The sequence below is a fragment of the Salvelinus namaycush genome, chromosome 7 (genome assembly GCF_016432855.1).
Source record: "Salvelinus namaycush isolate Seneca chromosome 7, SaNama_1.0, whole genome shotgun sequence".
Classification (NCBI taxonomy): Eukaryota; Metazoa; Chordata; class Actinopteri; order Salmoniformes; family Salmonidae; genus Salvelinus; species Salvelinus namaycush.
In genome coordinates this window covers 46,722,283-46,794,371 of record NC_052313.1, presented here as the reverse complement: position 1 = coordinate 46,794,371, position 72,089 = coordinate 46,722,283, and the positions used below count along the sequence as shown (strand labels likewise).

Genomic DNA, 72,089 nt, shown 5'->3' with positions numbered 1-72,089 from the left:
GGAACTTAGTCTTCTCCCATCCATATTCGTCCTCTTTGACTTATTCTTTCAAGTCGTTTCCATCAAGTCGTTTGTTCTAAATTATTATAAGACGTGTTTTAACTGTCTCATAAACCGTGTTATATATCGTATACGTTCAGATTGGCTGAACAAACCCCCAGTGCTCACTCCCCCACGCTGGATATGAGTGATGCGCTCATTAGATATAATTTCTCTCTTTAACCATTTAATCTCTAATAACTTCAAGCGTCACAGCTTACATGGGCACTCGACAAATAGTGCCTACATACGATACGCGTTAAAAAAAGGATTCGCTGGCTATCGGGATGGATTTGGCACATCACAGTTCCGCTGTAATCCATGTGAGTTGGTCATAGTAAATGCATGAAACATATACAGTATTTATGTCATTGAGGATGTAGAGGATTATAGCACATCGCACCATCACAGGGTCCAAAACCTTATTTCACCCAATATGTTAGTTTCTTGCCGGAGCCTAGCTGGTGTCAGTGATGGGTGGGTTGAGGGCGAGAGCGGAGAGGACGTGTTTGACAGTTTAAGGCCGCTTTGTAATACTGTTCCCACTGTGATAAAATGGTGATGCTGTGTGACATGCCAGTGTTGTGTGTGTGTGTGTGTGTGTGTGTGTGTGTGTGTGTGTGTGTGTGTGTGTGTGTGTGTGTGTGTGTGTGTGTGTGTGTGTGTGTGTGTGTGTGTGTATGTACGTGTGTGTGTGTGTGTGTGTGTACGTGTACGTGTGTGTGTGTGCATGCATGCTTGTACCCATATGTGTCTGTGCACATGCACGTGTGTGTGTGTGAACTGGATTTCCCCTGTGTGACAGAGAACGAGTTCAGTGCCGGGCGAGGGGCGTTTGTGTGTGTGTTTGCCAACACTTCCAGCATCGCCGCAAACTGTTTTCACTGTGTAATGCACTGTTCAATGCTGGATTTGATTCAGCATCAGGACGTCTACTTGAACCATAAAGAAGAAAACACACAATTCATGATGCTAAAGATATTGATGTTATATTTCCATTCACCCCTTGTAGGCTATCTCACTGGTTTGTATCCCCTGGCAGAAAGGAGAATGCAGTATTCACTGGATATAGTCATTATTGACCTCTTCATTCGTCCCTGAGCGGTCATTTCATTCAGTTTGTGTCCAATTATTAGTTATTGCCTAGCAACCACAGCCGACTCATTGGAAGTCCTTGAACAACACAACACAGCTAAAAGAGAATGTCTGGTCCTTTCAGCTGATACATGTCCTTTCTCTCTGTGTCTTGTTGAACCACGCAGCCAGGCATACCTGTGGAACTTGGTGATTAGATCTAAAATATTGGGCCATTTTCTAGGTGCCTGTGTTGAGATGCCAAATGCAAACACTGGCCGAATATATCACCACAAAGAGTAAAAAACCCTCTTTAAAGGCCCATCTGAACTCAGTTAAAGGGGCAAAGGTCACCAAGTGAAGAAATGTGTTTGGGATTTGCCTGGAGGCCATGACGCCTTAGAGCGTGATGCCCCCGAGGCAGACGTGTACTTGTATTAAAGTGCCCTCCCTTTTCTGTGAGTGCTTTGTCAACAAAGCTATGCAGAGAGCTTTAGATTTCCACTCAGCTTTATTAAACTACTACTAACATGTGTAGGAGCTCCACTGTCAGACCATACCAGTTCATTGCAGGAGGGAGTCGAGATAGATGTGAGTGGTAAAGATGTTACGACCAGGGAGGAAGATGGGAGATGTTGATAAGAAGAGAGAGAGTGTGTGTGTGTGTGTGTGTGTGTGTGTGTGTGTGTGTGTGTGTGTGTGTGTGTGTGTGTGTGTGTGTGTGTGTGTGTGTGTGTGTGTGTGTGTGTGTGTGTGTGTGTGTGTGTTATCCATAGCGGCAGTGCCCTCTAAATAATCTGGTCAGGCTTATCCCTTTAATGGGCTCACTTAGAGAAAGGAGGCCATCTCCTGAACATTCCAAGCATTCCACCACGTTAAAACCAAGGCTCCCAAAACACGTCCTAGAAAGAAATGTAGAGAAACCCCATATAACAGCTTGTGCTAATAATTTATGTCAGTTTCAACCACAATAATCGTCCACACCCGGATGAAAGAGCTGGCATTTTTGACTTCGTACACTCTGCCTTTGCACTAATGATTCCACAGACCTTGTGTAGGTTGATGATATTACTTCCACGTACTAATTCAATTGCAGTCCTTCCAGGAAGAACAGAGAAAAGAATAGAAGCACAGTATCAATAAAATAAATAATACATAAAATCCTGTACATTGGAGGACGCAAGGAGCAACCTTGTTATAAATGACCTTTTTGACTTGTATAAGAGTCTCTTGAACACTGAGGAGGCTGACGAACGCTGAGCTCCGCCTGTGTGCTGAGTGGCATGCATTGTGTTATTACAGCCGAGCCGGGGGCTTTCCAGCCAGGCTCTGTGACTGGAGGTCTATTGTGGGCTTAATTAAAGAAAGAGTCTGTGCTGTGGGTATTCATGTGCTTTCTGAAGAGGCCTCTCCACCTAACAGCACATCCCAAAGCAGCAGCAGCTCTCAAAAGGTTGCAAAGAGAACGGGGCTTTTATTTGATTTTCTTTTTACTCTCAGGGAAACGGAGGAGATCATCTTACTCTGGAGATGAGCACTTATTTACTGAGGCTATTCTGGCGTAGTGTTTTTCCCAAAGGTAGAGCAACCTCTCTCCTGCTCAAACCCGCTACATAGTCTTCGTCTTTTTTTGCATTTCTGCAGACTATACATCATGTTTCATCAAATGTGCTTAGCTGATATAAAAGCATATTTTGGGATGATACAATAACTTTGCTTTTTCAGTTAAAAGCTCAACTCTCGTCTAAAATGAACCTTAGATGGAAATGGATTGACTTGTCTTTCTCAAAAGTACATTTTTTTAAAACTGTGCCTTACTCATCCGGTTCCAACTCTAAAAATAAGAGCCAGAATCACTGCCACGGTCAGGGTGCTTAACTAGCCAAGCGCCCTGAGTCATTCCATTCAGCCAAGGTCTTGTCTTGTCTTAAACTTCAACTCTTTCTCATGAATACAAGCGTATTGCATTCTTCTTCCAAACACGTTTGCTTTGAAATGCACAGATTCTAGAAGGAAGGTGGCAGATTTGAACTTTTCAAGTGACTATGGGGAATGTGACCCAAGATAAGGTCAGTGAGTCACTCAATATAATGCAGAAGTTGAGGGAGAACGAACGCCCTACTTGTCTCCAGAAGTAAATGACTGGGGCCAGAATCTTTAATCTAACCTTCTTTCGTTTGGGGAGAGAAAACAGCATGCTACAATTAACTTTTGCAAGTGTGTGTGTGTGTGTGTGTATATGTGTGTATGTATGTGTGTGTGTGTGTGTGTGTGTGTGTGTTTGAGAGAGAGAGAGAGAGAGAGACATAGAAAGAGAAAGAAAGAGAAAGAGAGAGCGCGAGAGCGAGATACCAAGAGAGATACCAAGAGAGAGACGAAGCGAGACAGAGAGCTTTGACAAGATTGCAACGAGCGTAAATTATAAATGGGACAATACCAGGAGGGAGAGAAGATTATAAACCAGGATTGGTGATTGACACATTTTAATTTCAGCTGCCATAATCCCACAACAGGCATACTGTACTGTACCAACTGACTGCACAGCGTGGGCTGTCCCTGCTCTAGCCACAGTACCTCCCGATTGGCTCATCTAAAGCAGCACGCCCACTAAGCTATTTGAATACAGAGTGGAGGGGAGGGGGAAGGGGAGGTGGACCGGTGAGCTAGATTCCCTCCTCCTGCCAGCGTGTTCTCACTGGGCTGGGGAGAGGAGCGGCTTTCGGGTGCGAGGAAATATGCCACGAGAGGCGATGTGACAGCCAGAGACAGACGCACACTGACACAAAGTTCCCCCAGTCGGACTGGAGTATTGCTGGGCTACTACTGCTGCAGCTGGTCTGTTGTAACGGAGAAGGAAGGGCCTCTTCCGACCTGACGGTTCAGCAGCTCAGTTCAGCTCTCTCATTTCGTCTTCCTCTCTTATTTCACTCTGTTTATGGACAATGGGATTTTAACCATGTGGCAGGTAAGGAGGACTGTGATTGATTGTGTGGAAATGTTGTTGTGTGGTCCCTGAGGCTGTGGGGTCTCTGGTTACTTAAAGCAGGGGTCATCAGGAGTCCTCTCCAAAGCTCTTTTACATCTACTGATGATGATATCACAGAGAGAGATGAGTTCTAATCATCAATAACTGGGATTACAGTTACAGACCTAATGATCGTATGACCATGAGGTTAAATAGGCAACATTTCCAGATGGGACTCCCACCATATACTTGTGAGAGGTAGTTCATTTAGTGAATATTCTACTGTATCAATATAACCTATTGATCATTTGTAGAATTTGAGTATGATACACTTTACTTCAAAAACAGTGTTATTGTGTTTATGAGACTAGAACAGGTTTTCTGTTTGGGGTTATTACATAAGTAGTTGTTGTAGTGCCTTGCATATTCAGATGAGGGGACTGTGATATGTAAAATATTTTTGAAAGCTGGAATACAGTGGGACTCCTAAGGGTGCGTGTTGTGATTGTATCAGCGCAGGGAGCGATGCCTCTGTTCGCTTCCACAATCGTTTTCATGTGACCTAATTGTGGGACGCTGACGAGCTTTTGTCCTCTTAGCAGACTTTATATGAGTGGGTGAGAGATATCGGTGGGGTGTTCACAAAGTTAGTGTGGTGTGAGAAACCTGAACTGTTAGGCTTTTTATTGAAGAGAATTTGGCACACTGACTACGGGGGCGGCATGGATGGGGTGGCAATTGGAAGGATGGCATGTGTGTGTGTGTGTGTGTGTGTGTGTGTGTGTGTGTGTGTGTGTGTGTGTGTGTGTGTGTGTGTGTGTGTGTGTGTGTGTGTGTGTGTACGTGCATGTGTGTGTATACACATGGGCACTTGTGTTTGTTCATGCTATGTATTTCTGAGTTCCTCCAAATCCACTCAGCATACTGCTGTCACCATGGTGTGATACTGATCACACAGAGTAGGAGGGAAGCAGAGGTCACATCTGCCCATTCAGCGACATGTCCTCTCCAGCCAGGCATGCATTTGACAACAGTCTGCTGAGGACTCCTGTCCCTAAGCACAGTACTGTGGGTCAAAGGCACAGAGATGCTTCTCTAACCTTCTCTCCCCTGGTTCCAGATCTATTTGTTCATGTTTGGCATGACAATGACCATATCAGGTGACAGACAGCACACATATATCTTGGATCAGGCTTTGCATTTATTTCTTTGATAATGAAGGGAGATCTGTGATTTCAAGATATGGTTGATGCTTTGTTAATAACCTGTTTTATAGCGGCGCACAGTCGACTTGGTCAGTGGAGACGAGTGCTTGAGGACCATAGTCTGATAAGCTCTCGTGGGGCCACTTTGACCTGCCACAGGACATGACAGAGTGTGGGAATGAGTCACTGTGGGAATGAGTCACTGAACACTGACTTGCTCTGTGTTTGTCACTGGGCCTAAATATAGCAACAACAGCATTGTCTGATTGTCTCTGCTTTCCTGTGTCTTTGATGTACTTCTGGTCATGTTGTGTGTCTTGTTGATATAAGGTAATTAGATGGATGGTGACTTAGCTGTTATCTTTGCGTTTGTAGTGGCAGATTTTCAGTTTAGTACAGTTGTGCTGTTTGCTAATTGCAATCTGGGTATCTACCGGCAGGAAATGAGCCACACACATTTTTTTTTTCTCTTCTGCGCCAATGCTTATGCCTTCTTTGATTATTTGGTCCAATAGATGCATGAACAATATTTCCATGGTAACTTCTTCTGCATTGAGCCTTTGACAATGAGAGACTTGTTTTGGGATTTTGGCTCTGCCTCTTCGATCAAGGAAGTCGTGTGGACCGGAATGCAGTTTTTCAGTTTCCAGCGATCAGCCATAGTCATTCGGCAAAGTAGAGCGAGAACAATTAAAATCGGAAAAGTGTGACTGTAGTTTGATGGTTGCCATTTTGGGGGAATGTGGGATGACGAGAGCCTTCTCTCTCAAGATCCAGAGAAGCAGATTCTCAAATGTATAACGGTGTGTCTTTCTGCACGTCTGCATTGTTGCCACCAGAGAGCGTTCTTTCTTGAAACGTCTTACAAAGTCACTTTGACGGTCATTTTCGTGTATAAATTGAAGAATTTAACGGAGTTCTCGCATTCATATCACAAGAATGGACAAACAACAGTATTAAAACAGGCAAGATAATAGACAGGCTTGTGCATGGGACATTGCACATAAAACCCTGAAGAAGAAGGCACTGCATGCTGAAACGTTGGTTGCTATACCCATTACATATTTGGGAGCATAATTAGTGTGCAACTTTCTTTCATTTTATAGTTTACTCTCCTTTACTCAGCACTTCAACAAAACATTTTTGGGGTGTGTGTCAGCTTATGTCTTTTACTACAGAAAACTCAATAAAAGGTGTAGTATTTGAAGTGTGAAACATAAACAGATATCACTTACACATAGGCTGCTTAAACACCTCCCATAGTGGGTTCATAGAGCTTCTAACTTGATCCATGTGTAGGGTGTTATGTATGCTGTTATGACCTTATATGACTGTTTACCAGGTCAGTTCAAGCATGCCAAGGATAACCTGGGGTCAGCCTCTTGGAGTGTGACTGATGGAGCAACCAATGACCCGTGGTCTTACTGACATGTCAGGACGAGGGCCCCCCAATCCCACGTGTCTGCAGTCTATAGCGACACCTTCTGCTGGTAGAAATGGGTATCAGTATGACTTGACGATGTGTGTCAGAGATAAGACAACCACACACACACACACACACACACACACACACACACACACACACACACACACACACACACACACACACACACACACACACACACACACACACACACACACACACACACACACACAGGTGCACACACACATAGGCGCACACACACACAAACACACGGAAGGACACATGCACACACGCACACACACGAACACGCACATGCACACACAGGCGCGTGCGCACACACACAGGTGTAGGCACACGCTCACACAAACGAGTGCACCCACACACACACACACCTTTATTACATTCCCACCTCTGACCTCTAAGACTGTTAAACTCAGTACCGTAAGCTTCCTAGCTCCATATAACATTCCACAGACGCCAGGTAAAGTTTTCCCACTCTCTCCACCCCGGCACTGGGTCTTTGACTCTGCCAGAACTGGCTGATGAGTGGAGAGGCATATGTCACCCCTGACCCCTCTCTCCTCCTCTGTCACTGACTGACACTTAGCCATGTCTGTGGAAAAAAATAGCTGGGCCTTGAAGAATATCACAAAATCACACCAACAGTCTCAGCTATTCTGAAAGCCAGACACTGAAAACATGAAAACATGCACACACACTTGCATAGTTGCTTGCATAGATCTCTCTCTCGTCATCTGTCTTATAAGGGAGTGGAGCGAGGTAGAGGGGAACGATCCTATACAGTATGATGCATTACAGATGAAGGAGTTATGTGCTGTTCACATCGCACAGGTCATATAAGATGTCTCCACCGTAAACTGGATAGACTCCCACTTTCTACACAAACTCATAACCTCACATATGTGACTCGATTCAGGAAATTAGGCGTATGTCGCGGGTCACTACTTCACAGGATAGCCATTTTTTATGCTGACTTGCTGTGCAAACATGCACTCACACGTAAGCATGCAGGCATGCAGGCTTGCACACAGGCACACGCATGCACGCAACACACACACACACATATGCATGCTTTCACGCACACACACACACACGCGTCATGGAAACCTTTCCATCTGGGCCTGTCAGCTTTATAAACACTATTATCTAAACACATTCTTCCCCAATCTGTCCCCAACACAAATTTATTTTTTAATAAATGTTTTTATTATTATTCCATGTCTGGGTCAGTCAGGAGGGGGGAGTGAGATGAGGATCATAGCCAGAGAGACCCCCCTGAGTCAGATGTGCCAGTTTAAGGTTCCGGGTCCCCCCTAATCGCCTGGCTCGCACCCCAGCCTCAAATACAGCGTCCAATCCCATTAGTCGTGACTGACCCGATCCTCAACATGAAAGTCTCTGATTGGTCACAGACACAGTGGCAGGAGCGGATTATGGATAAACAGGCAGGATGTCTAGGGCCGAAACAAAGACAGGCAGGCCAAAAGTGAGGGGAGGGCGAGAGGCTAAATGCTAACGCTAATGAGTCTGACGTACGGTGTGGGGCGGTCATTAGAGATGATTAGGGGGGCACTGCATGCAACGGTCATGGGGAGAAGGGGAGAGAGAGAGAAAGACACTGGGTAACAATACACTTTGTATTAGAACTGGTGTCATAACAGTGGAGGGACTGGGGCTATGGAACTGTAGCTGTGACAAATCTGTTTTTATGCCAAGACCATAGGGTCCAATAGCCATTTAAGTAGTGGATATTTTCACACTCTCAACAATGACATTGGAAATATGCCTACAGTATATATTGACAATAAAAGCAGACATCAATGGCATGAAGACTATGCAACAAATGTTATTCTATGGTTCAGAGGGTGGTGTCAATTTCATACACAATAAAACATCTATAACTTCAGGTAAATTGTAAAGGGGGGGGGGTCAGCTCCTGAAAGAAACTTTAGGGTCAGGAGTTCATCTCAGATGCTCCAACGGTGTGTGTCTGAAAGAGATTGTTTGTTACTCTTAACAGCCAATCGTCTAATCTACCATTAGGTTATTAAACGTGTTCGGAGAGAAGCAAAAAAAAATGTCAAAAGTCCCCGGTAGCTAGAACAATTGTTTTCAATTTTTGGCCCTGGTTTGGAAACTATAGATTATGTCCTGAAATATGAACTATGGACATGTAAGCTTTGATTCTTATTATATACTGTATATCGATTATAAAACTATAATTATTCATTTGTATTTCTTGGTCCCTTTTTTTCAACCCCAAAATAATGCAACAATTTTTCCCCCATTAACAATGGCAAAAGAAACCCTGCTATCTGAAGTATGTATCTCACATCTAATCCCCAAAAGTTGGGCGAGATGTAGACAAGACATGTTTGTATTTACACTACCTACAGTATAAATGGTTCATTCTCTTGCCCCAAAACACATTGTGCATCTCCTCCTGTTTTTTGCCCATCTCGGTTCATTTGGAAATGGAAGTGCATACACATACACACACTGATTATGCTAGCTAGGTCAATGCCTTTGACCTACTTTGAGCGTTGCGCTCCGTGGGATGCCACAGTCGCTCACGTCAGCCACCGGATGGACAATATTCCCCTCCATTTTGTTACAGCAGCTTTCTGCTGGTTCATTTATTTATTTGTTTATTCTATTTTAAGTTTCAGCTGTTCTGGGATAACAAAAGTGGGATTACAAAATGCCATCCATTGTATGGGATCTCCCTTTTTCGATCGTCCCATTGTACCGAACTGAACGGGAATCTTGACCACATATTATTGAATAAGGGGTGTTTTGTTTGGCTACTCCAGCTACAGACATTCAGTAGGAGACACAAGCTTATTATGATAGCATAAGGGCTATTTTTACATCCAATTTCAATATACTGTAGCTTGAAGGCGTTAACCAATCTTCAATCAAATACTTTCCCTTTTTGTCTCAGAGCATCTGCTCTTTGCACCCTTATACATCATATTGTCTTGCCCTTTCATCTTTCATCCACTCTTCATGAAGTGACTGTTTTTAGAAACTGGAGAGAAAAATGATCTGTTTCAAATGTTACAGATCAAAGATAGTGAAAAAGCCACAACCTCTAGTAACTGAGTTGAATTAAAGATACAACCAGTACCTCCACACAGACAAGATATCCAGAGAGACACAATGGGATATGCACAGTGCTCTAAATCAGGGGTTCTTCAACTTTTTCAGCCTGGGACCCAAATGAGAAATTCAATGTTTTCCTGGGACCCAAGCTCATGAAAACTTGCCCCCTTTTGAAGGCCTTAACCGAGCAAAATATTTTAGTGGCCACCCTCTTGAAAGCAGAGATATTTGTTTTTGTTTTAAAGCAATTTTACACATTATGCCATGGGGCAGAAAGAATATGTTGCAATTTCATAACAAATTGCATGCAATTCTACAAATTTTGCCATGGGGAAGAGATATATATTTTTTGCAGTTTTGCAGCTAATTTCATGCAACTATACACATTATGCCATGGGGTAGAGAGAATATGTTGCAATTCCATAACACATTCATGCAATTCTTCAAATTTTGCCATGGGGAAGAGATGTACATATATATAATTTTTTTATTTAAAAAAAAATTGTTGCAGTTTTACAGCTAATTTCATGCAATTCTACACATTATGCCATGTTAATATGATATTAGAGTGAGGGTGCAAAACAAAATCAAAGGGGCCCCCCTGGAGGTCAGGGCCCCCCTTCCAGGGACCCCTGGAGGTGCCCTGCGTCAGTATTCGGCCACGATAACTACAATTTTAGATAGCTAAATACACTAACTTACCAATCAAAAAATTGTTAGCTGACAAGGCAAATTGAGTGACTGACAAGTGACTGACATAACAAGAGAAAGACTGCTGATGCACAACCACATTTCAAAATTGCACCTTGTATTCCACTATTGTAACTCTCAACAGTAAGTTGACCCCCCTCCCCCCTCATACTTTAAAGGTTGCTCTAAATGTTACTTAGGACCATATAACTTACTCACAGTAAAGGCAAATTTAGCTGAAAGTGATAAAGTTGCCTTAACGGTAAATCAAAAGGTTAGGTTTCAACTTGGTATGAAGATAGTGTAGCCTCTTCTTCATTGGTCATATTTCAGTCCGGCTATGGCCTAGCTGGCTATCAGTGTGAGTCTCCATTCTTTGTACCTGTCCCAACCTGGCTGCAATTGCCAAACCAGCAACATTTAACTTTCTCAACCAAAACCTGCCTGAGGCACCATTTGAGTTTCAACAGAAAGGGTTAATGCCTTGAACGTTACCAAATGGAGAGTCTTGTAATTCTACTTGTGACTCTCTCTCACTCTATCAGGCATATCAGCACACTAACATGACTCCACACAGTATTTTATTGATCTTAAAGGTTCAGACTCAGTTCAACCACTAACCCTTGTTAGGCCCTTTGGGAAGGTCATCACAGTCTATTTTTCACAGAGGTCAATAGGAAGAGTCCAAGACTAGTGTCTAAATTACATGTCATAGAACTTTACGCAAATATTGTTTTTCATATCTGTACGTGTACCCCCCAGTGTACACAATGTGTTTCCCTCAGATCTGAAATTCACACAGTATTAATGACACGCGTTACATTGGTTATTCTTCTGACACCTAACCCTGCCCGGTTTCTCATTGGACCACAGCTATAAATGAGCAGAAGGGAGAGAGAAGACAATACCCTCTCCCTCACCCCCTCCCTGCCCCTCTCCTCTCTCCCTCCTTCCCTCCCGCACCTCCACTGTGAGGTCCGACAGATTGCAGTGTCACTTTTTTTTGTGTGAAGTGGGATTTGTCCACAGAGCTAACCGCTCTAGTGAACCGCTCTCTCTCGCTAACTTTCCTGGAATTGCCGAGACAACTCTGTCCTTTCCGGTTGTGCCTCTGTGGCTCCTGGGAAACGCTGGTCGGCAGCTACACTAGACGACTCCGTGTATTCAGTGTGTGCGTGAGGAGGATAAGGGATAGGCAGGCAGCAGAGCGATGCCTGCTGTGGACCGGTGTTCTACCCCGCTGTGTCTCCATGCTCAGGGCTCTGTCCTCTGAGCTCCCTGCTGCCTGTGTTTCTGATTCGGGCTCTTCAGCTTCTGTAGCATCGTCCACCTCCTCGGGAGAGATGCCTGCGATGCTGAGTGCACGGGAGCGAGATCCATCGGTGGGTACTGAGTCCATAGGCTAAGAGGGGATACGCGTGCTAAGGAAGGGAAAAGACCATGGCAAAGTCTGACGGGGGCTCCACTTCATATCAAATCTAATTGTATTGGTCACATACACATGTTCAGCAGATGTTACTGCGGGTGTAGCGAAGTGCTTGTGTTTCTAGCTCCGACAGTGCAGTAATATCTAACAAGTAATATCTAACAGTTTCACAACATATACACACAAATCGAACTAAAGGAATGGAATTAAGAATATATAAATATATGGACAAGCACTGTCAGAGTGGCATAGACGAAGATACAGTAGAGTAGAATAGAATACATGAGATGAGTAACGTAAAATATGTAAACATTATTAAAGTGACTAGTATTGCATTTATTAAAGTTCTTACTTGCTTTGGACTTTTACCAGAGGAATATATTCAGCTCTTTCATGGTTTATCTAGTGTTATTAGGTTGAGGGCAGACACTTTGACATGCCCTCGCATACTTTAATGGCGTACACCGAAGTCAAGGGACCGATTTCGTCGCTGAGTTCAGGGAAACGATTGGGTCACTGCAGTTGTCTCTGTGATAGCGAAGTCATTGTTACTACGGTGCGTGCTAAATTGATTCATTCAGTTCTGTATCAGTTCAATTAATGTAGGCAAGTTTGGTGTTTCAAAACTTGTGACTTATTACACAATGTATGATCCTTAATAATGAATGTGTTTGGTCACTACAGCTTCTGTCCGATGCCCGAAGGTTTAAGCATTCTGCAGTTGACATTCAGTGAACTCACTGTCCCTGATCAGAGGAATTCAGAGACGATTCCATACCAAATAAGAAGATGTGTGTCTGTCACAGTTCCAGGGGTTAGGGGAGTGGCGTTGCTTAGCAATCTAGTCCCACTTGGAACTAGGTCAGAGAGATGTATAGTACCGTATTTGCTGTACACACAAGTACAGAAAACAGTGACATCTGTTGAAAATGCTGCACTCAGGGACATCCCTGGAAAAACGGCTTCATTAGAGGAAGGATTATTCTCTGACTTTGAAGGGTTATTCACTTATTGACACGAGACTTTGAAGAAGGGTTCAAATTGAACCGTTCAATTACATCAGGTCAGCATTAACATTGTCAAGTAAAATCACATAATGGTTTTGGGTAGCTGTAAAATCATTACATTTCCTGGTAGACAGGTCCTGCTTCCTGTGCTCTGCTCAGCATCAGTTTATTGAAAATTATTTGCCCCTTGCTGCACTCAGCCAACCTGAAGTCTGAGGGTACATTTTCACTGCCGCAGGATTGAGAGACGGGCATGGCGTCGGAAGAGTATTGTCACCGGTCACCTCAGACAATGGCATGAGTGTTTAGTTGACCTGTCTAGACAGCATTGTGGGGGAGCACATTTCAGTTCTCTGTTCTGATGAGTGATTATCTGCATTCAGCATCAATTGGGGATTAAATAACCCACCTGGAGGCCTACAAAAATGATATACAAATGTATATTGCCAAATGTATTGAGTTGTGTAACCAGGTTTCCAGGTAGAAGTGAAAAACATCCCTCCTTATTGGTTTTGACAAGGGTTCTGAATCACCGTCAGTCAGTGTGTTACAGCTTGCCATTACCGAGACAGATGTTTAACATAAATTGTACTCCTGTCCTCTGTTTATTAACATTAGACAATTAAGACAAATAAATAAAGGAAACACAAAATAACAGAAGAGACTTTTGCTTTGTTATTTCTATGACCTCAGCTTTTTCAGCATCACCCATATATTGTGGATATTTTAAACAATACAAGCTCTGATAGGTCAATACTCTACGTTTTTGTTGAATTCATTTTCATTGAAGTACGGAATCTGATGACAATGGAAATGATCTGTCAACTTTAGATAATCATTCACGTGTATTTATCTGAACGGTTCATTTCATCCCAAACTCTTCTGTCCACCTCTCCAGATAGCTGAGCAGTTAACCTGGATTTCGCTGACACCGCGCCTGAGTTCTGCTTGAGAGGATGGAAGCGCTGGAGTCAGAGCTGACTTGCCCAATCTGCCTCGAGCTCTTTGAGGACCCGCTGCTCCTGCCCTGCGCCCACAGCCTGTGCTTCGGCTGCGCCCATCGCATACTGATATCCCACTGCGCCTCCAACGAGCCCGTCCAGTCCATCGGAGCATTCCAGTGCCCCACCTGCCGCTATGTCATCTCTCTCAGTCCGCAGCGTGGCCTAGAAGGACTGAAACGCAACGTCACCCTCCAGAACATCATCGACCGCGTCCAGAGGGCCGCCTCCTCCGGCCCCCTGGCCCTGTTGCCCCACAGCGGGCCCAACTCCCCTAGCGAGGACGCCGGGCGATTTGCCCTGGCCTTGGTCCCTGCCTCCACCGCCATGACCAGCCCCGGGACGCCGCCCAGCCACGTGCAGTGCCAGTTCTGCGAGCAGGACCCGCCGCAGGATGCCGTCAAGACGTGCGTGACGTGCGAGGTGTCATACTGCGACGAGTGCCTGCGCGCCACGCACCCCAACAAGAAGCCCTTCACGGGCCACCGTCTGATCGAGCCCATGTCGGACTGCCACCTGCGGGGGCTGCAGTGCCTGGAGCACGAGGAGGAGAAAGTGAACATGTATTGCGTCACCGATGAACAGCTCATCTGCTCTCTGTGCAAACTGGTGGGAAGACACCGAGACCACCAGGTGGCGGCCTTGAGCGACCGCTACGAGAAACTCAAGGTAAGGGATGACTTTTTGAATGAATGCATGAACCTGGTCGCTATGCTCTGCTGGTGGACATGTTGTTTCCAGGAGGGGAGGCATCAGAACTCTGTGGATAATGTGTGTGACGGGGTAAAGAATTAAAAGCGAGAGGTGAGGAGCTGCGGAAAGCTGTGTGTGAAGTGAAAAGAGTGAGAAAGTGAGATGCCTTATTGTGCACTCGTAATCGTAGGTGTGACTTTGTAAGTGCAATGTTGTGGTGAAGAAATACAGCTACTATATTTTGTTTTGAGTGCACTATAATCCTCACTAACCATGTAGCCTAGATTTCCAACAAAAATGATGTTATCATCATCATTAGCGGAGCGTCCTAATCATACAATTAGTACAAGTACTGCACCGCCCCAAAATGCCAAGAGGGTCTCTCTGCATGTCTCCTGTGCAGGCAGTGTGAAAATAGGGGCTCATTAATGACGGGGAAGATGGCTGCCTCCAGAAGGTTGAGGTTAAACAGTGGTAATCGCTCTGTTTGGTGGGGGTTGGTTTAATTGAGTGTGACTGGTAGGTGGTGTTAGAGGCTGTTAGGGAGGGCCCATTGGGAGATGGCCTGGTATTACCCCCTCTCCGCAGGACAAATTAAGACCAGAGTTTGATTTGTGAGAAGGCCATATGTGATCACTGATTTTCAGTTTGGCATCTTTTGCAATCTGGTCCATCTCTCATGTGTACGTTAAGGGGTCTAGAAAAGTCTTCTGATTACAGAAGTAACACATGAAGTCCAAATTGTAACTATTATCAGTGCTTAATTTGTAAATTAAGGTTCTGAAACAAAATGTGAGCGCGAGAGGGGGGGCTCTGACCTGGGGGGCTCTGAGCTACCGGACTGCGTTATAAAACAAACCGTTTTATAATAAAGCATTGCATGCATATCATCGTATTTGCCTAGTAGAGCAGTAGAGTAGAGGCACTTACAGAAGTTGCACAAATGGGGACATTTTTTGTAGCCTAGGGTCTGGGAAAAATGTGTCCTTTTATAAAAACATTTCATGCAATTCTACGTCATTTTAAGTGACTGGTGACTTTAGCAGAATATTTTTTAATTCAGCACAAATTATAGAAATTACAGGCTACTTTGACACCGACAAATTGATAATCTGAGATTAATAAAAACGACTTTGTCTTGAATCCATCCAAATGCCTAGGCAGTAGGTGTGTGGAGACACACAAAGGCTGCGTTTATACAGGCAGCCCAAATCTGATCATTTTTTTCACTAATTGGTCTTTGACCAATCAGATCAACTCTGAAAAAGATCTGATGTGATTGGTCAAAAGACCAATTAGTGGAAAAAATATCACAGCCTTATTGTACAATATGAGGACGAAATTATAATCCTAAAAAAGCTTTCCACTTTCACTGACTCACCCAATGATCCACAGCTCACTCACCAGTCATGGACAATGAGCTGGTGTCAACAGCCTATCTCTCTATTGTTTTACTTTGTAAACAATGCTGTTCACTCAACAGGCCTATTTGGAAGTTGATCAAATATGTTGGTATCCTACAGACAGATTCTCTTTTCAGCAGGAACCAATTACTTTACAAAACATATGTTTTCCTGCAAATGTATTTGAAATATTGCGAAAGGTCTGTTTTGGCTGCATGCTATTCGCTGACTGATTTGCAGCGTGTTCCTGAGGCCAAGCCTTGTGATTGGGCTACACACAATCCACTGATATGCTATTTATTTTAAATAAGCTATTGATCTTCTGTGGCTAAATTATAGACGTATTCCTAGTGTAGTATTCTGAATTATTTCATTTATTTCTGAACAGACAGACAGCAGTAATTCTATTCTTTAGCAAATGTATTATTTCAATTTCTCAGGGGTGCTGCAGCACCTCCAGCACCGTCCAGCACCCATGCAGCACCTCCAGCACCCTTCCCGTGGCTATGATTCTAAAAGGAAGTAAATGACGAAGTGCAACGCTGGAGAGGCGATAGTTGCAGGCTCATGTCCGTCAGAGCAAGAGAGACGGGGAGAGATCATAGAAAATGAATATCATTCTAGTTCTGTGAGTGATTCAAGAGTACTTCTCTCTTCACAGCAACGGCTACAATTATCTGCCCCCTATAAAAGGTATCTTTTAATTAGAATTTTTACATTGCGAACGGTAGGCTACCGCATACTGGCAAAACTGAAAGGTGCCGGATCCTATTCCGGCAGGATCTGGGCCAAATTAAGCACTGACTATTATGTTCAGTGTGTATTGCAAACAGTGAAAAAAAATGGTCATGCCACGAGAGGTAGGCTACCGGATCCTTGCAAAACTGAGAGGTGCTGGATCCTATTCAGGCAAGATCCAGCTCAAATGAAGCACTGGCTTTTTGATTTTCAAGGAGATGAACCATTGACGGAGGGTGTTTTATTCTACACTACAGTGTCTTTCTGCCTCACTTCTATATTATGCATGCATTATGACAGACAGATGCATTCATATTAAGGTCAGTGGATCTCCCAATTAGTACACGGAATACTGTCATAGTGGTATACATGCATTTCTCATGGATCTTCTGCGCTTAAAAGGCATTGCACATTGCACAAATGAGCAAACCAGAGGATACACAGTCATGTAAGAATGCAAGGGCCGGTTACCGTTCTGCCGCCCTAGGTGAGTCCAAAAAATGCTGCCCCCCGCAAAACTAGAATGGGTACCTGGATGCATGATTATAGACTTGCTCTGAGGCTTTGGGGTTCTTGGTTATAACATGGAGATAATTCATGATGCAGTGACAACGCAATACCACATGTAGGCACTGCAATTGTAAAATAAACACATTTCGACCTACTGTAGAGGAAGAACGTGCTGATGTATGTCCAGTGAAGTAAAATTTGTTTTCGGAGTAATATTCTCAGTGTTGAGAATCCTTTACATTTTCCAATTTGAATCCAGTAACAATTAAGCAACGGAATGCAAACATGAGCGTTTCTTAAGTCCAGGTAGTCCATCCTTGTAAGGGTAGGCGAAGCTCGGATGTAGGTCACTACTACCGGAACCCTTTGCACCACACCATATAAAATTCATACACTATTGATTTGATTTTTAAGCTTTGCTCATGAAAGAAAACATTAAGGATCATTAAAAGTGTACTAATATTAGGCGGAGCTGCCTAGCGATTGAAGGGAAATTACTGTCCTATGATTGCCGCATTTTCAGTGGTGGCAGTGGGCCTGTGTGAAGGGGCTAGGTCGTTGTGGCTACACCCTTTCCTTTTGGGAGATAAAATGACCATTTCACGGAAACGTACAGAGAGAGGAAATGGTTCAAAATATCATCGGAGATCCATGGATCTGGGTCATAGAGGAAGCTCTGATCTAACAATGCAGAATGATGATAAACTTGTAGTAGCTAAGCAAAGACCTTTGACTGTCCTCTGTCTTCCTCCCCTTCCCAATGGCACAGCTCCTGGCTTGGCCACAACTCATCACTTTACTCAGCCCCAGTACAACTTCTTCCTCCACGCACTGGAGTAATCGAGTCTTACTGTTACACTGTCATGACCCTTTGTCTACAGCCTTGCCTCTGATCTACGACTGGCCATGCAGATGACTTTGTGTCTCAAAGGTCTAGGCCAAGGGACTGCCCAGAGACAACACAAGCATTGACAAGTGTTATCATGTACAGTTTGCTATGCAGCATTATGGCTTGCATTTGGCACAACTGGCAGAGTAGTGTCAGGAGAAACGTTACGTTTATCATGAACATATAGTGATATAAATGATTTTGTATACATTTGATGTCAACAAAACTAATGGCACAAAATCACATGGATCCTGCAACTTTCCCACATGGTGTACACATGAAGGCCTGGAGTCCATTAAGTGACAGTAAATAGCTCAAAATTGCTTGCCTTTCTCCATAAACAAAATCACTGTGTTTATATCAGACAGAAACAGCTTGGGAAAACGAAACAGGAGAAACGGAGAACTGAGGGAGATGAAGAGAAAGTTGACACACCTATAGGTGCGGAGAACGTAATGGCACACAAACTAATACTGAGACAAGATACACAAGCAAGACAGACACATTAATAATAAAGCAAATTGTGAATTGGCAACATCAGAGAAGTTGATATACAGTCTATGGCTGTCACAACATTCTGTATCCTCTGCTCAACAACCAACAAGATCTTACGGTCTCACTTCAGTATTCAACGTTTGTACAGGGGGGACAAATGTCAAAACTCGACAGCTGTGTTTAGGTATTCATTCCGACTGGTTAAGGTAAAGGTTTTAGGGTTAACCCTGTGAGACCCAAGCATAGGCCTCTGATTATCGGTTAGGGTTATTTATTTTTTTACTTAAAGTTTGTAGAACAATTTTGCTGAAAGTTGCATAAATGTAAAATCTTTAGGAAGAATTTGTGTTAATTAAGAAAAATGTAAAATTCTATAAAAAACACATAAAAATGTATCAAAAGCATTGACGTGCTGGCGCATGTCCTGTGGGTCCTGGGGTATGATCTTTGACCCTTTGTAACTTTCTCACTCATCATTATTGATGATTCATTCATGATTATCCGTAATCATGTTAGCATCCACATTAATGTAGAATTGTTTCGAAACATGTTCTATTCTCATTTACAATGTAAGGGAGTCCAAAATGACACAAAACGTTAATTACCATATAATTCTATTTCTAATTTTTTAACTTTTATTTCACCTTTATTTAACCAGGCAGGCTAGTTGAGAACAAGTTCTCATTTACAACTGCGACCTGGCCAAGAATAAAGCAAAGCAGCTCGACACATACAACAACACAGAGTTACACATGGAATAAAGAAACATACAGTCAACAATACAGTAGAAAAAAATCTATATACAGTGTGTGAAAATGAGGTAAGATAAGGGAGGCAAGGCAATAAATAGGCCATGGTGGCGAAGTAATTACAAAATACCAATTAAACACTGGCGTGAATGATGTGCAGAAGATGAATGTGCAAGTAGAGATACTGGGGTGCAAAGGAGCAAGATAAATAAATAAATACAGTATGGGCATGAGGGTAGTTGGATGGGCTATATTACAGGTGCAGTAATCTGTGAGCTGCTCTGACTGCTGGTGCTTAAAGCTAGTGAGGGAGATATGAGTCTCCAGCTTCAGTGATTTTTGCAGTTCGTTCCAGTCATTGGCAGCAGAGAACTGGAAGGAAAGGCGGCCAAAGGAGGAATTGGCTTTGGGGGTGACTAGTGAGATATACCTGCTGGAGCGCATGCTACAGGTGGGTGCTGATATGGTGACCAGTGAGCTGAGATAAGGCGGGGCTTTACCTAGCAGAGACTTGTAGATGACCTGGAGCCAGTGGGTTTGGCGACGACTATGAAGCGAAGGCCAGCCAACGAGAGCATACAGGTCACAATGGTGGGTAGTATATGGGGCTTAGGTGACAAAACAGATGGCACTGTGATAGACTGCATCCAATTTGTTGAGTAGAGTGTTGGAGGCTATTTTGTAAATGACATCGCCGAAGTCGAGGATCGGTAGGATGGTCAGTTTTACGAGGGTATGTTTGGCAGCATGAGTGAATGATGCTTTGTTGCGAAATAGGAAGCCAATTCTAGATTTAATTTTGGATTGGAGATGCTTGATGTGAGTCTGGAAGGAGAGTTTACAGTCTAACCAGACACCTAGGTATTTGTAGTTGTCCACATATTCTAAATCAGAACCGTCAAGAATAGTGATGCTATTCGGGTGGTCGGGTGCGGGCAGCGATTGGTTGAAGAGCATGCATTTAGTTTTACTTGCATTTATGAGCAGTTGGAGGCAACGGAAGGAGAGTTGTATGGCATTGAAGCTCGTCTGGAGGTTAACAGTGTCCAAAGAAGGGCCAGAAGTATACAGAATGGTGTCGTCTGCGTAGAGGTGGATCAGAGAGTCACCAGCAGCAAGAGCGACATCATTGATGTATAGAGAGAAGAGATTCGGCCCGAGAATTGAACCCTGTGGCATCCCCATAGAGACTGCCAGAGGTCCAGACAACAGGCCCTCCGATTTGACACACTGAACTCTATCAGAGAAGTAAATACGGCTGCACAGTAATGTTTCTTATCGATGGTGGTTATGATATCGTTTAGGACCTTGGGCATAAAATAATCTGAAACACAACCAAAATGAACTGCAAATGCATCCAATACATTTGTAGAGTCACAAGCTTGACGTAGTCATTGCGTGCTAGGAATATGGGACCAAATACTCAACTTTTGATTACTTTATTTATAAGAATCTTTAGGGAAGTCAATCATTTTGACACCTACCTTTTTGAGTGAAAAGAAATACTACTTGTTAAACAAAATCTCTTTCTCTGAGCAATTGGGTTAGTATAAAATAATATAATTTCCCTTTTTTTGCATACAGTTTAGCTCAGTATTTTTATTATTTATTTCATACAGTCATTATTGCTCATCTTTATCAAGGATGTTAATCATTTCGGACCCTGAGCATCTAAAATGAAGTCTTTGTCACGCCCTGACCTTAGAGAGCCTTTTTCTTTCTCTATTTGGTTAGGTCAGGGTGTGATTTGGGTGGGCATTCTCTGTTTTCTGTTCCTTTGTTTTGGCCGAGGGTGGTTCCCAATCAGAGGCAGCTGTCTATCGTTGTCTCTGATTGGGGATCATACTTAAGCAGCCCTTTTTCCCACCATCAGGTTGTGGGATCTTGTTTTCTGTTTAGTGTTTCTGCCTGACAGAACTGTGCGCTTTCGTTTTCACGTTTGTTATTTTGTTTGAGTGTTTTTGAAATAAAAGAATCATGAACACTTACCACGCTGCGCCTTGGCCCACTCTTCATACCACCAACGAGAGCCGTTACAGTCTTATTGTCTGAAATAGCAAAATGCATCAAATTGATCTATCCACCAAAATTTATTTTGCTATCAAAAAAGGTATTTTTGTGGATTTTCTATGTATGAAGAACAGCTAACTTACATTTAGTAATATTTGGTTGTCCTGTTTTAACTTGAAGAGAACCTCCTGTCTTACCTCTTTACCATAAAATGAATGATCATCAATGGCAGTTTTTTGACCTCATAGTTCTTTTATTTTTATTTTTAAGATATACATTTTTATTATTTTCATATGTAGAGGCAATTTCAATGTTACTCTTATTTGGTTGTCTATGTCTTGTCTATCAACATATGAAGAGTTTCATTCAAAACGCTATAATGTATATCCACCTCACTCTCAAATAACTAGTACTGCTAGTCTTTACACAGTCAAATGTGACACACATGCTGGAAATGAGTCCCACAGTGCCCTCGGCAGGGGAATTCTGTAACATCTTTTTTTTTATAAAGAACTGTGCAAATTATACATTGGTGACATCAATATTTATTATCCAGAGCGTATTCATGTTGAGATACCAAGGTGAGACAACCATACATCACAGTCAAATATACACGATACGAACATTCCATTCCAGCTAAACAATGGATATATAGCTTTTAGACATGTAAAATCTATGAATTAAACATCTGAGAACAGCAAAATGTTGCACACACATGACGTTTCTCATAATGAAGCACTCATTTCTGATGATAAAACACAAATGCAAAAAATATGTGTATATTGCGTTTTGGAACAAAACTCTTCATATGAATGTGGCCTTTTGTCTCAGTTTTGCAACCCTTTAACACTTTAAGCACAAAAATGAATTTTTACAACAATTTCAAAAACACTTCTAGCCCTGGTTCAGAATTATTATATACATTACCAGTCAAAGGTTTTGACACACCTACTCAGTGAAGGGTTTTCATTTATTTTTGCTATTTTCTACATTGTAGAATAATAGTGAAGACATCACAACTATGAAATAACACATATGGAATCATGTAGTAACCAAATAAAGTGCTAAATACAAAGTTGCCACCCTTTGCCTTGATGACAGCTTTGCACAACCACACATCCGTTCACGTACTCTGTGTCTCACAAAGACACGGTGGTTGGAACCAAGAATCTTACATTTGTACTCATCAGACTAAAGGACAGATTTCCACCGATCTAATGTCCATTGCTCGTGTTCCGTGGCCGAAGCAAGTCTCTTTTTATTATTGGTGTCCTTTAGTACTACTACTACTAAAGGACACCAATAATAAGGAATTCAATCATGAAGGCCTGATTCACGCAGTCTCCTCTGAACAGTTGATGTTGAGATGTGTCTGTTACTTGAACTCAGTGAAGCATTTATTTGGGCTGCAATCTAAGGTGCAGTTAACTCCAATGAACTTATCCTCTGCAGCAGAGGTAACTCTGGTTCTTCCTTTCCTGTGGCGGTCCTCATGAGCGGCAGTTTCATCATAGCGCTTGATAGTTTTTGCGACTGCATTTGAAGAAACTTTCAAAGTTCTTGACATTTTCGTTATCGACTGACCTTCATGTCTTAAAGGAATGAAGTCCTGTCATTTCTCTTTGCTTATTTGAGCTGTTCTTTCCATAATATGGACTTGGTCTTTTACCAAAAAGGGCTATCTTCTGTATACCACCCCTACCTTGTCACAACACAACTGATTGGCTCAAAGTTATTACAAAGTAAATCAATTCCACAAATTAACTTTTAACAAGGCACACCTGTTAATTGAAATGCATTCCAGGTGACTACCTCATGAAGCTGGTTGAGAGAATGCCATGAGTGTGCAACGATGTCATCAGGGCAAAGGGTGACTACTTTGAAGAATCTGAAATATAAAATATATTTTGAGTTGTTTAACACTTTTTTGGTTACTACATGATTTCATATGTCTTATTTCATAGTTTGATGTCTTCGCTATTAATACAATGTAGAAAATTGAAAAAAATAAGAAAAACTTCTGAATGAGTAGGTGTTCTCAAACTTGTAGGTTCCAAACTCTGTTTTAGACGATACTGACATTATGACCAAAATTATTCTATTTACACTTTGTAGTAGGTGTGTCCAAACTTTTGACTGGTACTGTATATATACACATAATCACTACATCTTAGAGAACACAGGAAAAAATGGCTCAAGTCATGTACTTGCATTGATGGCTACCAACATATGCTTTTGTAGGGGGACCTTTGTAGTCTCAGTCGAGTGGACAGGTCTCTAATGTTTCAGAGGCTACTAATGCCAAAGTAATCATACTGACACGCAACAAATGCTACTAAGCGATAAATATGAGTCTAAGGAAATGCATATAGTGTTTGACATAATTTTTTAGTTTAGGATCTTTATATGATGCGATATAGGTAGCGTTGCATTTTTGCAACTGTGGGTCTAAAAGGGATAAAACAGAAAAAAACGTAATGGTTAAGTTTAGGCATTAATTCCGACTGTTTAAGGTAAGGGTTAAGGTTTGGGATAGGGTTAAAACATACAAAATACAAAAGAGTGCCTAGCACTGGGGTTCAAACCTCGATCCTCGGAGCCGTAGCTTGTGGTTCAAGCCCTTCCTCTATCCTAATCCACAACGCCCTATCAAGCCGCGAGCCTACTAGATGGTAATAGGTGCTCACATTGCCCCTAGTGGATGGTATCCAAGGCATCTCCCGACGTCCTGGGAACCTGGACAAACGTTGAAAACTGAAGTGGATCTGGTGTGACCTGGCTGCAACAACAGCGCTAGAGGGAGTTGTGATGTGTGATGACCCGGTAGACATTTTTCAGAGGATTAGACTGCTTGTTCAGGGACACCCGGACACAGAGTGAGCAGGAAAACAACGTCCCACCTGCCTATGTGGAAAGAGACAGTGGTGTAGCAACAGTATAGGATAATCGGTCTACTCCCATGACATCACTGCCTGAGGCTAACTATGTCTAACATCACTGCATGTCAGTCAATACCACACTCAGTGAGTTAACACAGGTATAAAACATGCTTCTTGTTGTTATTCTGAACAGACGCCTGCTGCTCAGAGATGTTTGGTATTGTGTTATGTAATATTGGGGAATGGGCACTGACATGATAGGACATGTAGTTCTCGGGGACCATTGTCTGCTAGCTTTTGTTCTTGTTTCAGATCAGTGTCTGACCAGCAAATCAAGGTATGTGCTTGCAGGTAATTAAATGCCAGGCAAAGCACAACAACCAGCCTAGTTGCCCTCGTATAGAGGATGCAGAAGAAGTTATGTCACACGCCGTTTGATCAGTGACCTTGTTTACAGTATAAAAGGTACAGGACCTGACGCACCATAGCAATGATTCATTCATTTTACTCAGGGGTGTGAAGAGGGTAGGCCTCCTAGGACTCACGCATCTTAGGGGGATGCTTTAGGAGGATGCTCACTTCGGACTATGGGAGAAGGAGAAAAGGGCAAAGTGGTGATCCTGGTACTCCTGAGTCACGCCGTTCACAAAGGCAAACATTGGAGTAGGAATTGACACCCCAATAGGTTCATACTTACAAATATATAAAAATGGTGTTATTTCCAAGCCACACATACATTATAGGTTGACCTTTGCATTAAGATAAAAACAGCCTTGCCTGTCCTCAGCTCTCTTTATGCTATGATAGTGTCAAAGAAATAGTGTTTTGGATGCATTTGGTGTTTCCTCCAATATTGACCAAATACTTATTTTCCACCATAATTTGCAAATAAATTCATAAAAAATCCTACAATGTGATTTTCTGGATTTTTTTTCTCATTTTGTCTGTCATAGTTGAAGTGTACCTATGATGAAAATTACAGGCCTCTCTCGTCTTTTTAAGTGGGAGAACTTGCACAATTGGTGGCTGACTAAATACTTTTTTGCCCCACTGTAGATATGATCAGATATTGAATAGTAAACGTTTTTCCCTCATAGTAAAGGGTTCTTACAGGGATCTTGGAAGGTCAAGTTGAAAGAAGCCATTGAAAGCTTGGTTAGTGGTAGCTTTCTCTTGATCACATACAGATGTTGAAGGAAAGACGTTTGGAATGTATTTCCTTTGTAGAACTCCCTGCAACTGCCTTCAATGTCATCTGACCACACTCAGGAGTAGCCCACTTTTTTTTTTATAGAACTGTATTTAAATCTCAAAAGTTTCCATATACCCTTCCACTAATGACCAGGGATTTCTTCCAGTTTGGAATGTTAACAACTGAAATGTGGCTAGTGATATTCCGCAATGAAGAGAACTAGTGCATTTGGTAAATGGATACAGTAGGCTGTCATTTCATATACTACATTATCTCCTGCTGAGAGAACATTCAAAATAGAAACTGACTATAAAGATGTAGGTATTCCATCCGTTTTATTGGCATTTTGGTTTTTAAAAACAAACACTTTGAAATATCTATAAATAGGACAATTGCATTGAGTTTAAGTTCAACCATGTTTTGAATTTTTTATTTATTTCACCTTTATTTTTCCAGGTAAGCTAGTTGAGAACAAGTTCTCATTTACAACTGCGACCTGAGCAAGATAAAGCAAAGCAGTGCGACACAAACAACAACACAGAGTTACACATGGAATAAACAAGCGTACAGTCAATAACACAATAGAAAAAAAGAACGTCTATATACAGTGTGTGCAAATGGCGTGAGGAGGTAAGGCAATAAATAGGCCATGGTAGCGAAGTAATTACAATTTAGCAAATTAACACTGGAGTGATAGATGAGCAGATGGTGATGTGGAAGTAGAAATACTGGTGTGCAAAAGAGCAGAAAAGTAAATTAAAAACAATATGGAATGGGGTAGGTAGATTGGGTGGGCTTTGTACAGATGGGCTATGTACAGCTGCAGCGATCGGTTAGCTGCTCAGATAGCTGATGTTTAAAGTTGGTCATTGGCAGCAGAGAACTGGAAGGAAAGGTGGCCAAAGTAGGAATTGGCTTTGGGGATGACCATTGAGCTATACCTGCTGGAGCGCGTGCTATGGGTGGGTGTTGTTATCATGACCAGTGAGCTGAGATAAGGTGGAGCTTTACCTAGCATAGACTTATAGATGACCTGGAGCCAGTGGGTCTGGCGACGAATATGTAGCAAGGGCCAGCCGACTAGAGCATACAGGTCGCAGTGGTGGGTGGTATAAGGGGCTTTGGTGACAAAACGGATGGCACTGTGATAGACTGCATCCAGTTTGTTGAGTAGAGTATTGGAGGCTATTTTGTAAATGACATCGCCGAAGTCGAGGATCGGTAGAATGGTCAGTTTTACGAGGGTATGTTTTGCGGCGTGAGTGAAGGATGCTTTGTTGCGAAATAGGAAGCCAATTCTAGATGTAATTTTGGATTGGAGATGTTTAATATGAGTCTGGAAGGAGAGTTTACAGTCTAGCCAGACACCTAGGTATTTGTAGTTGTCCACATATTTTAAGTCAGAACCGTCCAGAGTAGTGATGCTAGTCGGGCGAGCGGGTGCGGGCAGTGAACGGTTGAAAAGCATGCATTTGGTTTTACTAGCGTTTAAGAGCAGTTGGAGGCCACGGAGGGAGTGTTGTATGGCATTGAAGCTCGTCTGGAGGTTTGTTAACACAGTGTCCAAAGAAGGGCCAGATGTATACAGAATGGTGTCATCTGCATGGAGGTGGATCAGGGAATCACCCGCAGCAAGAGCGACATCGTTGATATATACAGAGAAAAGAGTCGGCCCGAGAATTGAACCATGTGGTACCCCCATAGAGACTGCCAGAGGTCCGGACAACAGGCCCTCCAATTTGACACACTGAACTCTGTCTGAGAAGTAGTTGGTTTCTCAAATGACTGCCTCGCCTGGTTCACCAAGGCTGTTGAGTCTGCCGATAAGAATACGGTGATTTGAAATTCATGGCTTAAAAACAAAGTGTCCATGAATGCCGATGACTCAAGTTTTATGTTAAGTCCGCAAGCTAGAGCCCTGCAATGTCTCATCGATAACTTTTCTGTACTCTCTGGACTAAAACCTAATTATGATAAGTGTACAATATTACGTATTGGATCCTTAAAAAATACAACTTTTACATGACCTTGTAGTTTACCTATAAAATGGGCTGATGGTGAAGTAGACATACTCGGTATTCATATTACAAAATATATAAATAAGCTCTCCACAATGAATTTCAATAGAAAACTTGTAAAAATAGACAAGATCCTGCAACCATGGAGAGGTAAATACCTGTCTATTTATGGAAAAATTGCCCTGATTAACTCCTTAGTCATATCTCAGTTTACTCACTTACTTATGGCACTGCCTACTCCTGATGATTCGTTTTTAAAATCATACGAGCAAAAAGTATAATAATGAATATGAATTGGTTGGGTTGAGATTATTAAATGTAAAAGCACTAAACCTCTCTAAAAGCTTCACTCATTCAAAAGTTTTATTTGAACCCTAAATGGTTCTCAAGTAGATTAATAAGAAAAGCTCATCCATTGCTTAAAAATTGCCTTTTTGCCTTTGTGCAGATTGCCATGTCTCATTTTCGATTAGTTGAAAATGATACTTTTGTCAAAGTATCTGTCTTTTTCAAACAAGCATTGCAGAGCTGGCTACAATTTCAATTTCATCCCCCTGAAAAGATAGAACAAATATTACAACAAATATTATGGCTGAACTCAAATGTGCTGGTTGATAAAATACCTGTATTTATGGGAAAGATGTTTGAAAAGGGTATTTTGTTCTTAAATTATGTTGTAAATTGTAATGGTAGAGTTATGTCCTTCATGGAGTTATCAGAATTGTACGGGAAGGTCTGCTCAATCCAAGAGTACAACCAATTGATTACAGCATTGCCCCAAAAATGGAGGAGGCGGGAGGCAGCTGGAGGAGGTAGGGAACTGGTCTGTCTGCCAAATATAAAGGATCAAAACTGGCGGAGGAATAAAAATAGGAAAGTATACCAGTTTCATTTGAGGACGAGGATGTTGACAACTGTGCCATACAGATTGCAAAATAGTTGGGAAGAGATTTTTGATGTACCGATTCCATGGTACAGGAGTTGATATATAAAACAACGCAAGATTCAAGACTTTGTGCTTTTCAGCTAAAATTATTATATAGAATTCCTGCCACCAACAAAATGTTGAATATTTGGGGCATAAAATCATCGAAGCTCTGCAGATTTTGTTGTGAGGATACAGAATCAATAGACAATTACTTTTGGTATTACCCTCAGGTAGCCAGTTTCTGGTCTCAGGTTCAGGAATGGCTGAAAATGCATAGCATTGATCTAAAATTGACCCTAGAAATAGTACTGTTAGGAGATCTGGAGAGACCGGGTCAGTCAATTACTAATATACTAATACTCTTAGTAAAAGTATTTATCTTTAACACGCAATCGATTAGATAGATTGAAATTGTACGTTAAACATCATAGCATAGTTGAAAGATATGTGTTGCATAGAAACACGAAGTGGGTGGCCAGCAGAGATAGATGGGATGGGCTGAGGGAAGCTGAGGGTTGGTATGTAGAAATGGAGACAAGTGGGAGTGGAGTTGATGTGTGAGGGGAGAGAATGATGGTCAAAAGATAAAGGGAAAAAAAGTCTAAAGAAAACCTAATAAAAGTACATTTGAATCACACTAAGTGGCAGTGTTTTTACAACTAATGCCGGTTTGCCTGAGGCTGATGCCGTGCAGGTGTTTGTACACATGCACATACACACACTCTCATTCAAATAAACACATACAAGAACACACACATACATGTAATAGTGCCAGACATGCACACAAACATATAAAGTAGGCATTGCTGTTATGATTTCAGTTGTCCTTGATGTACTTTGTTTTAAATTTAGTATTTTTTAATATATTTTTTTGCATTGTTGTTTGCTGTTTTCTTCTGTCTTTTCCATTTTTCTCTTTAGTTCATTCTCTTGGTTGTTGGTGCATTGGGGGGGTTCTTGGGGGTGGGGAATAGAATTTTAAAAAAAATCTTGTTTTTTTAATTCCGGGGGGGACTGTGGGAGGGGTCTCGAATGGTTGAGGGACAGCTATTGGGGAACTGTGGGGGGATCTTGGAGGGTTCGGGTTTCACAAGATTGTGATCATGAAAAAGAAAACTATGACATATATTTTATATCAATGTCATGCACACGCACACTCACACATAAGGATGGCTCTGTTGAGGAAAGACTGATACATATTTGATAGTGTCTTGTTTGTCCTTCATGTTCTAATACTTTAATGTTACCCTTTCCTTTTTTTTGTTTTTTTGTTGTTGTTGTAATAAATAATAAAAAATAAAAAATAAAAAAAAGAATACAGTGATTGACAGAGTCGAAAGCCTTGGCCAGGTCGATGAAGACGGCTGCACAGTACTGTTTTATCGACAGTACTGTCTTTTATCTGTCTATTATGATATTGTTTATTAACTTGAGCGTGGCTGAGGTGCACCCATGACCAGCTCGAAAACCATATTGCACAGCGGAGAAGGTACGGTGGGATTCTAAATGGTCAGTGATCTGTTTATTAACTTGGCTTTCGAAGACTTTAGAAAGGCAGGGCAGGATGGATATAGGTCTATAACAGTTTGGGTCTAGAGTGTCACCCCCTTTGAAGAGGGGAATGACTGCGGCAGCTTTCCAATCTTTAGGGATCTGCGGCGATTCTAAAGAGAGGTTGAACAGACTGGTAATAGGGGTTGCAACAATGGCGGCGGATCATTTTAGAAAGAGAGGGTCCAGATTGTCTAGCCCAGCTGATTTGTACGGGTCCAGGTTTTGCAGCTCTTTCAGAACATCTGCTATCTGGATTTGGGTGAAGGAGAAGCTGGGGAGGCTTGGTCAAGTAGCTGCGGGGGGTGCGGAGCTGTTGGCAGGGGTTGGGGTAGCCAGGAGGAAAGCATGGCCAGCCGTAGAAAAATGCTTATTGAAATTCTTGATTATTGTGGATTTATCAGTGGTGACAGTGTTTCCTAGCCTCAGTGCAGTGGGCAGCTGGGAGGAGGTGCTCTTATTCTCCATGGACTTTACAGTGTCCCAAAACTTTTGGGAGTTAGAGCTACAGGATGCAAATTTCTGTTTGAAAAAGCTAGCCTTTGCTTTCCTGACTGACTGCGTGTATTGGTTCCTGACTTCCCTGAAAAGTTGCATATCGCGGGGACTATTCGATGCAAGTGCAGTCCGCCACGGGATGTTTTTGTGCTGGTCGAGGGCAGTCAGGTCTGGAGTGAACCAAGGGCTATATCTGTTCTTAGTTCTACATTTTTTGAAAGGGGCATGCTTATTTAAGATGGTGAGGAAATTACTTTTAAAGAACGACCAGGCATCCTCGACTGATGGGATGAGGTCAATATCCTTCCAGGATACCCAGGCCAGGTCAATAAGAAAGGCCTGCTCGCAGAAGTGTTTTAGGGAGCGTTTGACAGTGATGAGGGGTGGTCGTTTGACCGCAGACCCATAGCGGATGCAGGCAATGAGGCAGTGATCACTGAGATCCTGATTGAAAACAGCAGAGGTGTATTTGGAGGGCGAGTTGGTCAGGATAATATCTATGAGGGTGCCCATGTTTACGGATTTAGGGTTGTACCTGGTGGGTTCCTTGATAATTTGTGTGAGATTGAGGGCATCTAGCTTAGATTGTAGGACTGCCGGGGTGTTAAGCATATGCCAGTTTAGGTCACCTAACAGAACGAACTCTGAAGATGTGTCTCCTGCCTAATATGAGTCTTTCCTTTTACCACCATAGACATTTCTTTACTCCATACAGACAAATGTCTTTCAACAGAGGTCTTATCCACATGATTTATCTCTCAGTGAATCTCATTTACTCTATCAACACATTTACAGACAACAGGCTTGGATCACCCCAACATTGTCATACATTATTTATTGTCCAGTAGTTTCAAGATATGTAACAGATGCTTCTTTCACATTTCTTCTGATACTCTGATTTATTCTGAGCTCCTACTAGGTGAATAAGAAGAAAATACATAATAAATATCCTCCTCAACCCAGAGCTTGTATCCACTTTAAACTCAGTGAGTTGAGACTATGGGCTATAAATACATGAGATCAAGAGTAATTTCTCCTGACCCTAATACAAATTTACAACAGGGACAATTTTAATTAATCTTCTCAGGAATGTGGGGGACAAATTCCATTGTATTAATGTCAATTTCAATCGGCCATTAGATTGAACACGCCGAGGAGAACATAATGGAGGGAGTCACATGGGGCATACTGTTTGACCCCTTAGTTGGTGACTGAACTACGGTTTTGGTTTCCAGTGATACCTATTCAATATGTCCGTTCAAGCAAGAAGACACGCTAGTAGTCCTTGTAGTATTGCTGTTCTCCTCCATGGGTGAAGTTATTTTTACACCCCCGTTGATCATGCCATCCCCTATGGTCCTTAATGTGTTTTTTTTTTGTATGTCATCGTCGTATTAAGGCCATCCATTAGACTGGTAAGCCCCCCCACCCTTATTCTCCTGCTTGGCTCGTCTGTTGTTTACGCTGTTTACCCATGGGGCAACTCCATTTAATCCCTACTGAACATCACATTGTGGCTTAATATGGTCGGTTTGGCAATAATATGATAGAACGATGAAATAAAGAAGACAGGTTTTTTCTAGACAGAATAGGAAGGGGGAAAAGGGGAAAAACGTCAGGAAGAACAGCTTACATAAAGACTCTTTGATAGGTAGATGGGCTGTCAGAGGAGCTTTTGATGCTTCATTTGCCGATCGGGGGGGGTTTATGCATGACGTTTTTTTCCCCGGAGTGGCTCAGGCTCTGGCTCAGGCTCTGCCAGTAGTGTTAAGCTGTGAGTCCTGCTCAGAGACTGACTGACCGGGATGAGGCGGTATCGGGACGAGGGACAGGGGCAGCGCCCGGAGGTTCGTGTCCAAATTGTCCAAAAGTGAATGTGACAACTGTGGATGAGATTTAGGAAGGGGAAGGAGGGAGGAGGAGGAGATGTGGGAGGACGAGAGGGAGGAGGAGGAAGATGCTTCTCCGTTTTGGCTTTATGATTTTGCTCTCTCTAAAACAGAAATGTCGGACCTCTGACACCTTTTGATCAGCTTGGTTTTGTGTTTATTTTCTCTTGAAAGTATGGTAGGTTGCTTTTCAGGCTTGTTCGTAAGAAAAACAAGGACAATAACTGTTGTTTTCTCTTCTGTCTTCAATAGTCATTTTCTCTTTCTTTTGCAGCAAGCGTTGGATTCCAACCTGAGTCATTTGGTCAAGAGGAACAATGAGTTGGAGGGGTTGATGGGAAAGTTGATCCAAACCTGTCAACATGTAGAGGTGAGCGCTCTGTCACTGACCATGCTATGAGTTCAGAAATGCGTGCATGTGCAAGAGGCATACTGTAGTCAGTTAGTGTAGTGCATGTGGTGCAAGCCCAATTAACTGTACAGTATGTCGTTCACCTCAGTGAAAACCACAAACTTAGTAGATTTTTGTATTGATGTAAAATTTCAAATTTCAAATGATGGTTTCCCTGACATGATTATGCTAATGTTGCCATGTAATCATGGAGTAGTTTATGTGGCAACAGATGCTCCTGTCTCCGCTTGAGTTTGCTCATCTGAATTTGTACATAGAATCATGTTCTCGAATTTCAAAATGCACAATGTTTCCCTGATATGTAGGCTACTAATCACTGAGTTGTCAAGCAACACATTATAAAAATGTATTATAATATATACATGTCCAATTTTTAAATGTGCCCATGTGCAATACAATCAGATTTTTTCCTGATGTATCTATACTGAGACAAAAGATTGGTTGTGCCACTTCTTTAATGAAGGTTCTTCTGGATTAAGACTTTCTGACCATAGTCACTTGTTCTAAATTAGAAGTGCCTGAGAGGAAAGAGTCACAGCCCCATGGTGGAAGGGTGGGCTAGGAAATGAAAATGACATGGCCTGAATGTTTATGACTTATACTCTAAGCAGAGATTGTACTATGTCTCCATGGCCACTGTGACCAGTACACTAAAAGGGTGGTAACATTTGAGGACAGGCCGCAGGTCCACTTTGGTAATTTCATTTAGCCTTTTAAAATCCACAAACCTGGTCCTTTCAAAATGGATGTATTTAAAACTGCTTTGGGAACGGGGGCAGTATTGAGTAGCTTGGATGAATAAGGTGCCCAGAGTAAACTGCCTGCTACTCAGGCCCAAAAGCTAGAATATGCATATAATTAGTATATTTGGATAGAAAACAATCTGACGTTTCTGAAACTGTTTGAATTGTGTCTGTGAGTATAACAGAACTCATATGGCAGGCAAAAACCTGAGAAAAAATCCAACCAGGAAGTGCGAAATCTGAGGTTTGTAGGTTTTCAAGTCTTTGCCTATCCAATATACAGTGTCTATGGGGTCATATTGCACTTCCTAAGGCTTCCACTAGATGCCAACAGTCTTTAGAACCTTGTTTCAGGCTTCTACTGTGAACGGGGAGAGAATAAGAGGTCTGGCAGAATGCCATGAGCTAAGTCAGGAGCGAGGCTGTGAGAGTGAGCTCTGTTCCTTTTCATTTCTAAAGACAAAGGAATAGTCCGTTTGAAACATTATTGAAGATTTATGATAAAAACATCCTAAAGACTGATTCTATATTTCGTTTGACATATTTCTACGAACTGTAATATAACTTTTTTGACTTTTCGTCTGAACGAATTGCGCATTTGGATTACTGGGCTAAACTCGCAAACAAAAAGGAGGTATTTGGACATAAATGATGGACTTTATCGAACAAAACAAACATTTATTGTGGAACTGGGATTCCTGAGAGTGCATTCCGATGAAGATCATCAAAGATAAGTGAATATTTATAATGCTATTTCTGAGTTTTGTGACACCTCTCCTTCTTTGGAAAATGGCTGTATGTTTGTCTGTGACTTGGTGCTGACCTAACATAATCGTAAAGCCTTTTTGAAATCAGACACTGTGGCTGGATTAACGAGAAGTTTATCTTTAAAATGGTGTATAATACTTGTATGTTTGAGGAATTTTAATTATGAGATTTCTGTTGTTTTGAATTTGGCGCCCTGCAATTTCACTGGCTGTTGGTTAGGTGGGACACTAGCGTCCCACATATCCCAGAGAAGTTGAATAATGCATCAGAGAAAAAGAGGGGAAATATCTGACCTCGTTTTCATGGTGGATGTAGGTCAGAAACGAACGTGTACTTGGTTTTTAAACACACTTCCACCCATTAAATAATGAGTGTATAGGCTAACTCTCAAGCATTTCTGTGTTTTTGTGTGTGTGTGTGTGTGTGTGTGTGTGTGTGTGTGTGTGTGTGTGTGTGTGTGTGTGTGTGTGTGTGTGTGTGCAGCTTGTGCTCAGTGAATCAACTTTGTTCTTTGTAAAAGTAATCTGCGTGAATAATTGAGGAATGTGGAATGAGCTGCAGAATTATTGTGCAACTCATGAAACCACTTCATTAAATCTGTAGATTTTAATTTGCTATATCCACCCCAAGGATTACAGTTAGAGGTTTTTTTGTATAGTCATCATCAGTGTGCATAAATGTGCAAGGACCGGAAAGACACCCTTTCTCAGCACTTAAAGAGTACACAGGACGCGTGTGTACTTTTTTGGAGAGATCGCTGAATATTTGAAAGCCTTCTAAAGCAAATCAGCCTCTCTTCCACCTTCTGTTAAATGTTTCTGAGCTCTTTTGACGTGCAATTCCCCAGAAACGCTTTTGCTTTGGGTTAAATGAATCGCTTATGCTCCTGCCAAAGACTCATCTTTCATGTCCGTCACACGCTCCCTTGCCATGTCCAAAGGCTGAGCCCAAAGTGTGTCCTCACTGAACATCCATCTCCTACTGTAATACGGAGACGTTTCATTAGACCTAAAATCCACAAATATTCCATGGCAGATCAGAGGGAGACATGGTGGCACTCACCCATGACCTCCTCTAAACCCTGTGAACGTACAGTAGAGAAACACACTCACATGGCGAAGGAACCTAATTACTGGCGTTGAAAAGACGCATCTGTGTGCGTTTCAATGAGTCCTTTCATATCATAAACAGGCTGTCCACACCAGGGAGTGACCGTAACACACCTCGTTGGCTTGGCAACGCTCAAACAATCCCTCTTTCACAACTCCCCTCTCCGCTTTTCGCTTCGCTTCGATTGAAACTTGTCCAGGTGGTGAAATCTGTTTTTCACCAGGACATAAAAACGGGCACCAAAGAGGCATCTATTTCAAAGGCCTGTGGCTAGTAAAGTGGACCTGAGCGTGCATGCACTCAACAATCGCAAACCTTCAAGATCTGTAGACTGATCCAAATGCTACATAGAATTGAGCACTGTTAGACTCAGCAAAACACAGGCGCGGGCATTCTTTATCTTCTGTAGTAGCCAGAAACAAACACACATTAAGGTACTGTGGCTCAATGTTGATTCATTCACCCGTAGGTTATTATTTGCAATGCAAAACCAACTGACATCTGAATTATCATTAGTTGAACTAGAGCTTTAAATGGATACTGCAAGATTCTGGCAATTTATCTGTTTTTCTACTTTTTTCTAAATCAGGGCCTTGAGACAGGTCGGACATTTTGACAATTACAAAACATTAAGTCAGATGAACTCGTGGATACCATTTGTATGTCTCTGCATGCAGTTTACAAGAAGTTAGAGGTAGTTTTGAAAGCCAATTCTGAGCCACTGCTAACTAGCATTAGCGCAAACCATACACTAGCGTTCCTGTAGACTTCCAGTCATTGCGCTGACGCTAGTTAGCGTTGGCTCTTGAAACTATCTCTAACTTCCTTCATAATGCAGACATAAAAATGAGTTTGTCTGACTCTGGGTAAGTATAACAGTAAATGGTTTGTAATTACAGTTTACTTAAGGCTATGAATTGTCAGACATATTAATTATGTTTCATTTGTGTTTCCCAGGTCAATGCATCACGGCAGGAGGGAAAGCTGATGGAAGAATGCGACCTCCTGATTGATATCATCCAGCAAAGGAGACAGATCATTGGGACCAAAATCAAGGAGGGAAAGGTACGATCCAGGAGTGGCCATGGGTCTGAAAGGGGAATCCCATCCAACACACACATACAATCCTCTGCACTTTCTCTGAGCTGCAGTCTGAACCGTACGGCCTGGGAAGGAATGTAATAGTGAAACAACAGAAGGGTAAATGTCTCTCGCCTTCTGTTCGGGGTCTGCATTGGATCTGTTGGAAAGTCCACCGTCTGTTCACTCTCAATCTGTTCATTTATGATGCAAAGCGAACATTTGAACAAGGTCACCAGGGGAATTGGACCATGCTTAATTATCAAAATGTCCAACCTACAGGGCATGTCTCAATTATTTTTACTGACTGACAGAGTTGGAGTTCGCTCAAAGCTAACTATTTGTAGTCAATGAAAATGACTTAACACTTTGTGTTACTTTTACTTGCTTCATTTCCCTTTCTGAATTTCTGTTGGCGTTGGAATTACCAATAGCTGTCCAGGGTTAGTCAGAAACCAGATTCCTGCAGTTTCTCTAAATGACGGGACTTCCTTCCTTCCTTCCTGGTCTCGTGTCAGGACTTGAGTCAGGAGCGGGGCCTTAAAGTAGAAGTTTAATATCAAGGGCCATAGAGGCAGTTTAGCTCTGACCTTTCGGCGGGAAATGAAAACCTGCCTAAATAGAAATCCTTTATGGTGGACAGTTGCCGCTGAGACGATAGAGAGACAATTTGGTATTTTTTCCTGCTCCCACACCTCTGGCATTGTCCAGATATAGGATACGGGTGAAAAGTTGTTTCATATAAATACCAGAAAATTGCAACAAATATATACACATTCGAATGAAACCAAAGATTAATTGTTCAGTTTAGTGTGTCAGAAAAGGTTGATGAGGGTAGTGACTCTGACCTAAATACAACCTCCAACCAACCACATTTCACTGCCCTCAATCACTCTCTCTAAACCTCTCATTAGGTGAAGAGAAAGCAACAAGCCAAAAACATCTGGATACGATCCCAAAAAGCCCCATCTGGGCTAAATCTCTACCATCCCTGACGTGGGATTCAGTTAATCACCTTTAACCCATTCTAACCCCCCTCTGTCCTATTTGCTCTATAGGCGGTCCGGATCAGGAAGCTAGCCCAGCAGATCTCCAACTGTAAGCAGTGCATCGAGAGGTCCTCTGCTCTCATCACCCAGGCCGACCAGACCCTGAAGGAGACGGACCACGCCCGCTTCCTCCAGACCGCGAAGAGTATCACCGAAAGGTGAGCAAGGCTAGCACGGAGGATGTGTCAGGACCCGGTGCGAGAAACAGTCACTAATAATCGTCAGAACCCAGAAGATGAGGCAGACACAGCAGTACTAGAGATGGTGGTTTAATTAAAGAACAAAATCTTCAGGCAAAGAAACTAAATCCACAATGTCCAAAAATAAAGCCAAAAGGCACAAAAATGGAAATCCTCCAAAATACAAAAGAAACTCCACAAAGTGGTAAAAAAAAGCAGGGAAAAACAAACCTCAAAAGACTACTCAAATAATACACAAGAACTAAACCAGAGAACCTCTGGAAAATTCAACAAGAGAAATATCTGTATAAAACAAGGCTTGGGCTGGCGCTGGGTGCTAACTTACAAACACTGAGCAAGGAACTGAGGAACACACAGGGTTTAAATACTAACAAGGGAATGACCTACAGGTGCAAACAATAATTAGAGCAAGAAAAACAAAAGGTACAAAAAAGGTGCAATGGGGACATCTAGTGACCAAAACCCGAACAGTCTTGGCCAAAACCTGACAGGATGTGGTAGAAATTCACTACAAACACCGGCTCTGACTAACCATTGGTAATTCACAGTCAATCAACATGACCTCTGGCATCCTATGAAAATGTGCAACATAGTGGGATAGTTGTGAACTAAACCCTCTGGGATATGTGTTAGGGTTTCCATGGCGACCGCCTCCTCTCAGGTCCTGATTCCAGAGATCAACCTGACGGACACGTTTGACACGTTCGCTCTGGACTTCACCAAGGAGAAGAAGCTGCTGGAGAGCCTGGACTACCTCACAGGTACAGAGTACAATCAGCTCTGTTTACTAGTAGTGGTGGGTGCCAATAGTGATCATTTAATACAATATCGGTATATTGTGATAATGTGGCAATATCGTGATATACTGTGATATTGTTGCCTATATTGTGATATTGCTTTATGTCATGATGTCTACTATATCAAAGCACTGGCAATATATCTCCCTATATTCTATTGTCAAGTGCAAGAGTTGGCATCTCTCTCTACAACCATAACCTAAAATGTGGTTGTATGCACTCAACCTAACTGTGGTCCAAAGTAACACATCTACATAATGCCAAAATTGTCCATGTTATTGCAGTACCCCAAAGAATTATACATCATATGAATAGATTTATATGAGTTTGTGGAAGAGATTGTTGTTTAGTCTTTGTGATGGCAGAGGGCTTCGCTTGAGGGCTGGCTCACTAAGTGAATCACTCTGAGTCATCGATGTGCACTCACTGGCGGAGGGGGAGCGCGAGAGAAGGAGAGAGAGGGAGGGAGAGAGGGGGAGAGCGAGAGAAAGGGAAGGAGAGATGAGAGAAGAGAGAGAGATGAGAGAAGAGAGAGAGGAGGGTTAAGGGAGGGGAGGAGAGCGAAAGATGTCATCAGCCTCTGATCAACTGTCAACCTCTGAAATATCATCTGGGCTATGAATTATCATTAGCATACAAATGCTTGGCAATCAATATAAGTCACAAGCCTTCAGTCCTCCTTTAAGAGCCACAGTACTTTGTTTGAGGTAAAACAGCACGCTCAAAAGGTGAACCACTGTTATTTCATCGTTATACCAGAGCACGCATAACATTTTCCATTCTTCCCCTTCTCCAATTTCTCATTACCCTTATCTAGCGCCAAGTCCTCCGGGCATCAGAGAAGAGCTCTGCACTGCATCGTACGACACCATCACCGTCCACTGGACCTCAGACGACGAGTTCACAGTGCTTTCCTATGAGCTCCAGTATGCTATCTTCACAGGGCAAGCCAACATTGTCAGTAAGTATCTGGGTGTCGGCACAAATGCAGTCACACATACCAGAAACACCTCCGAGCGCACAACTATCTTCATAGGTCAAGCCAATGTTGTCAGTGTGTATCAGGGTGTAAGTTAAACTACCCTCTGGCATACCAGGCACACCACAATGGTATCTTCACATGGCAAGCCAATGGTGCTAGTAAGTGCACAGAACGCCTTGAGAGAACGGCTTTGTGCTCGCAGAACTCTCTCCTGATGATAACTTTTGTATTTTCCAACTCAAAGCCCCGTGATAAATCAGGTGTAAAGCCAAACAGCTGGAGGACTCAAGAATCAAAACCGAATCATGCGTTTCTTCTCACCGAGCCTGTCGACTAGGGCCAATGGGGTGAGCTCAAATCTCAGGATCTCAGCTTGAGTTATTGCAGTGTCAAAGGGGACAGAGTGGAAAGGAGGGAGGGAGACTAGCTGACTCGGAGCGAATTACAGTCATAACACGAATCAGTGCTCAGAGCCCTCCTCCCCCACGGATCGCGCCTGAATGCCACGCTCATGCATACTTCGCTGGGCAAGCAATATAAAATGAGGTCAGGGGATGGGAAATATAGCTTCTTAGATGAAGAGAACAGAGGGGGAAGTGTGGTTTGATGAAAGCGGACAGCTAGCGAACAAGGAAATAGGATGCCATGAGAATAAATGGGATATGATTTGTCTCATGTTGTGATCATCTCTTCACTTCAACAAAGAGAAGAAACTGAGAACTACCAGAACTTTAGCTTTAATACTGCAATACATCATCAGTGTTGCTACAATTTGGAACAAGAGCAGTTGGCTTTTTCCACGCTTAAATCATGTTGAAAACTCCAGTGCCCCCAAGTAGAATGACTTTTTGAATGTCTTTCGGTACTGATATACAAAATGAATGAACATAAATGTATAATAGAAGTCTACCATGTTCACCCTTGAATGATAATTGAACATAACAATTGTATCAGATGCTGTCTTTGGAACCCCATTGAGAAGGGCCTTTTAAAAAAAAGTCTACCAACATCAGCACTTTTCATGAGGGGTGGCGTAAACCCAAAGTGACATGTGCTTTTTTCCACTTCCTCCTCTCCTCATCCTCTACACACGCCATGTTTTCTTCCCGCCCAAGTTTCACATCCAATCCCCAGGTCTAAGCTCTGGGCTGAGGCTGAGGAGTTGTCACAATGTCACATCTTTGAAATGACACTTCAGAGGAGAAGGGGTGACGGCAGTCCATTTAAAATATTGGCAAATGTGCTGTACATTCACAGTGCACTGTACATTTACAGCACGGCAGCCTTCAGAACACGTTAGACATGATGATGGGGTATGACGGTACATGGTAGCCTATAGGGACGGACAAAAAGGTGTAATGGGTTCGCGCTCAAAAAGATGTCGCGTGAAGCTCACGGAGAATACACTGTGCACTCAGCACGACGGCTGCTCTGGCAGAGAATTAAGCCTGCGGGCATCAATGTGGCGCAGCACGGCTTAGTATAGGCCTATCAATGTACAGCACAGCCAGTCCCACGGACATAGAACAGCACAGCCATTGAGAGGTGAATAACACCTACAGTAACCACATGAAACAACAGAGTAGAGTGAACGGCAATATATATGGAATGTGTTGGATCATAAGAAATGAATCACTATAAATGGCGTAATGCTACGTTGCATACTGGCTGACCGTCTTTTTGAACGTCCCTGGCATTTGTCATAATGGATTGACTTTGTATGATAAATGACCCCTTAATTCCCCGTAGATCTACTACACCTTCCAACACCAAAGTCCTATTGGACAAGAAGCGTTGTCTGAACACACTGATCATGCATCCTTCCCCTCTCATGTGGGTTTGATAAAAGGCCATCGAATTGATTGAGCGAATGACTGATTGTGGAATTTGGACCACTCCTCTCTATCCTTTAGCTCTGGTCTCCTAGGATCACATGAATCGACTTCCTCCCCTCCTAACACAAACAGACTCAAACCTACACCTCTCTCAAACTATAGATAAGAGTTCGCTAAACTAAAGAATAAAAATATACAATATGTTGGGGAAATATAGACTTAATTAGGTGAATGTTTACATTCGGTCCAAGTATGATACTTACGTTGGCTGAGGATTGGCTGTCTCTGCAGCAGGCAAAGCAAATCATTTCCTCATTCTGTGACAATGAACGTTGCTTATGTCCTGGAATTCGACAGTTTACAAGTGACCTAATTAATTGAAGATGTTTGCTTTTCAAAGTTTATTAAGGCCGCAATACATGTGCAGTCTGTGTTATTGGTCTGTTATAGCCACTCTGTGTGTGTTCATGTGACTACGAGTGTGCAAACGGAAACGTTTGTGTGTACACTGTAACTGTGAGTCTGCTTCTCCCTCCCAGGCCTGTGTAACTCTGCAGACAGCTGGATGATTGTGCCTAACATCAAGCAGAACCACTACACCGTCCACGGCCTGCAGAGCGGCACCAAGTACATCTTCATCGTCAAAGCCATCAACCAGGCAGGAGCCCGCAGCAGTGAGCCAGGGACACTCAAAACCAACAGTAAGGGCTCCGTATTCATTACGATTTACTTGGAATTATAGCATGCAGTTTTAGAGAAGTATCTTGTGATTCTTACCTAATATGGTCACCATATTATGTTTTCAATACGGTGTCCATATTAGGACAGCATCACATGTCGGGGATGGTCTCCTAATATGGACACCATACATACAGCTGCTGCCTTCATAGTCTATCCTATCCTAGCCCCTTGCTAATGTAACCATGTTGTCTCTCTCCGTCCTCTTCGTCCAGGCCAACCTTTCAAGCTGGACCCCAAGTCCGCCCACAAGAAGCTGAAGGTCTCCCATGACAACCTGACGGTGGAGCGCGACGAGACGGCATCGAAGAAGGGACACGGCCAGGAGCGCTTCACCAGCCAGAGTAGCTACGGCGTCGTCGGCAATGTTTACATCGACAGCGGACGCCACTACTGGGAGGCCCTGATTGGAGGAAGCACATGGTGAGTTAGACCTGGGAGACATGATGGACCAATGTCTTGCTCTGAGCCACATGGTGTTTGGCCTGTTGGATCTGTCTGGGTAGAATGACAGAGATAGAGGGGCGGTCATGATACGCCACATTGTAAGTCACTTAAAGGCACATTTATACAATGTAGTCAGAGAAAGATTCAATGCACATTTAATAACTATGAGTTTTTAACACTTGGTAAGTGTTCACAAGTGTTGAAGTGTTTGGGTTTTAGAGGCAGGCTAACAGTGTCTTCTTACTTCTTTCTCTGCAGGTATGCGGTGGGCATCGCCTACAAGTCGGCCCCCAAGCACGAGTGGATCGGCAAGAACTCGGCCTCCTGGGTCCTGTGCCGCTGCAACAACTCGTGGGTGGTGCGTCACAACAGCAAGGAGCTGGCCATCGAGCCTTCGCCCCACCTGCGCCGCGTGGGTGTCCTGCTGGACTACGACGCCGGCTCGCTTACCTTCTACGACGCCGTGGGCTCGCAGAACCTGCACACGTTCCACGTGTCCTTCGCCCAGCCCGTGTGTCCCGTCTTCAATGTGTGGAACAAGTGTCTGACTGTCCTCACAGGTCTGCCCATCCCCGAACACCTAGAAGGGTTGGAAACCCAGGACTGAGACCCCCTGGGAACTAAAGTTCCACAGAGACAAATCAGACTAAGTTGGATTGGGTTAGGTTAGATTAAGCCACCTCCAAGGCACTTTGGGCCACTATGAACTAGCAAAGGCCATCTTCAATCTTGAATCATCCCAGAAAACGTCATGCTACCACCTCATTTCATTTTAGGCACTTTGGACCACCCCTTGGGCCAACGTCAATCGCACAGACCACCCTCGATTCAACCACAGACCGCTGTTTGCAATGGGAAAGAAGGAAAGCGCTACGTAGCTATACAGTTGTGAATTATAGCATTGCCCAACTCCCACCTTCATGATTATGGAACCAAAGTAGCCATGAATTTAAATGTTTTTACTACCATTTTCTTGTGCTTATATGACAGATATTAATTATTGAAGTGTAAGAAAATAGCCTAGATACATTTCAATATGCACATCTTCCCTTACGTTTACACACTGTTCATACGTTATTTATGGTCAGTTTACCAGGGATAGGAGACATTTATAAATCTAGGGAAATTATTTTGATGCAATTTATCGATGTTACTTTCTAATCTAGAAAAAGTATTGTGTCCTAATACATTCATGTGTAAATTATACATATTTTGTGGCAACATAATTACCTTTTTCCTTATAGTACCTTAAACCCACAAGTGTAAAAGTACTATTGCATTTTAGACAAGCAGGGATAAACAACACATTGCATTTTACATTTTTGTCATGTTTTGTAATGGGATAGGTCCCTCTTTGCAATGGGATAGGTCCTTTGTAGTTCAGCCATGCATGTTAGTGAGTATCTCTCAGGTCTATTCCAAATCCTGTTTTCATCCATGAAAATAATGCAAACTACTTTGTCCTCTCCTGAGTGAATACTAACTTCCTACTGTACTTAGCAGTTGTCACAAACCTGAACTGAAAAACACTTCCACTTTGCTGTTATGTACAGTGAGGACAAGACTATTACAATCATTTCTCTACATTTCACTCTCATTCCACTTACAAACTCAGTAAATTATTTCACCAAGGTCGATGCCACCACTAGCCACAGCTTGACCTCAGCTTGACCACTGTATGACCCAGTGACCGTGAACTCAAATGTTGTAGGATACGTCTCGCCACCACACACAGGCACTCCATGATGTACATAACGTATTATGTTATCTTTTACTCTGTCTTCTTTCAAAAGAAGAACCATCTGGATATTTTACAGATAATCGTTTTGTTTTTAAAAGGAACAAAATGGATTGGTTCACTCATTAATTTGTGTCTTAGGTGTGGTTTGGGATTATCCGTTTCCTTGTATTGGATGCAGCGATTATCTGCTCTTTAATGTTGCCACAAAAACGGTTTCAATTCAGATGTATGTTTGAATCCTGTGGACACTATTTTAGGAAAGAGGATCGGAATGCTTGTGTCACTGTACAAATATGAAGTAGCATTTGTCGATTGTCAAAGGTACAATAAAGAAAGATACATTTTAACTTGTTTACTGCCTCTTGTACTGTATATTTTACACACACACACACACACACACACACACACACACACACACACACACACACACTCTGTCGTAAACATCACTTTAGCAATACACCACATGGTCTTTGTCTGTTTCCGACCATCAACGTAGCCTAATATATCGTTGCTTCTCTTTCTAGACCCTTGCCTTCCTACCATAAACCAACCCAACCAGTCATCTATGTCTAAATTAAGCCTACAAGCTGGTGAATTTATCCTGAGAACTTCCTGTAGACAACAGGGCCTCTTCCTGGTCCACTAAAGGCTTTTGACTCTGGTTCACAAGGGCAACGGTGTGACCGGGCAATATGGGCTTTACCTAAAACAATATGGGCCTCAGACAAAACAATATGGGCCTCAGACAAAACAATATGGGCACCAGACAAAACAATATGGGCCTCAGACAAAACAATATGGGCCTCAGACAAAACAATATGGGCCCAGACAAACAAAGACCTGAAAACAACTGACTGGGGTCCTTCCTCTTACAACTAACATACATGTTTAACAACAGTGTTTGGGAAGGTGTGTGTGTGTGTGTGTGTGTGTGTGTGTGTGTGTGTGTGTGTGTGTGTGTGTGTGTGTGTGTGTGTGTGTGTGTGTGTGTAGTCCTTCATGTATGTATTTGACCTAAAATGGTACTCCACTGAGTAAAAACTGTGATGACGTGGAAAACTGATGGGACTTCCAAAAAGTTATCAATGTAATTTAGTCTTAAGCTGAATTCAATGACAGGGTGAAATCTTTGATTGATTTCACACTTGCATCATTTAGCAGACGCTCTTATCCAGAGCAGCTGGGGTTAAGTGCCTTGCTAGATGACAGATTTTTTTTATTTTCAACTAGTCAACTTGGGGATTCAAAAAAACAACCTTTTGGTTACTGGCCCAATGTTCTTAACCGCTAGGCTACCTGCCGTCAACATATCACATTGAATTCACGTTAGTTGACAACTCAACCAAATGTAAAACAAAAATAGATGTTGAACTGATCTGTGCCCAGTGGGATGGTACAGTGATTCTCAAGAGGCAGCAATTGCACCAGCCCAGGAAACTGTTAGGCTGACATGATTTTCAAGGACATCTCTTTTGGTCACCCGGTAGAAAAGCTTTAGGGACTTGGTGTGTGTTTGGTGTGTGCGTGATGTCATACGTACGTTGTGCATGAGTGAGTGTATATGCATGCTTGTGCGCGCATGCGTGTGTGCATTCATGTGTGCATGCATATGTGACTGTGTGCATGCATGTGTGTTGTTCATGAACTTACAGTGACCCGGCACATCAATTACTGGTCAGTGGAGGTCATGACTGAGCAGGAGTGCTGTGACATTTCCCTCATGGCTGGATGTTTGGCCAACACACCAGGAATCTTAGCTACCCGTGAAGGAACTGCCCAGAATCACAATCTACAGACACAGGAAGTGAAGGACAGTCGATAAGAAGGAAATAGGAAAAATAACAAAAACAAATGTCTATATCAACTGCCTTCATTCAATTTGATAAACATTGTCTGGTTTCGTGTGGCTATTTCGTTGTATAACAGGCATCTACACACATTTCAGTAGGGCACCCATGTTGCTGGTCGCGTATTAAAAGGAAAAGAAACCGAAAAAGTTGTCCACATAATTATACTTCACATTATGGCACATGATACTCTTTTCTTTAAACAAAAAGTATTACACCAACTGTGGATGCCGAGTCGAGTCAACTCCATGAATGGCCAGCAGAGGCCAGTATAATGTGAAAAGAAAGTACTTCATCCATAATCCATAACATCATTTGGGAAAAATCTAAGAAAGTCTTGTGCCAATGTCTAACGGTCAGGGTAGTGATTTTAATAGGATTAATTACAATAGGACCACGCATGCTGAGTTGAATCTGTGTAGTCTGGCTCTTAGTATGGGTTATGGTTAATATCTCTGATACAGGCGTCCGGCTATCAACAATGATCTGACAGTACTGATTGTACTTTATCAAAACAACATCTGTGAATTTGGAGTACTATAACATAAACAACAACAACACACTAAAGAAAAGATCCTATTAATTCACTGACTACAGCTGTTCCAGTAATCAACGTTGGATCCTAATGAAAAGCTTATCGGTTCCTCTTACACAATGTTTTGCTTCCTGCCGTGTAATAAATTGCCGTTTGATTCGCTGTGCCGCTGATGGATCGTATGAAGGCTGGGAAGCAATTCACTCTGAAGATTTAAGTCCTACTGCCCTGGGCCTAGGTTTTTCTAAAGTTATCTATCTGGATTTTGCCTATCGGATAGGATTAAATGTATGGAAATAGAATGAATAGAATGGGAGTCCCCATTCAAGTCAATTGTTTGTCAATTCTATTCATTCTATGTCTATGGATTTAATTCTATCCGACAGGCAAAATCCAGATGGGTAACTTGAAAACCTGGGCCCTGCGATTACAGGATTATTAGGATAGATAAATGAGAAGGGAGGCGTTTTGGAGTCAGTTGTAAACAAGCATCATTCTTGCTTCCTTCTTTCCTGGTCTGATCGGATGGCCTAAATGTTCACAATGCGTGATTACAAATTCACAACGAATGGCATAGCGTGACAACCCTGACTTGCACATGACACATAATGCACCCATAATTCACCGTGTAAAGACACATGGAGACTTTTCATCAGATTGATATGGTTTGTACCAGCATAGTCAGACAGAGCACGCTCTGTATCCAGTTACACCAGCATTCACGGACAAAAAAGTTAAGGGAACATGTCAACGAGGATAGAATTTCAAAGAGGATAGAATTTCATAGCGGATACACTTTCTTGAAATCATCATGTCTCAGGTGAAGATGGGAAGGTCTGTAATCACAACTATTACCATAAATATGATATCCTCCTATGTTCCCTCCATCAAGCCTAATCAGAACTGGGAAGGTATCAGGTCTGTAAATCTAACATCCTAATAGTTCTGATGTTCTTTCATCAGACCTAATCATAACTGAGAATAGCGGGGGAGCTCTTTGAGAGCTGGGTCAGAATAACAAATGATGCGCTCGTTTCACCTTAAATCATATTTCCCCCCAGCCCTCTCTCTCCATTTGGTTGAGGCAGCTCTGACAGCTCCTGTATCTGTCTGCACCACTCTCTTACATCCCCACTGGGCAAGTTCAATTAAGAGGCACCTCACAAATACGCTCAATGCAAAGCTGTGGACTCTGTCTCGCCTCTCTCTCTCTCTCTTTCTTCTCTGTCTGTCTTGCTGTTTGTCTCTCTCTCTCTCTCTATTCTGTCTGTCTTGCTGCTTCTCTCTCTCTCTCTTTCTTCTCTCTCTCTCTTTCTTCTCTCTCTCTCTTTCTTCTCTGTCTGTCTTGCTGTTTGTCTCTCTCTCTCTCTCTATTCTGTCTGTCTTGCTGCTTCTCTCTCTCTCTCTCTCTTCCCTGTCTTTGCTGTTTCTCTCTCTCTCTCTCTCCTCTGTCTGTCTTGCTGTTTGTCTCTCTCTCTCTCTCTATTCTGTCTGTCTTGCTGCTTCTCTCTCTCTCTCTCTTTCTTCCCTGTCTTTGCTGTTTCTCTCTCTCTCTTTCTTCTCTGTCTTGCTGTTTCTCTCTCAAATCAAATCAAATTTTATTTATCACATAAACATGGTTAGCAGATGTTAATGTGAGTGTAACGAAATGCTTGTGCTTCTAGTTCCGACAGTGCAGTAATATCTAACAAGTAATCTAACAATTCCCCAACATCTACCTAATACACACAAATCTAAAAGGGTGAATAAGAATATGTACATGTAAGTATAAGGATGAGCGATGGCCGAGTGGCATAGGCAAGGTGCAATAGATGGTATAAAATACAGTATATACATGTGAGTAATGTAAGATATGTAAACATCATTAAAGTGGCATTATTTAGTGCATTGTATAAAGTGACTAGTGATCCATTTATTAAAGTGGCCAGTGATTGGGTCTCAATGTAGGCAGCAGCCTCTCTGAGTTAGTGATTGCTTTTTAGCAGTCTGATGGCCTTGAGATAGAAGCTGTTTTTCAGTCTCGGTCTCAGCTTTGATGCACCTGTACTCTCTCTCTTTCCTCTCTGTCTTTCTTGCTGTTTCTCTCTCTCTCTCTTTCTTCTCTGTCTCTCTCCCTCTTTCTTCTCTGTCTGTTTCGCTGTTTCTCTCTCTTTCTTCTCTGTCCGCCTTCCTCTCTCTCTCTCCTCTGTCTCTCTCTCTCATTCTTGTCTGTCTGTCTGTCTGTCTGTCTGTCTGTCTGTCTGTCTGTCTGTCTGTCTGTCTGTCTGTCTGTCTGTCTGTCTGTCTGTCTGTCTGTCTGTCTGTCTGTCTGTCTCTCTCTCTCTCTCATTCTTGTCTGTCTGTCTGTCTGTCTGTCTGTCTGTCTGTCTGTCTGTCTGTCTGTCTGTCTGTCTGTCTGTCTGTCTGTCTGTCTGTCTGTCTGTCTGTCTGTCTGTCTGTCTGTCTGTCTGTCTGTCTGTCTGTCTGTCTGTCTTTCTTCTCTGTCTGTCTTGCTCTCTCTCTCTTTCTCTCTCTTTTTTTTTCTTTCCCACATTTAGTCAGTCAGCTACTGAGTCAGTCTCTCCATCCTTTCATAATAGTCAGCAATTTTATCCTGACAGCCAAGAGAATCCAATTATTTTGCACCCCTCAATCCTAAAATCTTCACCTAGGGTGAAACAAACTTGGACAGGCCCCCCTTTTACCACTGCACCAGCTAATTAAGTGATGATAATTTATTGCACTCCACATTTGCGAGGGCTTTTGTGCTTTCAAGCCATTGAAAAAAAAGCAGCTTGAGCAGCCGAGCGACTGAAAACGATAAAGCCATAAATTTAAAGGTCCCCGCATCAGCGCTTACGCGTTACCTAGGTGTTTCAGTCTTCTCCCTGACCTTTCCCCTCCACTAATCTACAAAGTAAGAGCAGATCCAATGGGAATTGAGATGATGAGGGCAGCCGAGAAACAATGAACGGCGAGGTCACTCAAGGACGTGCGCAGCCACTTTTCATCCGACCGTTACCATTCTGAAGAGAAGCTCTATCTTACACTGACTCCCAGACACAGGACATGTACAGCCCCCTGGCTGGGTGAAATAGATGCTGACGCTCCAATGGCAATGGCTCACCACGGTTTAGCCCTCCCCCTCAAGGTCTGAGCAGTTTAACAGCACATTTTCCGTAATTCATTTGTTCATTTGTTTTTTTTTGCCATGGCTATGACGTGTTCATATGCTATCTGGGGACGGCGGGTAGGGAGGCTTGGTATACCAGTGTCCAATGGTGAAAAAGCAAAGATCCTCAGTTATGTCAGCCCAGGTTCAAGCGGCGCTGCCTTTAAAAAAAAAAGGAAGATAGCGGAGAGATGATGTGAGACGCTGTGACTCAGTAGGTTGAACAGACAAGCGGAGGTGTGTTTGCACAGGGGGGCGGGATATGACGGGGGGGGGGGGGGTGCATCGCAAGGCAAAGTGCTTATGGATAACCTGAGCAGAGTCCCCTTGGAGAGAGATTTGGAAGTTGCACTCTCCCAGGTGACACTTAAATGGCATGTTGCTGCCCCTGTTGTGTTGAAGGAAAGACAGCTCAGGATTAGATGCATCTGTGTGTGTGAAGGGGGTGGGGGTTGGGGGGGGGGGTGTAGTGTTTGCTTGTGTGCGTGCTTGCTTGCTTGCATGCTGTTTGTGTGTGTGAAGCGCGAGGGGGTATGTCTATCCGTCAATCTGTCTATATGTCTGTCCGTGGCTCAGGTGACTGAGGTCCTTGATGATCTTCTTGGCCTTCCTGTGACACCGTGTGCTGTAGATGTCCTGGAGGGCAGGCAGTGTGATCCCAATGACGCGTGAAAGCAATATCTTTAAATACATCTGGAAGTTATGCAAATATTACCCTTTTTCAGACATATACTTGATTTTGACATCAAGAAGATTATTTCTCTTCAATACTCCTCTGGAGTTTGCCATTGAGGAGGAATGACTTGCATAAATATCTCTCTTCAGGGGACGAAAAATGTACATTTTCTAAATGAAAAAATAAACGCAGCATATTGATTCGCTTTGATATAACATCCCTTAACTCTTCTTGATGATAGGCAAGATTAAAATAAATGTTCTTACCAGGTGACTTGTGAGGTGAATGGGAATGATACAATTTTTACATCCGAACACCAGAGGGTGCTGTGGACACATGAATGAACCCAAGTGGATGCTTAGTGGACTGGGAAAACCTGGCTTGGCGCCTCATGGGGCCTCATTTCTACCTCTGCAACACTGTCATGCAGAGAGCGAACACCGAACAGAGGCAGCAGAGACAAAGCTCATGCAACACAATGCAAAACAATACTTCATTCTCATTTGGTTGGTTACGTATGCTTTCCATGTCGCCCATTCTTACTCCAAACCGAGACCGGTGTGGATTTTTGTCAGAAAATAAATTTCCACCATGTTTTTACTCTAAGCCACCCTCAACCCATTCCAAATTCACAACCCTCCATGTTTTCTACTTCCTGGGGGCAGCAGGCGAAATCATGTCTTTTAGGAGATGAACGTCCACATTCACTCCCGGCAGTTAGTGTGCTGAATGCATACCGGAGTGACACAAACAACCTGGGGATGTTGGCTAAGTTTAATATCCATTTGGCGTTGTGATTTTATGGGTCAGCACGGCTCCAGTGAGACGAGCGTCAGTCGAGAGATTCTCCATTGCACACCTTGAATGAAATGAAATCTGATGCAAAGCAATGCAATCCAGCTACATTCGCTACAGAAGACTGCAACCAAATAGCATTGATACTATCTATACATTGTATCATTGGGGTGTACACTAACTGGGCTAACTGCTCTGCAGATACTGAGCAGGAGATAGAGACAACTAGACTACATCTCTAAACGTTAATTCAATCATTTGTAGTCTTAGGAGTGCAGTAAAAGGTTGTCCATTAATTAATAATGACTAATGAACAAAGGAAAGATTTTACCTTCTGGTGGTGCAAAACCTGACCTGATTAAAACACAAGTGTAAAAAAAAACACACAAAAAAACACAATTGTGTGTACGTGTGTGTGTGCCTGTTTATGTATGTGTACAAATTCAGTGTGTGTGTGTGTGTGCCTGTTTATGTATGTGTACAAATTCAGTGTGTGTGTGTGTGCCTGTTTATGTATGTGTACAAATTCAGTGTGTGTGTGTGTTCCTCTGTGTGAGTGTGCATGTGTGTTTGTGTGTGTGTGTGTGTGTGTGTGTGTGTGTGTGTGTGTGTGTGTGTGTGATTATGCATGTTTTACCATAGTCTCTGATATTCTTCTCACCATGTCTGATCTGTAGATTGACAGGGAATTCCAGGGGTCCTGAGGAGGATACTTTAAAGCACTTCGTAGGAATAGTCAGCCAGCAATACAACGGGGGATTCAAGGCATCACTCCTTCAATCAACCTGTAGAATTGGAGTGAGCTGCTAACAGCGGCCCACTCACACTCTAGAGCACAGAGAGGGGATTTCAGAGCCTGACAGGTGGCCCTTTGTAGTCCTGCCAAATCTACAGAAGGGAAGTGCAAGCCGATTTCCACCCCGAGTCCATTTCTCCACCCCTCTGCCTGGACTAGTTTGAAGACTTTTAATCTCAGACTTTCTTTTTAGGGGTGGGGATAATTCATGGGGATCTAAAGCTGAGATCCTGTGAAATGCCATTGGGATTCGACTTCCTCTTACTGTATATTCCCACTATAGGTGTATAGTTCTGTCTACAGTTGAATGATATTTTGAATTAATATAAAAGATATCAAAACAGATGAAAGCGCTTATCACTAATTCATGGGGATCTAAAGCTGAGATCCTGTGAAATGCCATTGGGATTCGACCTCCTCACACTGTATATTCTCACTGTAGGTGTATAGTTCTGTCTACAGTTGAATGATATTTTTTAATGAATATAAAAAGGTATCGAAACAGATGAAAGCGCTTATCACAACAGTGCCATGAATCGACAGTATGCAGATGGGGTATTAGGGATCAATAGTTTGTTAGTCTCCCCTGTTAGATGCTCTGTCAAAGGTAAGTGAATGTGCCCATGGACTCTTTGTGAAATGCAAACCTAATGGTTGGACCAAAGGTCGAGCAGCGGAGACCAGCAGTTCAAAATCGATGGCTGGATTAATCTCGTTCCACTGTGCAGCTATTACAGCGGGGGAGTGATCACTAGACCATGGCAAAGGCCAGCATTCATCTCTGTAATGATCAAATGTGTCGGATGACAAAAGGTCCACTTTTAGGAACCACTGCAACATAGACATAGGCTCTCCACCTTTTCAGCCTCGACAAAGATGCACTCCAATTGAGACGTATGCCGAACACTGTGAGGACACTGCCGAACACTATTCTCCCTGACATGCTCCTGTGCACCTCTCTGTCCAACACCTTATCCTTACATTAAGTGATGCGCATATGATTTTTCATTGACACACCTCTCCGCTCTCACACACAGTGTGATTCCATGGAAAGAAAGGGGTGTGGAAGGATACCGTGAGTAATCTTAAACCCTTAAATCTGGAATTGTAAGCTTAACTGGCTATTTATAGTCCTTTAGTCTCAACCCTAGCACCCAATAAAACCCCTCATTCTCCTCTCGTACCAACTTTTTTATAGAAGCAGATTGGCATGGGAGGAAGCAGAATGGAGTGGAAACTATTCACATTGAGACTTTGCTGTATTATTTTCCACCAGAATCCCCTGACAACCAGAGCTGGCCTTTCATATTAACCTTGGCTCTCTACCCTCCTCCCCCTCTTCCTCCGCGAACCTCCAGCACCAACCAACCACATCAGCCTCTAAGGGATCAATTGAACTACAAATTCAATGAATTATTTGGCAGCTCCTGTATTTCCTTGGAGAAACCATTCCTCTAGCTATCAGTCGAGGGGGGAAAAAAGAGGGCAAAAAAGAGAGCAAAAAGAGGAGAAAAAGCGTCAGTTTGCTATGGGATGCTTAGCGCGTGGCTCTGACTGGTCTTGGCAGAGGAGTTGCTGCGTTCACTCCCAGCAAGGCTAAATGAAAAGCTGTACGAGGAAATGAAAGAGGGCCAAAGGATAAGATCAGGAAATACAATAAGGAGCTGTCTTGTAAACAACACCTTGATGGCAAAAACAGATAATAAAAGGAAGTGTATTGAACAGCCATTTCATTTTTTCTGACAGGAGGTGGTGTGTTTGCTGTTTTTTTCAGTTAGCCTTGGTGTCTGAGGCTTTATGCTGACGCTAACATTATCTTGACTTTAGAAGTGCTAAACACCCCTCACAGTCCCTCCTTCTCCAATCCAATACCATTGCTTTGTAGGTAAAAGCCATGGCAACGCGCTTACAATACCAGCCAATGTGTACATTTTTCCAACATTCAATTGCTTGTTTAAATAATAATAATTTATCGTACCAGTCATGATATATCATGCACTTTCACGACATTCAGCATGCTCATAAATAGCATACATAAGCAAAGATTTGCCATTATCATTGATTTTATTCATACATTAAGAGGCCACCCTTGAAGATAATGAACTTAGCTGGTGTATGCATTATTCACTCAATAGAACAAAAGAATAATATTAGATATTCATATTTGTTTTCGGAGCATGGGTGATTAGTTGTGGGTGTGTGAGAACCTGTTTAGAAAATATGATGAGTGTGAAGACCCTGACGGGAGGATCAACTTTATAGGGCAGAACAAGTGAACCGTTCCACCAGCGTATAAGACATACCGAAAGGATGCTGTGACACATTTACTTCCTCAGGCCTCATCTCACCAAGTGGTTGTTGCACACTAATGGAATAACATTTATAAAAGTTCTCTTCCAGCAGAATATATAATATAATACATGCCATTTAGCAGACGCTTTTATCCAAAGTGACTTACGGTCATGCGTGCACACATGAAAGATAACTACTTCCTTTTAATGGATGTAAAGTGCCTGTAGGCCGAAACATGGAATATTATGGAGTCCTGAAATAAAAAGGCATCTCTTACTCCTTCTTTCTATTGCAAATGAGAGTGCAACCCAACAACAGCAGCAGCAGCAGCAGCAGCAGCAGCAGCTGTATGTCTGTCTAGGAGGAAGTCTGTGTTCTTCTACAATAGCTGACAGAGCGGTGTTTGTCCGCGTCAGCAGTTTGTGTGACCGCCTGAGGAAGTCTTAAAGTACCGATCTCCAGGATTGGATGGAGTCGTTTGATTACCACAGCCCGGTGCTTCCTCCAGTACTTTCAGGACTCTCAGTCCCTCTCCTCTCGAAGGTTCGAGGAGCTTCTACCTACATAGCATTGTTGTCTGGAGGAGTGGTGCTGATGGTGGGAAGACTATTGTGTTCTAATAGCCTGACCACCCACACGCACACGTTTGTTGAGTGACACTTTATCAGTGTAAATGTTTCTGCGATGTCCCCATAATTATAAGTTAACTGCCCCCACACAACTTGTGCGGGCACTTTGAAGACTCACAATGAAGACTGAGAAAGTTTCTGCATGAGGGGACTAAAAATAAAAAATGTACTGTTCTTAATGTTGACGAGTGATCATTCAACTGGCATTGTTATTTGATATGATGTGTTGGAAAATGTACATTCCATGCAAAAAGTTGAGTTTTTCTACATTTTAGTCCCCGTCATAGCAGTAAAATGTATAAGATACCACATTTAGTGGGGCACGTCACTTGATTTCATCATAACAGTTTATGAGCCATCCTAGAATATTAGGACAAACTCCAGGCCAAGTGGAGGCTGCTGAGGAGAGGACAGCTCGCAATAATGCCTTGAATGTAGTAAATGGAATGGTATCAATCACGTGTTGCATAACATTCCATTGACTCCATCCCAGACAGTATTATGAGCCGTCCTCCCCTCAGCAGCCTCCATTGCCCAGGCCAGGTCCTCCTTTTATCTGATGAGCAAGGATGGCCACGCCGTCGCCATTCCTCACAGCTGGTTAAGATCAAGAGCGACAACACACACACAAGCCTCTCCCAATCTCCCAACACATGTGGATGTGTACTGCATGAGTCTCTATGAGTGAGAGGTGAACTCCTGATTAAACGCTACTCGCCGCCACGTTCATCCTTCCTCCCTCCGTGACATAAGCCCAGGCATTTAGATCACTTAGCACTTTCTGAATCACTGCCTCTCTCTGGCTCTCACAGTAGCCTCCTCCTCGGCAGCCAAAGACATGGGGAGGAGGATAAGGGTTCATCAGACAAAAAATAACCCATCAGGGTGAAAATATTCCTCCTTCCTCATCTACACCCTTGACTTTCTACCTTCATTCCTGCTCTCTTCATGTGTCTTTGAATGTTCTTCACTTATTTGCAATTTTCCAGTTCAGTGGAACCTCTCTCTTTAATGTCGAATAACAACACACTCTTCTGAACATGTACAAATTACCTTGACTAACCTATACTCCTGCATATTGACTCGGTACCGGTACCCCTTGTATAAAGCCTAGTTATCGTTATTTCATTGTGTTACTTTTTATTAGATTTTTTACTTCAGTTTATTTAGCAAATATTTTCTTAACTCTATTTCTTGAACTGCTTTGTTGGTTAAGGGCTTGTAAGTAAGCATTTCACGGTAAGGTCTACACCTGTTGTATTCGGCGCATGTTACAAATACAATTTCATTTGAACCTTCTGGAATAGAAAAGACTGGTCTTCCATGCATTTTTTTTATTCCCCCATGACTGGTAGACTATAACTCATTTGTTAGATAACTTTGTTCTGGCACACTGCGCCTGAAAAAAACCCAACTTAAGTTCCCAAGGTGATTATAAATATTGTTAGTCCTGGTAGTAGGTCAATATAAAATGTCTCTTGAGACCCCTGGCAGATTTCTCCTCCTCCACACTTTGCGTGAGCTTGTCAACACCCCAAAGTCACTTTCGCTGTCTTTCTTTACAACGGAGTTTCTTCCACCTCATTGCCTAAGCAACCTCTGAAACCGACTCCTGTGTCGGGCTAACCTGTGCTGACAACCCCCCGCTGGAGGAAAAAGTCGGCACATGGGCGCCCGCTCACCGCTCTATACACCACACCGCTGTCTCCATGCCCCAGGATCCTCTCTGTTCCAATCCTGATTGACTTCCCTCTTGCTCAAAGCCTGCCAGCTCTGTAGGTCATCCAGCTAGTAGAAAAGAGAAAAAAAAAATTGAAAGAGAAAGAGGGGAGTGAGTGAGAAAATTTAACAAAGAACCCACACTGGCTCTCACAGTGTTGTGCTGGTATATCTCAGTCTCTGTAGACTGTGGAGCATGGCAGAGTATATCCATCTGTCTATTTGTCTGTGGCATGGTGAAATTCACTTATTTTATGTCTGGGTATGACCTGAAAGGGAGAAGCATTTGCTTGGGGAGAAAGTTCAAAGCATCAAGGAGAGTCTAAGATGAGAGTGAAAGTATAGTTTGTGGTTGTGCATTTTCAAGCCGTGTTTTAAAATGACCTGAAATGAGGAAGTGCAACCACTACCCAGGACTATAATGCTATATTGTTTTTGTCATGACTGTTTCTATGCACTTTCAATGCAAAGTATCCATTTTCTATGTAATTATACGCACAAATGGTTTTTAAATGGGCAACACTGAGAGAAATAACTACGGCACTCAGTCTCTGTAGCAAAGTGTCTTAAATTGGAGTTGAACATGTGGGTACTCGACGTCACATGTCCTCCTCCTCACCAGCTAATTGGTCTTCATTAGGAGGCGAACGTCACCAGAACTTGGCACTAACGAAACATCCTGTTATTTTCTGTTAAACTATGGGGGGGGGGGGGGACGTGGGGGGGGGACTTTAGCTGTAGTAGTATTTGAAAAGAAGCTGTTTGGAAATGATGTGTGTTAATTGGGCTGAGGACGTGCTCACGTCTTCTGTCTTCTGGGGACTGCCTATGTAGTACCAAAACCCCGGGTCTAGCCAATCAGCATGATACAGTTGCTCCGTTTTCCTGTCAGAACAGTTTGTTCTAACATAACACACCTCTCAAGAGGTCAGAGCTTTAATTTTCTTCGTAGGTATTTTATTTAGGACTTTTTTCTCTTGAGACATGTTTTAATTTGGCACGCACTTCAGAGTCAAATAGGACATTTCAAAGAAAAATGTAAATAGCAAAGTGGGATTTGGGTCCTTTTAAAAATGTAACGTTAATTCTCATTACAAAATGAACATCGTTGGAGAATAATCCTTGGCAGTTAAAGCAGGGAATGGGCTAATATTTCCACAAGACTAAATACGTCAGGCATGACTGGAGGGAACCGGGAAGTAGGCCGCCCGCGGAGGGAAGGGAAGTTGACGTGAGAAGATCACTGTGTAGGTGAGAAGGGAGACTGGGGCATCTGACGCAGGCAATGGAGGATGGGCTGTGTGTGTATGTAAGTATGTGTGTGTGTGTGTGTGTGTGTGTGTGTGTGTGTGTGTGTGTGTGTGTGTGTGTGTGTGTGTGTGTGTGTGGCAAAGGAACACCGGTACAATTTGTAAAATGCAAATATGACCCAGTCAAACACGCAGGAGAGGGAGAAGAGTGAGACAGAGTGTAAGACAGAAATAGAAATGTGATTCTACGATAGAAACAGAGAAAGAAAGTGGGATAGAAGGATAAGGAGAGAGAAGGTAGGAAGAAGTAAGGCAGGAAGGGCCCAAAATGAAGGCGTTGAGCAACTTTCAGATGAATTATGAATTATAAACAACCGAGGGAGAGAAACCCTCTATGGATTCGAGACGCTGTACTGATGTGTAACTCTGGGAAAAGCAAGAGACTCTTCATACGGTGACTCTTCAGGACTTTGCAGAGAACAAGATAACTGTTGCTGCAATATGTATCCACGTCTTGAACACCAGTTGATGAGCGACTGTTGAAATTATTGATGGTAAATGGCTCTCTATTTCAAATACATTTGATATAAGAGATTCAGGATGGCTAATATGCCTTGAGTATATGGAAAGTAGTGGAGAAGTCATGAGACATGACTTTACTCTGTTGAAGCAGGTGATGACACATAATCAGGAAACATAATGACTGTTTTCTTGGATCAGTTTGGCCTTTTAGATAATAATGAATGATGTTATAAAGACAGAGGGGACCTGATCCTAGATCGGCACTCCTACTCTGAGATTCTTTGTGAAAAGGGGCCGTGAACATTGAGAATCGGCAGTCAGGATTTTGTGGTGCTGTCCGTGGTTCTGAACCTCCTCCGTCACACCTCCGTTTGTTATTGTTAGATATATACGATGAGATGATTTGCAGTTCCTCAGTAATTGGAATGACCAGATTGTGGCCGGTGCGTGAGCAAAGACAGAATAAAGAACACATCCACCTTTGAAAAGCAGTCAAACAGAAGGGGTACCAGAAGAGAGACACACACACACTGTACACACACACATGAGCACAAACACACAGCATGCATGAGCACGCACGCACACACACACACACACACACACACACACACACACACACACACACACACACACACACACACACACACACACACACACACACACACAGACACACACACACACACACACACACACACACACACACACACACACACACACACACACACACACACACACACACACACACGTGTTTGAACATGGAAAGATTCTGCACAGTTTATTTGGAAGATTCTCTCATGTATTTGTGTCTCGCTTTCTCCTCCTCAACCAGGCAAAAATGTCCTTGTGACGAGCCCTCATTACAGTATCTCTTCTCAAACACACCAAATACAGGTCTGGAACTGGACATCAAAGTCAACAGAGCTCCTTTAATATGTGGGTCTGAGCAGCAGGGAAAGAGTTGGCCCTGCGGCACAACCAGGGCTGATTTCAGTGACCCGGGCCACTCTGTGAGATCTGTGAACTGTGTGTGTGTGATGTATGCGCAGTGGAACCTCTGAGGAAAGAGTTCGCGATTTGAATTGGAGCAAAGATGAATCAGCTCCACTCCCCAGGCCTGGTGCCCTTCAGATCTCAGATCAGTATTTGACAGTGGTGGGAAAAGTACCAAATAGTCATACTTGAGTAAAAGTAAAGATACCTTAATAGAAAATTACTGAAGTAAAAGTGAAAGTCACCCAGTAAAATTCTACTTGAGTAAAAGTCTAAAAGCATTTGGTTTTAAATATACTTAGGTTTCAAAAAGTAAATATAAATTGCTAAAATATACTTAAGTATCAAAAGTAAAAGTATAAAATCATTTCGCATTCCTTATATTAAGCAAACCAGACGGCACAATTGTTTAGTGTCATGTTTTGTCTTTGATCATCATGTCTTGTCCCTGTGCTTCCCTCTGCTGGTCTTATTAGGTTCTTTCCCTCTTTCTATCCCTCTCTCTCCCCCTCCCTCTCTCCCTCTCTCGCTCTCTCTCTCTATCGTTCCGTTCCTGCTCCCAGCTGTTTCTCATTCTCCTAAACTACCTCATTTACTCTTTCACACCTGTCCCCTATTTTGCCCTCTGATTAGAGTCCCTATTTCTCCCTCTGTTTTCCGCTTCTGTCCTTGTCGGATTCTTGTTTGATGTTTGCTGTTCTGTGTCCTTGTTCCGCCCTGTCGTGTTTTTGCCTTCTTCAGATGCTGCGTGTGAGCAGGTGTCTATGTCAGCTACGGCCTGTGCCTTCCTGAAGCGACCTGCAGTCTGTGGTCGCGTCTCCAGTCGTTCCTCTCTACTGACGAGAGGATTTCAGTTTCCTGTTTTGGATTTACCTATGATAATTTCCAGGAGAATCATTGTTTGTTTAAGCCTGGAATAAAGACTCTGTTTCTTTAAGTCGCTTTTGGGTCCTCATTCACCAGCATAACATTTAGTTTTTGTACTTTAAGGATAGCCAGGGGCACACTCCAAAACTAATTTACAAACTAAGTATTTGTGTTTAGTGACTCTGCCAGATCAGAGGCAGTAGGGATGACCAGGGATGTTCTCTTGATGTGTGTGAATAGGACCTTTTTCCTGTCCTGCTTTCGAAATGCATTCGAAATGTAACAAGTAGTTTTGGGTGTCAGGGAAAATGTATGGAGTAAAAAGTACATTATTTTCTTTAGGAATGTAGTGAAGTAAAAGTAAAAGTAGTCAAAAATATATATAGTAAAGTACAGATACCCACAAAAAAGACTTAAGTAGTGCTTTAAAGTATTTTTTGTATTTAAGTACCTTACACCACTGGTATTTGACATGGCTGATCAAACCATTTCCTACAGACAATGTATTTTATTTCAAAGTAAGCCTCTCATGCTGTTTTTTGGGGGTGGAGATGTTTAGCTGACTACAAGTCAGTGGATTTAATTGAATTTAGGAGAGAGCAGACAGTGGAATTATTAACTTCAGTTGTGTTTACCAATGAGCCAGATTGAGATATGAGACCACATGTCTATGTACACATTTTAACATACCATTTTAATGAGACATTACAGGAAACATTTTCCTCTATTTTGAGTTGTGCACAAGTTCCGTCACTCATATTGCATATACAGTATACAGTATTTATCAGATTATTACTTAAATTGTAATTATCTGCAGGACAGTGGCAGTATTCCAGTCCTTCCAGTCTATAGTGAATGGTTGTGTTGTTTTCAGCTTTTGACAGGCAGCATAAGATCTGAGGCTTAAATGACCGCTATAAGTGCATCTGGCTGAAATAAAGTAATTGGGAGTCATTTCCTACCGAAGCCATTACATCCATTGCTTCAAATGAGAAATTCAGCTTGACATTTTGAAAAACGCCAAACCTTTCAGACATAACTTTCTTTTCCTCTGCTCCCTTCACTCTCTTTCTATCAAATATACCCCCCTTCTCAAAATCCCCTGCATTTTCTGCTGATGAGCCCTCCCAAAAGTAGCTGCAATTACATTCGAAGCCCAGGGCAAGGGATAGGAGTGGAGGCAGGCGGAGAGGGGAGAGATAAGGGGGATGGGGGGGGTTAGCTGTGTGCGATTGGTCATGCTTACCCTCTCTACTGAACCTCAAAGAGACTGAGAGATGAGAGAAATGGGATTGGCTATTCTCTTCCCCCGGACGAGAGAAATAGACTGGGGGCCTGGGTCTTTGGTCACCGCACCCGTGGCCCAAATGATGACTCATGGCTTTAATCTTGTTTGCTCGGGATTGATGCTGCTGTAGCCTGAGTTCCTACACTAGCTGCCATAGCCACTCCATACTGCAGACTGGCGCCTGGGCCTACCACATAACAGGAAGAAAGAGGCAGCTAACAGGGGCCAAACGACAGTCAGAAGAATCGGTGTCACTGTAAAAGATTAGGGCGCTGTTTCAAACAGGAAGAGATGATGAAGCCTTTCCTGTCATGAACTCTTGGCAGGACGTTGCTTTCAGCATTACACCTGTAACAGAGGTGCTGCAAATCTGAACCTTTATCCACAGATCCCCTTTAGAAATCCTTTCACTTAGTATTCCAAGCCTGCTGGACTTGTTACTGTAGCGATGTACGCTGAGAGTCGGGAAGAAAGTTCAGGGAGTGAATACATTTAATTAATAAATGAGCTAAACAAGAAACACAAACAGAGCACCGACATGATACAGGAACAATGACGACTGGGGAAGAAACCAAAGGGAGTGACATATATATGGCAGGTAATCAAGGATGTGATGGAGTCCAGGTGAGTGCCATTATGCGAGTAACACTGGTGACAGGTATGCGCCCTAACGAGCAGCCTGGTGACCTAGAAGGCTAGAGAGGGAGCACACGTGACAGCTACCACATATCATCCCAAACCAGGAGGATTAGAAATAAGTGCAAATAGCCTACAGTCACTCTGCCTTTCAGCAAAGACTCATTTCATCTTCTTTACTTCTAGGAAATCTCACCGATTTTATTATGCTCATAAATGAATAGGCTTCGCAGACACAATTTCACAACTGCCCAATTTAGGAACGAAAACTAATGAGTTCTGTTTGCCATACTATTGAGGGACTTTGTGTTATTTTCTCTTTGTGTTAGTATTATAAATATGTCTGAACATCATCATTATTGAGCACCACTTGGACTGTCTACTTTAAGAATTTAGGAAAGTTTCCAATGAGTACTTTGGGCCGTTATCGTAAGTGCGTCAGATTGGGTTGTGGTAAATATGGAGGCCTTTTATGGCCACATACATAACTCTTGATTTCTAAGGACAAACGCTCGGGAAGAATAGCAACTGCTCTGTTTATAGAATGACATTAAAACCCGGGGATTCTCCTGAAAAATAGTCAACCCACACCAATAAAAAACAAAAGCGGCTTAATGAGCAAAAGGCTTTCACAAACTCATTATCAGAGGGCTGGAAAGACTAAGGCAGCGCACAATTACAAGGCCCTACACTTATCTTGTCGCTGCAGATTCCTGTGGAGGGGAGAAATAAAGTGTCCAGTAAGATTATAATTACTGAGACTTCTGGTTTGCCAAGGGAGAGTCAGGACAATGATTCGCTGATTCTCAGGACTTACTGTCATGCCAGGCGAGATGTATCACGGTGTATATGATTTATAATTCTGTCACTCCGTGTTAACCATTATGTCCCACAAAAATGTCACGTTACAATGATGGATTTGCGTTTTGTCCGTATAGTGCTCATTGCTACAGATTCATCTTTTTACCCGGTGGTTTTAACTTTATCTCTGGAATGGGTCCGTCCACCTGCTTGCCACCACTTTGCAGCTAACGGATCAATTAGGGAACAGTTAGCATGAGAGTAGATGAATTGGAGAAGATGTGCAGTGTGTCCCTGGTAAAACACTGAATCGTAGTGCTCTTGGTCCAGCTGGTGGGTCACTTAATGTGGCCCATTTAATTCTAGTTGATCTCAATGAAGGACTATACCGCAGAAGTCCTTTTTACCAGTTTCGAATTAGACACTGGAAAAGTTCTACCAAATGGAACAAAAGATCATAATGCCAATAAATACACTTTAAATCAATATCGTTTACCAGGCACAATATTATATGCTTTCAATGAAGGCCTGTACCTCAGGAGTCTATTCACAAGTTTTGAACTGCAGACTGGAAGAGTTCTATTAAACTGCACACAACATCATATTGCTAATCAATACACTTTTTTGGACCATTGACTACAAAACGAACAGACTCAAACAAAGGCTTGCAGAAAGGCTCCAAAAAAGCCCTGGAAAAGTGTGTTCAGCCAAAATAGTATCAAGGCCTTATTGCTGAGAAGGACAGCTTCCGAACATCCAAAAAGACCCAGTGATTATGTAATTGACCTTGCATCTCGGGATTTTAACTGTCACCCCTGTCGATGGATGTTGGACTGAACCGCAAAATCCCAGTGCTTGACCGACTGGTACAAAGTAAGGCCAAATTGCCATAATCATAGTTTGTCACCTTGGCAACCACAGTTTATCCAATGAAACGCAGTTGTATCAGTGCATTCTGTAAAGGCATACAGAACAGCACGGTATGTACCCAGTCTTGCTTTTCTGTTCAAATCTGGTATTTTGGAGTAACAAATAACGTGATGTATTATTTTCTTATAAAGAAAAAAAAGCACTCGTTCCATCTTAAAAAAGTGGGTGACTCACTGTGTCAGAGGTACTTGTACTGCCCTCACTTCCTCCCACTATTAAATAGACCAGGATTTAGTCAGTCCAAACAATCAAAGCTTGATGGTGAGTTGGTTTGGGAAACCCTGAAATGAGAAAAACTGCATAACGCCCACAGGTTGCAATGACAGGGCAGGGCCAATGTAGACTTGAACACAACCATGGTAACACGTCAACCACAGAATTACAAAATAGGTTGTTTATTCCGTGGTCATTACAATGTTATTACAGTTTCAATAAAATAGGAACATTGCTTGAGGGGTTCACAAAATCTAGTAGACGTATTGAATTTAAGTTGTGTGGGTTCGATACATGCCAAAGTTAAATAGGTATCGCACAGAACATGGTAGGTTTCTAGCGAATACACAGCACTCAGGTTAGGTTCAGTGGATACACAGCAAACTAGCACAGCAAAAGCGAGGAAGCATTACAAAAGTTGCAAAGTTAAATCACAATAAGTACAACTACTAAACAGTAAGGCTCTAGACAAATGTAAACTATATCCTTAAGAGTACACAGCAGGAAATACAATACAAACCAGCTTCACCTGGTTGGTCTCCAAGTTGCCAAGCAACAACCATTACTCTTTACCTTAATATCACTAACAACGAAGCTCAATAACAATACAAAAAAAAATACAAAAAAAATATCACCCTTGCAGTAGCGAGGCATGGCAGCTTGGAGTCCAACCGCCTGCTACCTCTCCCTGACCTGGGCCTCGTTTTCCAAAGCCTACATAGCGTTAAGATCATCGTTAGAACCTTCTTACGATGCATCCTCCGTAGCCGAGCTGTTTCCCAGAGCCTTCATTAGCAACGTGGCTCTTAAAAACCTTTGCAAATCTAGGAGTGTTTCAGACCACTCGTAGAGCAGTGAAAGTGCATCGTCAGATGCTTTCTCCCCTTAACTAGGCTATCTTTGTGACTGACTGCTGATAACTTCAGAATGAAGTTGAGTACAAATACAAAGTATTGACGAAGTATTTGCAATTGTTACAAACAAGGATAAAATAATGCTTCAAATGAAAACCAAGATGACTACATTAAAAGACACAGACTACATGGGCCTATATATTGTCCAATCAACTGACTTCTATTTCACAACTAGGCTATTGTCAATTTTTTTGCCTCAATGTATTTCATGATGTGCCCAATCTGTGACTTAGTGCATTATCATTGGGTAAGCACAATAAACCACCTCAATGCCCTACTGTATTTGCAGCGATAGGTTGTAATAAACTCAGCAAAAAAAGAAACGTCCTCTCACTGTCAACTTATTGTCAGCAAACTTAACATGTGTAAATAAATAACTGAGACATCAACTGAACAAGTTCCACAGACATGTGACTAACAGCAATGGAATAATGTGTCCCTGAACAAAGGGGGTCAAAATTAAAAGTAACAGTCAGTATCTGCTGTGGCCACCAGCTGCATTAAGTACTGTAGTGCATCTCCACCTCATGGACTGCACCAGATTTGCCAGTTCTTGCTGTCAGATGTTACCCCACTCTTCCACCAGGGCACCTGCAAGTTCCCGGACATTTCTGGGGGGGAATGGCCCTAGTCCTCACCCACCCTCACCCTCCACCAGCCGATCCTGCTCAATGGGATTGAGATCCGAGCTCTTCGCTGGCCATGGCAGAACACTGACATTCCTGTCTTGCAGGAAATCACGCAAAGAACGAGCAGTATGGCTGGTGGATGAGCCTGCAGGAAGGGTACCACACGAGGGAGGAGGATGTCTTCCTTGTAACACACAGCGTTGAGACAACAAGCTCAGTCCGATGATGCTGTGACACACCGCCCCCAGACCATGATGGACCCTCCATCACCCCTGGTGAGACAAAACCGTGACTCGTCAGTGAAGAGCACTTTTTGATAGTCCTGTCTGGTCCAGAGACGGTGGGTTTGTGCCCATAGGTGACGTTGTTGCCGGTCATGTCTGGTGAGGACAAGCCTTACAACAGGCCTACAAGCCCTCAGCCCAGCCTCTCTCAGCCTATTGCGGACAGTCTGAGCACTGATGGCGGGATTGTGCGTTCCTGGTGTAACTCGGGCAGTTGTTGTTGCCATCCTGTACCTGTTCCGCAGGTTTGATGTTCGGATGTACCGATTATTTGCAGGTGTTGTTACACGTGGTCTGACACTGCGAGGACGATCAGCTTTCCATCCTGTCTCCCTGTAGCGCTGTCTTAGGCGTCTCATAGTACGGACATTGCAATTTATTGCCCTGGCCACATCTGCAGTCCTCATGCCTCCTTGCAGCATACCTAAGGCACGTTCACGCAGATGAGAAGGGACCCTGGGCATCTTTTTTTTGGGGTGTTTTCATAACTTTGACCTTGATTGCCTACCGTCTGTAAGCTGTTAGTGTCTTAATCACCGTTCCACAGGTGCATGTTCCTTAACTTCTTATGGCTGCAGGGGCAGTATTGAGTAGCTTGGATGAAAGGTGCACAGAGGTGCCCAGAGTAAACGGCCTGCTCCTCAGTCATAGTTGCTAATATATGCATATTATTATTAGTATTGGATAGAAAACACTCTGAAGTTGCTAAAACTGTTTGAATTATGTCTGTGAGTATAACAGAACTCACATGGCAGGCAAAAACCTGAGAAAAAATCCAAACAGGAAGGGGAAATTCTGAGGCTGGTGGATTTTCAACCAAGGTCCCATTGAAATTACAGCGAGATATGAATGGGTTTGCATTTCCTACAGCTTCCACTAGATGTCAACAGTCTGTAGAACTTTGTCTGATTACTCTACTGTGAAGGGGGGCCGGATGAGAGAAGAATTAGTCACCACTGCCATGAGGTGACCATTCTTTAACCATGCGCGTTCACATAAGAGGGAGCTCCGTTCCATCGCTCATCTGAAGTCAATGTAATTCTCCGGTTGGAACGTTATTCAAGATTTATGTTAACAACATACTAAAGATTGATTCAATAAATCGTTTGACATGTTTCTACTGACTGTGACGGAACTTTTGGACATTTCGTCACGTTTTAGTGAACGCGCTTCGTGACTTTGGAATTGTTTACCAAACGCGCTAGCAAAAGTAGCTAATTGGACATAAATAACGGACATTATCGAACAAATCAAGCATTTATTGTGGACCTGGGATTCCTGGGAGTGCATTCTGATGAAGATCATCAAAGGTAAGGGAATATTTATCATGTAATTTCTGGTTTCTGTTGACTCCAACATGGCGGCTAATTTGACTGTTGTTCTGAGCGCCGTCTCAGATTATTGCATGGTTTGCTTTTTCCATAAAGTTTTTTTGAAATCTGACACAGCGGTTGCATTAAGGAGAGGTATATCTATAATTCCATGTGTATAACTTGTATTATTATCTACATTTATGATGAGTTTTTCTGTTGAATCGATGTGGCTATGCAAAATCACTGGATGTTTTTGGAACTAGTGAACGTAACACGCCAATGTAAACTCAGATTTTTTGATATAAATATGAACTTGTTCAAACAAAACATACATGTATTGTGTAACATGAAGTCAGTCCTATGAGTGTCATCTGATGAAGGTCATCAAAGTCTAGTGATTAATCTTATCTATATTTGTGCTTTTTTTACTCCTATCTTTGGCTGGAAAAATGACTGTGTTTGTCTGTGATTTGGCGGTGACCTAACATAATTGTTTGTGGTGCTTTCGCTGAAAATCCTATTTGAAATCGGACACTTTGGTGGGATTAACAACAAGATTACCTTTAAAATGATACAAGACACATGTATGTTTGAGGAATTTTAATTGTGAGATTTTTGTTGTTTGAATTTGGCGCCCTGCACTGTTGTCATATCGATCCCGTTAGCGGGATTGCAGCCATAAGAAGTTTTAATTGTTTATGGTTCATTGAACAAGCATGGGAAACAGTGTCTAAACCCTTTACAATGAAGATCTGTGAAGTTATTTGGATTTTAACAAATTATCTTTGAAAGACAGGGTCCTGAAAAAGGGACGTTTCTTTTTTTGCTGAGATTATGTCTGTTGGAGCTGAGCCGTCATCAGTATTGTGGAAAATGTTAACGTTAGATTTGAATGAAGAAAGCTGAACCCGGGGCAGCTCCGCTTTTCTTTCCATCCTAACCGTTTTCCACTCATGGTCTAATTACACACTTAGCGAACGTTCCCTCTATGTGCTTGTTTTGGAAACACTGAAAAAGTTGGCTCATAAATAACGATGCATCTGGTACGATCAACGTAATGCCTAAGTTTCATTGTAATGCTTAAATTACCACTGGAAAAACAAGGCCCTGGCTTCTGTGTCCAGAGCATCTTCTTCTTCGGGATTGGGTTGGCAGATCGCATCCAACTTAAGTTGCATACACCGCCACCTACTGCACTGGAGTGTGAGGCCAGTCAAGGCCTACCTACCTTAAATTCTCTTCGTAATGTTAGATTTTGTGATACAAAAATTAAAATGGCACCACCAACTAACCCTACACCTATACACCACTATTTAATATAAAAAAATATATATAAATCCCCACCCCATTCCACTAGTTCCTCCTTCCTCTTTCCTCCTTCCTCCTTCCTCCTTCCTCCTTCCTCACCAAGAGCCCTGTAAACTGCCCACTCCCCGATGACATTCTCCACCTTTCCGCCATCTGCGCCCAGAGCACACCATGTTCTCCTGTTTTAAAGGGAGGGGCACAGGTGTGCTCAATCACCTTGTTAACCTGTAAGCAGGAAGACAAACATAATGAATCACAGAGCACATTCAACACAAATGCAACACGTAAAAAGTGACTGCCCATAAAAAGCAACTAATCCCTTTGAAAACGGCTTATGTGGCATCGATATGAATCAGAAACATTTATTATAGTGTCAAAATCGACTATAAAGTGTTAAATAGAATAATTTTGGTCATAAAGTCAGTATCGTCTAAAACGATAAAAGTTTGGAACCAAATAAATGAAGGTTGGGTTTTGATTGCAATTATGTTAACAAATCATACCCTGTTTTGCCAAGCTCCACTTGCAAATTGTGTCTCCTCCCACTTCGCTTCCCTTCATTGTTTTCTTGCATTCGTTTTCAACCCGGGTTGCCTTCCGGTCGTTAGCTAGGTGCCCCGTTCAAAGCCCACGGTGAAGTCGGCTCAAAACAAAAGTCACATAATTAGCACGTAGAGTATTGAGAAGGATTCTGTGTTTTCACATGCAAAAGTGATTGCTTTTGATAAAAACGCTTTATCTGCCTTCCCAATGAAGACGAGTTTGAAAAGTCAAACATATATTTTATGTAAAAGAGATGTATGTTTTCTGGACGAATCACCATACTGCTTTGTTGACAACAAGACCAAGGGGGCAGATTACTGTTCCATTTGAGAAGAGCGTTCCTCCCTCACTGCTTTTTCTCGTTCATGTCACGGGCCATAGACCACTGTCCCGTGGCTCGGCATAATTGAATCCGCCCATTGAGTAGGGATCCGGTGTGCAACGACCAGTGATGGTAAGTATAACCAGAGATACAGGAATATAATGACCTCTCTGGTATAACTTCGCTAACAACGATAGATAAAATTATTGCTGGTTATGTAGGTAGTCATCTTTTGATAAAGCAAGGCAGGCTAGCTAACCTTTTAGCTAACGTTAGTGTAGCTAGATAAGTAGCTAGCTACCTCATTACAACTTAGTTAGGTCGTAGCTCATACAAGTTCATTGTGTATTGTCTAGGTACTGCTGGTTATGTAACTTTATAATTTGATAATACCAGAGAGGCAGGTTAGCTAGCTAGCTACAGGCTAACATTGCCTACAAATCGAATTTGCAAGGTAGTTCGTAGCTTATACAAGTGTAATGTAAGGACCGACACCGGAGATGAGAAGCAGGTCAACATTTAATCAGGAATAGACAGGTAACAGAACAGGAACAACGTCAGCACACGGTTAAACAAAGACAAACGATAATAATGCTGAAGCAGGGAACAGAGCGAGGAACCAGACATATATAGGGAAGGTAATGACAGAGGTGATAGAGTCCAGGTGAGTCCAGTAATCGCTGATGCGCGTGACTGGGGAAAGGCAGGTGTGCGTAATGATGGTGCCAGGAGTGCGCAATGCTGGGGAGCCTGGCGTCCTTGAGCGCCAGGGGGGGAAGAGCAGGAGCAGGCATGACAGTACCCCGCTCTAGGGGCACCACTCGGCGTCCCAAATGGGCAAGCCTGATAGGCCGGCCGAGGCACAGACGCTGGGCAAGCCGGCTGGGAGTAAACTCCCGACGAACTGGCAGAGGCATGGGAGCCTGACGATCTGGCTCAGGCGTGAACGCCTGTCGATTCCGCTGCGGCGTGGGAGCCCGATGAGCCGGCGGAGACGTTGCAGCCTGTCGAGCCGGCTGGGTGTAAAAACCTGACGATCCGGCTGAGGCCTGACGTGGGATGGGCGCATTCCGAGCCAACCGGGGGCAAGAACCTCTCGAGTCAGCTAGGGCATGACAGCCTGACAAGCTGGCTTAGGCACCCCCGGTTCCATCGGCCCCCGGACCCGACATCACCACCAACCAGAACGCCAGCACTTCCCGATGCTTCGTATGGTGGCTTCAGCAATCTGTATGGGCCGATGCCGGAGATGAGAAGCAGGTACGGGGAGTCAACATTTAATCAGGAACAGACAGGTAACAGAACAGGAACAGCGTAAGCCCATGGGTGAACAAAGACAAACGACAATAATGCTGAAGCAGTTAACAGAGCGGGGCTTCCCTAATGACAGAGGCGATAGAGTTTAGGTGAGTCCAATAATCACTGATGCGCATGACGGGGGAAAGGCAGGTGTGCGTAATGATGGTGGCAGGAGTGCACAATGCTGGGGAGCCTGGCGCCCTCGAGCGCCAGGGGGAAGAGCGGGAGCAGGCGTGACATGTAATCTGTATTGTCTAGGGCAAAACAAAATAATGGATACTGCTATGGTGGTAGCTAACTCATGTCTGAGTCGAACTAGTACAGTGAACTAGGAGCAACAAACCGTAATGGCGTCACCAGCCTGAATCTAATCAAATCGGGTGTTCCAGTCAGTCTACATCTTTAAAGCATAGAATTAGGGATTCCACTAGTTACCACAGACACAAAGTCAAAATTGTCTATACTGTAGAAATTCATGAAAACAAAAATGCGCTTTTTGGTTTTCATTTAGGGTTATGCATAAGGTTAGCAGTGTGGTTAAAGATCAAGTTTAGTGTTAAATTATATTTTAAGAAGAGAAATTACAGTGAAAGAATACCATGCTATTGTTTGAGGGGAGTGCACAGTTATGAATTTAAAAGTTATTATTAAACCAATTTGGCACAATTGGGCAGTCTTGATACAACATTTTGAACAGAAATGCAATGGTTCATTGGATATGTCTAAAACGTTGCACATACACTGCTGCCATCTAGTGGCCAGAATCTAAATTGTGTGTGGGCTGGAATAATACATTATGGCCTTTCTCTTCCATTTCAAAGACGATGGTACAAAACAAATACAAAAAAACATGTTTTTTTCATTGTATTATCTTTTACCAAATCTAATGTGTTATTCTCCTACATTCATTTCACATTTCCCCAAACTTCAAAGTGTTTCCTTTCAAATGGTATCAAGAATATGCATATCCTTGCTTCAGTTCCTGAGCTACAGGCAGTTAGAGTTGGGTATGTCATTTTAGGCGAAAAGCGAATCCCCTCTGAAAGTAATGGCGATAGTGACCACCGATGGTATCTATATGCATGGAAGGAATAATACGACCAGAACAGTGTGAGCTTCAACTCCCCTAACCGGCTGAAGTAATGGCGTTCACTATGGCCTTGTCCTGCACCACTTCTACGGAAACCTGAGTCCGAGCCAGCAACCTGTGTATGAGCGACAGGAGTGCTGCATGGGTCCT

The 72,089-nt window shown here is 42.8% G+C and overlaps 1 protein-coding gene across 2 annotated transcripts; it reads left to right on the top strand.

The window, feature by feature from the left end:
- Positions 1-13,893: 13,893 nt before the first annotated feature.
- On the top strand, positions 13,894-44,577 carry LOC120050486 (E3 ubiquitin-protein ligase Midline-1-like). 2 transcript variants are annotated; one of them, XM_038997073.1, is made up of 9 exons: positions 13,894-14,511; positions 32,673-32,768; positions 36,389-36,496; positions 37,570-37,718; positions 38,394-38,521; positions 39,375-39,518; positions 41,914-42,075; positions 42,328-42,535; positions 42,818-44,577. In XM_038997073.1, exons 1-9 carry the CDS (start codon positions 13,912-13,914, stop codon positions 43,164-43,166), a joined length of 1,944 nt encoding a protein of 647 aa, XP_038853001.1. In that variant the 5' UTR covers positions 13,894-13,911; the 3' UTR covers positions 43,167-44,577. The 2 variants fall into 2 exon arrangements, with proteins under 2 accessions (XP_038853001.1, XP_038852999.1); XM_038997071.1 differs by having other exon boundaries at positions 13,894-14,625.
- The last annotated feature ends 27,512 nt before the right edge of the window (positions 44,578-72,089 follow it).

Excerpts from the sequence above, each read along its gene's own strand:
- LOC120050486 (XM_038997071.1), top strand. The coding sequence starts at position 13,912 with ATGGAAGCGCTGGAGTCAGAGCTGACTTGCCCAATCTGCCTCGAGCTC. Across the intron at positions 32,769-36,388 it reads AAACCTGTCAACATGTAGAG|GTCAATGCATCACGGCAGGA; the intron begins GTGAGCGCTCTG and ends TGTGTTTCCCAG. Across the intron at positions 42,536-42,817 it reads CTGATTGGAGGAAGCACATG|GTATGCGGTGGGCATCGCCT; the intron begins GTGAGTTAGACC and ends CTTTCTCTGCAG.